Source organism: Eublepharis macularius, chromosome 1 (assembly GCF_028583425.1).
Source record: "Eublepharis macularius isolate TG4126 chromosome 1, MPM_Emac_v1.0, whole genome shotgun sequence".
Lineage (NCBI taxonomy): Eukaryota > Metazoa > Chordata > Lepidosauria > Squamata > Eublepharidae > Eublepharis > Eublepharis macularius.
The window spans coordinates 164985783-165057871 of record NC_072790.1 but is presented as its reverse complement, the minus strand read 5'-3'; the positions used below and the strand labels follow the sequence as shown (position 1 = coordinate 165057871).

Below are 72089 nucleotides of genomic sequence, written 5' to 3'. Positions count from 1 at the left end.
TGTGTTAGTCTGTAGCAGCAATATAGTAAAGAGTCCAGTAGCACCTTTAAGACTAATCAACTTTTGATGAAGAGATGCATCTGATGAAGAGAGCTGTGGTTCTCTAAAGCTTATACTACAATAAAGCTGGTTAGTCTTAAAGGTGTTACTGGACTCTTTACTATTAATCTTTTTTAAAAAGCTGATTCTTAGTTGTTTTTCTTCCTTGTGTGGAATGTTTCTTTTGGTTTTGTTTGTTCTGCCCACTCCCACCTACCTCCAACCCATTTTCTGATGACAGTACCCTCACTTGAAAATGCTGGTTATTTAGGGCATGCAAGGAAGAAAATAAACCAACACTGCAACTATTAAAATGCAGAGGAAAGGCAGATGTGCAGAAGAACTGTATCCAAACTGATTCCAGTGCTTGTGGACCAACTGCTAAGAAAATCAGGAATAAGTTGAGTGTGCAGAAAAGTCTGAAGAGACTTTCATTTCCACGTCTATTTTAAAAGTAATGCTTCCCCTCTTCCCCACAACAGAGGTGTTACTCTGTTACAAAGCTGTTTCAGGGGGGAAGATGAGGGGAAAACAGGTTCTAGAAAGAGTAGGGGTGGGAATGGAAAAAAGCCAGAACAGCAAGGGATTTGTACTGAAGCTATAGGAAAACAATGAGGGGGAAAACAAGAGTAACCAAGGGAAATGAAACCAGGACATTAAGGCTGCCTGGAAGATGCCTCTGTGTATGCTCAGCTGCACCCTCTTTTATTATTTAACATTTTATATTAGAGAGTTGAGCTCTGGGCTCATGACAGCTCTGAAAATTGGTGCTGGTGTTGAGCCTTGATGAGTTCATGTTCAGATTAAGCTCTGGATACTCATTAAAGAAATTAAATACAGCAGAATATTCATGATGCAAACTGTTAAGTATCACAAAGGGAAGGCCGCACAGAACATGCAAAATCAACAGGTAACTTATTGTAACCCCAAAGGTCCAGCAAGAGTAAATTTAGAACTGAACTGGCTTCTGGCCAAAGCCAATCTGAACCAAAACTGAAAATAAAAACTGCTTTTGCTAAGAGACTGGATTCCAGAACTTAGTGGTATGGCAAACTGGGAAGGCCAATACATGACATGAATCTTAACTGTGAGCTACCCTGCCTGTGTGACTGGGTCTTCAGCGTTACAGCCACACAGTGGTATGAACTGATAAAATGTAGCTCCTGTAGTGAGGTTTTGCCATTGAAAGCATACTTCAGCTATGTCATCTTGTGTAAACAACTCTAAGGTTTATCCAAACTTGCAGACTGTCTGGTTGCTTTAGATGAACTGCAGGCTGTTTAGAGAAGTGAGGAGGTACTGTACACAAATCTGATTCATGAATAAGGAAAGTACTTATTCATTTCAGCAGTGCTGTTTGGCTAGGTTCTGAGAAAAGTCTCACTGGAACTTGCTGACTGTTCCCTCCTCAGTGTTCGCATCTGCAAATTGTTTGTGTATGGTTGGGGATCAGCACTAGTGGTGCTCCAACCAAGCTGTTGCACTCAGAGTGATTCTTTTTCAGCTGGGGAAAGTGGAGCCATTAACTGAAATTCACATTTAGGCAAAATAACAACAACAACAACAACATTCGATTTATATACTGCCCTTCAGGACAACTTAATGCCCACTCAGAGCGGTTTACAAAGTATGTCATTATTATCCCCACAACAAAACACCCTGTAAGGTGGATGGGGCTGAGAGAGCTCCAGAGAGCTGTGACTAGCCCAAGGTCACCCAGCTGGCTTCAAGTGGAGGAGTGGGGAATCAAACCCGGCTCTCCAGATTAGAGTCCCGCACTCTTAACCGCTACACCAAACCAAAAGTAGCACGGCTTTCTTAGTAGTGGCATTATTTTGGGATAGTCTCTCTAGTGTAAAACGTAGTTTTAGAATGTGTTATAAAACTCTTTTTGTTGATCCAACTATTTTAACGTAGAATTTTTTCCTCTGGGATTGCTGTTTATTTTTTTTATTGCTGTTGATTCTTATCTTTAGATTTTTTTTTTAAGATGCTGGTTTTTGTAACTCTATGACTTAATTTATTGAAAATCACCTTGAATATCCTTGGACAGAAAGCATACTGATACAAATAAATACAATGGTTCAATGTGTCATTTTGCAGATCTAAGGTCAAATCATACATCTGAATTTCTCTCAGATTCTTTTGTTTATTGCTGCTCAATGGACTTAGCTCGTGTAATGCGTGGGACAAAATGTGGAGTTCTAAACACTGTTCAGTCATGAAACACACTGAGTAAACTTGAACTGGCAGTGTAATCTGTCTAACAGGGAAACTGTGAGGATAAAATAGGAGAATCTCCCAATAAACACCACTCATTGTCATTAGACAAAAGTAAGGTTGCCAGTCCTCCGCTAGGGGCAGGGGCTCCCCCACTCCCACTTTCCCCCCCACTTACCTGGCCAGCAGGGGAAAAGGCAGGGAATGTGCCTTCCGGAGCACGCTCCTGGCTTGCATGGCGTGCTCCCGTGGGCCTATTTCAGCCTGAAATGGGACCAATTTGGCCCCAAATGGGCCAAAATCTGCCATTTGCAGAGAGCCATCCAGGGCCATTCGTGCCACACCTGCAGCACTCTAGCACTCCACAGTGGGATGATATTGGCCCCAAACAGGCCCGATTCAGCCTGAAACAGGTCCAATTCGGCCTCAAACAGGTCAAAATCGGCCTGCTGCAGAGCACGGGAGTGCTCCCAGGCAGCACATGGCCTGTGTGATTACATCACTTCCCAGAAGTGACATCATCACATAGCCCTGGGAGCACATGCGTGCTTTGCGCATGCACTAGGACATTAGTAAGGTCAGTACCAGGCCTCTCACCTCCCGCACAGAAGGTAAGGGGACCTGGAAACCCTAACTATGCCTCTACCAGGCTTGGCCACATAACCCCTCTGCACTCACTCCCACACCTCAAGAGTGGTGTCAGCAGATAGCACAAAGAAGATGAAGTGCCAGGTTGGCAGCATGAAATCCCAGCCTGACTCCAAAACAGGGATCAAAGCACACTACAGCTTTTCAGGATCAGCACCAGCCAGCAAGTGCAGCTGTGCCTGATCAATACCCAGCCTATTTCGGATGAGGCTTGGGAAGTCTGCATTGCTGGATCAACTGATGCACTACAGTCAAGTTCTTAGCTGTCCCCCACCTCCAGCTGGTGGATTCCAGTCTAGTCAGCCAAGTCTGGGGCCTTCCTCCAGAGGAGTCTAGGCTTGGCCCACCTGCAGAGTGCAGGACAATTGGGCTACATTGGCATTAGGAAGGGAAGGAAATACTGTGAAGACAAAGCAATAGTTTACCTCCTTTGTTCTAAGATCACATTGGGATAATGAGGCAAAGAAGGTGCAGTTATCCCCACGATGGGGGTCTTCCAGGAAGCACTCAGTCTTGGTTGGAGGAAGAAGGAAGCCCTGCCAGTTTCAGGATCCTATCCTTCCCTGAAATTTTGTCCATTCTCCAGGCACTAAGGAAGAAGGACAGATTACACTTTGAGAGCCATTGGACCTATATACCTATTTAAGGAGGTTTTAATGGGGGGGGGGAGGGAATTATTAGAAAATTAATTTCCAAACAGCTATGTTTTAAAAGGGAAAAAAAGCTTTAACGAGTAGAAAACTCTGAGTTCAATTAATGTTTTTGGTGAGAATGGTAAGAAGTTATTACAAATAGCACCTTTACTTGAATATATTGCTGTTTCAGATTATCCCCATTCTGTATTGATAACTTAGACATATTCTATCCTTTCTGCTAAACTTTCCTCAGTATAGACACAAAAACGGAGTCCAGTTGGTGTTACCTCCAGTCTGATTTGTTGACTCTGCCTTGGTCCAGTTCTGAATGCTAATGGAGAGGTACTGGCATTGCAATCTAAATCTTTCTTGTCTATCTTCTGGCCTCTTTCTTCCAGAACTTTCTATAGACAAGGTAAGATAGCAGCCAAAGGTCACAAGTCTCAGAGAATTTCTATCAGGTTTGGCTTTGTGGCAGTAAGATGATGGAGAATAGTGTCAGGCAAATTAAAGCATCTAATGAAAACCATGCCCCCTTTTCTACGTCTGTGTGTTTGCTGAAGTTGCACGTAGCATAACCATCTCTTTGTTATTGTCCTAGTGGGTTTATTTGTACAATACTCCAAAGGCCTGCTTCTCATCTTGTTGAGCTTCTGCTTAATCTGAAAAGCAATCTACTTATAAGAGTGCAGACATGACTAGATATTCACACAATGAAACACACAATTCATGCTTCTTATATAGACCAAATCAACCTCAGTTATAGAATTACTCTGTGATTAATATATTTGTCAATACTGTGATTCATAAATCATCCTGAGGATACTTATTCGCTGTTCGGAGCCCAACTGCCAAATGCCCTGGCTGGCTCCGCCTGAAATAGAAGGAGGGTGGACCTGGGAGGAAACTTCACCTCTCAGGTCTGGGGACTGAGCTGCACCCTCCTTTACCCAGTCATCTGGCTCCAATTGGCTGGCTGAGATTTTTGAACCATGCAGCTCCCCACACAGCCATGGGAGCTGCGGTGCAGTGGCGACTGGGTGGAAGAAGCTGGACTGCCTATACCCCATGCCACATGGCCCGCAAACTCCATCCCCAGTAAGTTCAGGGCCAGGGGCTTGCAGGACCAGCTTAAGGGCTGAGGGTCCTTGGGCAGGCAACATATGAAACATTGTGTGGAGAAAAACAGGCCACAACTTTATTGGTTACAGTGATAGAAGCATTGACTCTGTGTAGGGTGCAGATCCCCACATCAGCTGACCCACCTGCCAGATGATGACCCCCCTTGCCCCTTCAGCCCACTGCTGAAAGGGGGAACTGCAGAATGGCGGATCCACAATGGGTGGTAGTCTCTATGTGGTTCCCCATCACTTGGAAGCAGACATGCTCTGGCAGCCTCTGAACTGGGCTTGCTGCTGCCATGGCCAAGATCTCATCTCTGGGGAAACTGTGCACACAGACCCTGTTTCTCCTCCAAAAGGGATCCATGCCCAGTGCCAAAACTGCCAGCCAAAAATTGTGACAAACAGTAATGACCCAACCCAACACATAAACCCTGTGTATAAAGCAGATTGAAGACCAATTACCACCCCAAAGTTGTGAGTAGAGGAGCAAAATTACGATAACAAGCCAAACCCCCCTTTTGTGAAACCACTTACATTACCAAATGTATCTACTGCCAGTAAAACCTATAGCTATCAACTATAAAATAAGAGGTGAGTGGGAGAGATCGCTGTTAGGAGCCCAACTGCCAACCAGAGCCCCGAAATGGCTCCTGCCATAGCTCCTTGCTGCGAACAACCCAACAAGCCGCCCTGAATGCCCTGCAGTCATATGGCCTGTCCCCAGCTGGACAGGTGTTTTGTTGTGGGGATAATAATGACATACTTTGTAAACCATTCTGAGTGGGCATTAAGTTGTCCTGAAGGACGGTATATAAATCAAATGTTATTATTATTTATTATTATCCAGGTGGTACAGTGCATCCAGCTGGAAGGAAATGTCAGTGTGATGTATCACCAGGCCCCCTGCTGCCAACACAGTGAGTCCCACCTTCTTGGACAGTCGCCTGTGGGCCAAATCAACCCTGTCATTAGCCCAGGCTCCGAGCCACAATCAGCACTCCAGGAAATCCGACCACAGAATACACATACTTGGGTACCAATCCTGTAATGTCCCAGAATATAGTTTTCAGTAAATCCAGCCTGGTCCTCTTGGGCAAGTCGTTCTTCCCAAGTTGCAGAACTACTGCATCTGGCAATCCCAGCCACCCATCCATTCGCTGGAAACGAGGAAGCAGCGAGTCCCACATCATCCTCCTCATGCCGATCCACCTGATGGAGACCAAGTCTGTGAGTCCCAGGTCTGAGCCCCAACCAGTTGTCCTTTTATAACAAGCCACCCAATGCACAATGCTGTGACCCACGATCCAAACCAGCCTGCAACCACCTGAGGGAACTAAAAAGAAATAGGATTAATCACCACTTCAGGCCTGATATAGACCTTAAATGCGCTGGAGCTCCAGCGACCAATCACCTGCACATGAGCAATTGGCAGGCCAACCTCAGAGGCCACAGTGGTCACCCTGATCTGAAAGGAATGTGCCCCCAAATCCCCGGCTGGCAGCCCTTCGACTAAGGCCATGCACAGCACACTAACGAACTGGAAGTGTTTGAGGGGGTGGAATCTCTGTGAACAAAAAGAAAACCTTGGACCAGTGTGCAAACAGCCAGGTAAGTGGACAGTGCATTTAAGGGGCATGAGCCAGATTCATTGATGCCCAGGGAGACTCAGGCCCCCCACCCCTGCTGGTCCAACTTGGAAAATGATCACTCTGGAGCTGCGAATGGACACATTCTGAAAGGCCAGTGCCCAGCTGGAGTTGTCCCAATGGGAGCTAGCTACTAGTTCCCCCACTTGGAAAATCCCAAAGAAATCCAGGGTAAACGCAGCCTCAAAAAGCAGCACTTCAAAGGCCGAGTAGCAGCTACCCCAGGAGCTGCATCAAGATGAAGTGGATCATGATGGGCCTGCAAGAGTCTGGAGGAGGTAGAGCTTGCCTAGCTGTGAAGGAATTGCATGGGTCCAGAAAGCCACATGCCTTGCTGGAAAAAGACATGGCCACAAGGTGGCATTTCGTGGTCCAAGGTGCGAAACCCCGTTCCCTTCAGTAGGCCAGATATCATAGAACCATGCCCCAAGATATTCCTGCCCCCCCGCATCAGGCAGAGAGGGACAAGAAGCTGGACAGGGTGTCAGGCCCTGTATCCATTGTGACTCCATGTTGTATTCAGATGCTTTCCCATGCTGTAAGTTTCCTGTGTCTTTCTGTCCGCAGGTTGCAGACTTCCAGCTGCGTTCCCAGGGAAACGGGAAGGCACCTTATCTTCTAGTCTAAACAGCATCCTCGGAGGAAGTTCTCCCTCACGCTCCCAGGCTTCAACTGTAGTGGGACAATGGGGGGGGGGTGGATTCTGAGGGACTGTGTGATATACTGCTTTTGGTATCTATCAAGTCATTCTCAACAAATCTTCCCTGTCAGCCAGAAGCTTTGATACTTTTGGAATAATTATGGACACTTGTGCTATGAATGTAATCTTTCAATAAAGAACCTTTTGACTCAAGACCTTGGATTTCTTGCAGCAAGGGGTTGGGAGATGAATTCAGAGTAACTTGAATTCCATAAACTGACACAGGGCTTTGCAGTAAGTCTTCAGTGTAGACGGGACAATGGATGCTAATACTCTCTGAACCGTGAAGAAATCCCAAGACTCCAACATTTCTGTTATCAATGCCTGCTTTGTGCTTTACAGAGAAAGAAATGTTAATTTTCAGGCACATCAGGATGAACCTGTGGACCAGATGTGTGAGGACCTTCCTGTTCAGCACCTTGACCACTGCCATGTTGCGACACTAGAAGAGAACCCATTTATTCCTGAACTGCTCCCCCTAAATGGTGACAGCCACCAGGATCGGGAAGAGCTCCAGGAATGTAAGATCCCTCAGCAAGCCTAACCCCTGCCAGTGGTAGGGCAACAGCTGTGTGCACCAATGGCCCCGCAGGTACACCGTGAAGCCCCTGCTTCCAGTGGCTTCGGAGTGAACCTGCAGGTCTGAGCTAGCAACTCATGTGTCCTGTCAGAAGGACATTCTGCTGTACTGGGTCAGGAATGCCAGCCAGACCCACAGATCTTCCTTCATGCTCTTGGTGACCCTTATGTGGTGACGGGGTGGGGGGTGGGGTGACAAAGCCCGAGCTGTGGCGCTGGCCAGGTGAGAACAAAAAGGCCAACCAAGGGCAACTACCCTGCAAGCATATTTAAGGTGCTCAAGTAGGGACTGCAACTCCTTATGTGTGCACTTAGACTGGGCAAGGTGGAGCGAATGAGCTCCTATACGGCCTGGAGTTTGCTCTGTGGGAGATGGAAGCATCCAGCCACTGATTCCAACTCAATCTCAAATAGGCGAGATGGGAAACAGCACCCTCTGTCTTCTCCCCGGCCAGAGGGACGCCCAGCTCCTCAGTGAGGGTCTGAAACCCCACCAGTCTATCGGAGCAGGCAGAACCACTTGATGACCCTATGATGAGGAAATGGGTTACCTGTGGGCGCACTAGGTGACTCTTGGTGGCCCATTTGAGGAAGGTGCTAAAAGTCTCGAAGACCACACAGGCCACCAATCTCCCCATAGACATGGCCTTGTCCACATACCATGCACTGTCGAACTTGAAACCCAACAGGCAAAAGTCATCGGTGTGGACGGGCAGCAGCCAGAAGGCGGACTGGATGTCACACTTAGCCATAATAACACCAGAGCTGCAGGACCACACCAAGTGCTCAGCGTGATCAAAAGATGAGTAGCACATGGAGCAGAGCTAAGGGGGGTGGCATCATTGACTGATGAGCCCTGCGGGTAGAAAAGATGGTATATAAGGCAATATTTGCCAGGGGACTTTTTAGGGATCACCCCTAAGGGAAACACTCACAAATTAGACAAGATGGGGGGAGAGAAAGGGCAAACAACCTGGCCTGCCCTGATCTCCTTGGCCAGCTTAGTAGCACAACCTCCGGGAGTTCCCTAGCTGATTTTAAATTGCTGGAGGATGTAGGAACCCTGGGATCCATGAAGGAGATGTGGAAGCCTGAGGTGAAACCTGCCCACAAGTAGTCTGTCAGTGCCCTATTGAGACAGCAATCTAAAAGAGGGCAAAGGGTCTCCCTTTGAATAGGGGAGGGGGCCAAGGACAACCTCAAGAACACCTCACTGCTTCCCCACAGCCAGAGGCTGTGCTGTGGCACTGCTTGGACTGCCAGCCCTTCCTTCCTTATGGGTACCTGTGGAGGAGGGCCAGCCCGCTCAAAAGGGCTGCTGGCTGGAACCCTGATGAGAGCAAAAGGGGTGCGGGGGGGGGGGGGCAGCCTGCGGCAGTTGTCACAAAATTGTTCGAACTTACACCGAGTTCATTGATACTTGCCCTGGCTGTATTCTCAGAAAGTGCCCCTTCCCTGCTTCCTCCTGGTGTCCCACTGCCCCGTCCATGAAGCAGCAGATTTGCCTCACATGTGTGGTCCAACCAGCCATAACCATAGCTTCTGGCTAATGAGGTTCCAGTGTGTCCTGGTCTTACGAGAAGCACGCTTCTGGAATGCTTCATCATACTCCATTGTGACTCCCTCCCCTACCAGGGCATGGGCCTGAAGGACATTGGCTAGATGGTTGGAGAGGGGACACCCTCTTTTGGGGTAGGCCACCTGGACTACCCCCATGAACATGGCGTAGCACTCCAGCCAATTGCTGGACACATCAGGGAAAAACCATCAACATAATACCCATCAAGTATATGACTGCATATCTTGCAGGACAGGTGGATCCTGGAGGGGTCCTCATCCTCCCCAAAACCAGTGGTAGGAGCGTGCACCCCTTCCAGATAGTCCACTGCCTATACTATACTATCCTAGGGCCAGAAGATCCAGATCCTTTGCCTGAGTGCTACCGGAAGGCCCAAATGGAATGTCAGGAACATGAGCCAGTGGCCCCAGTAATCACTATTTGAGTCCTTTTCCTTTTCCCCTGAGGAAGACTTGCATGAGGATCCCAAGCTGTCCGAATCCTCTCGGCGTCGCAGTGTCCTCGTTCTCTGCATTTTGTGATTCTTCCTCGTGACTGGATGCCTCCGCTCTAAGCTAGTAGATTCACTGCTGGAAGGAGACCGGGCCCACCTTAAAAGGGTGATCATGCCCGGTGACCTTATCTGCTGCCCAAGCAGCTTTCCCAGTTCCCAGCTGTTATCAGAAGCTTGATTTCTGCCTCAGCTGTCACCCTAGGCCCTGATTTCCCCAGCTGCTCCATCCTCTCAGTAAGCTGTTGCAATGTCCAGGAAAGGCCTCACAGCAAAGACCCCCCTGCCTCCAAAGCACCCTGCCCTGATTGCTTTGGAGGCCTGACTCCAAATTGGAGGCCTCAAATTGGGCCATAGGGGCATCCATGGCCAAAGCCTCACCTTCCTTGCCCCACCATGAGCAGTAACACACCTCGTGGCACCCATTGTTAGCCTAGAGGGCTGCCCCCCCCCCACTTCCAACTGAGCCTAAGGCCAGCTGAACTGAGGCTGCTCAGGTAGCTACTGGTTGTGTTGCCCTGCTGGTCGGCAGCAGCCGTCTCTTGGCACTGTAACCACCAGAGGCCCCGCCACTTTGCTGCGCCCACCTCTTGGCCCCGGATGCCTGACTGGCCTGCTTGGAGGAGAGTATAATTTCAGTCAAATATGACTTAAAATTACATAAGTAGTAGCTATTTTTAACCAAGGTATGCACGTATAGAGGTAGATACATTTTTTTGATGGTGGTTTGGGGAAATCAACAAGCACAATCCAGAGTTGAAAAATTTTACATTCCATTGATAGCAAGAGAGGTGATGCTGGAATGTACTCAATGTGTTATGCAAATATTAAACATGCAGATTATTAACCTAGGAATTTATCCTGAAGAAGTTCCTCTACTGTAAGAATGGAATTCCAAATATAGTGACAAAACAAGTTCTTGCTCAGATTTAACATAGTCTAAGTGCTCTAGACTGGAATATGAACATTGATAGATTCTTTATTCTGCTTTTTACAGGGCTCACAAACTAGCCAAATCAAGCATTTTTAAGTCCCATTGATTTCAACTTTATTTTTTCTATGAAATTAATGGGCTACAAGAATGCTAAATTTTGGTTGGATCATATTCAACATTTCTTTTCAGAAACCTTGGGAATGATATCCATATGAGCAAATTTCCTTTATCAGTATTATTGTCTTCATCAAGTGGTTTCAGAACAGCATTATCTGCTTTCTGTTGCTGATTTTCCCTGGAGGAGTCTACTGCTGTGAAAACAGCCAGGATCTAATAAAGTCAGCATTCTGATTTGATGAGCTCAAGTCGAAGAGCTTGCTATTTAAACAAAGGACTTTGCAGTCCAGAGAAGTGGCAAGGGGAATAATCAAAAGAATACAAAACACAAAAAGATATTATCTTAATTGTAAGATTAGCTGATACATTTCCCTGGTGGGAGATCCCTTTCCAAAGAATAGCATTTCCATAAAGGCAACATAAGAGAAGGCCTTAAACTTAGAAAGCTTTGTTCAGCCAAAAATATCAGACTTCTGGTCAGCAAAGGTCCTGTAAACCTGCACATTCTGATTTCACTAAAGCTACCCTGACTAAAGAGTGAGTGGTCCTGCCAAAGATAAAACCATTCTCCCATACCCCCCAACACCTTCCAAACATATTACTGCTGACTTTACAGAAAGGTAGAAAGTTCATGCATATTGAATTCATCTGTGCTTTCAGAAAGTTTGGTCCATCTTTCTGTGCGGCAAAAATCAAACCCACTAATACGGCAGGGTAGAGCAAAGTGCAAGAGCTCACCTTCTCCTAACCTTGGGAACACTTTCTCCATTTTGGCAGAAAAAAGTAAGACCTGGTTTAGCTATTTAGCACATTGCCAATGCCATTTCAGTCATTGCAAAACACTCTTCCCCCCACCCTGTAAAGACCTAAACTAATGAGTGATATGTGATACGTTGATCTATACCTATGAAAGCCTTAGTTTTCTAACTATGCATGAACTGGTCCGCTACAAGTATGAGTATGTAGAGCATCCACATCAGATGTGTAGTTGAGAGAACTGATACATTTTTTTCCCTTTACATCTGAATTGAATTGCCATCTTGTTAATTGTTTGAACCCAGTTTATAATACATAAAATTATATTGAGCAAGATTCCAGTCCAGCAACACCTTAAAGTCTAACAAGATTTCCAGGGTATGAACTTTTGAGAGTCAATGCTCCCTTTATCAGAGATATTGATTTATTTTCTATCAGATCACCTTCTATCAGCGTAACTGTACAGATGCTTTTGAATTAGGATTGTTCAGTGGTCAGAATGGAAAAGAAAGTCTGTTAAACTGTAACAAGTTGCGTTTCATTCTAAAGCATTACCTACTCCTACACAGATCCAGAGGAGTTAGCCATGTTAGTCTGTAGTTGCAAAATAGTAAATAGTCCAGTAACACCTTTAAGACTAATCAACTTTATTGTAGTGTAAGCTTTTGAGAACTACAGCTCTCTTCGTCAGATGCATCTTGCATTTAAGAGCCAGCAGCAATTTGGATCTGTCGCAGCACTTATTGAAGCAAGTGGACCCATGGAAAGAAAATCATCAAGACTCCCAGGATTTTAGGCTATACTCACCCTTCAACTAGATTTATGTCTGCTATAAAAGTTACATTTCACTGTATGGCACCAATTGTGCATGTTACTCTACACTATAACAAAATTAAGATGCCACAGTTTAAGGTAAATGATTGTTAAAGACTAACAGAGATATTTTGACATACTACGCCATAATAAGTCAGTGGTGACAAGGCAGCTGTTGCAGGGAAAGTAGTTAACTCCTGCTTTATGAAAATAAAATAAAAATAAAAATCTAAGATAGATTTAGGTACATATTACTGACTATGCTGCATAAATGTTCTAAAACAAGGGATTAACTAAAATCAAGAGGTTTTATGGCTAAGGGAACTCCAATGCATATGCAGATCCAGCTGCAAGGGATCTCTCTCCATCCCTACAAAAGAAGAAGCTCTACATGCCTATTTCTCTGTGTTCACTATCTGCTCAGCACCAGTGTATGAAAAAGGGTGCTCTGACTCTCGAAAGCTCATATTCTGAAAATCTTGTTGGTCTTTAAGGTGTGACTGGACTCAAATTCTGCTGTTCTACTGCAGACCAACACTGCTACCCACCTAATTATGCACAGCAACAGTAACATAATAGGGCAATCGCTGCACGTAAGGGCTCATTTGAGCACAGATGAGGAGGAATGAATTTTGCAAAGTCTATTTTCATTCTGAGATAACACTAATGTCTGAAACAAGTGGCACAGAGAAATACTCTTAATTTAAACTGCTGAGGCACATAACTAGTAAAATTCAATAGGAAAGCACAGAAAATGAGTCTCAATCAAATCAACTCAATCACAGGTTTTTCCACATTTATTCTTTATTGTATTGCACAAAGTAGCTATGCAATGCAGGGACATCACTACATTCCCTGGAATACCATCTGTTGCAGCACAATCTCATTCGAGTGTTGTGAGTAGTCAGTGCTTTCCTCTAAAACATAAAATAATCCATTGCAAAATTTGACATTTGTGTGTCAGTATCAATAACCGAAAGAACAAAGCTAAAAGATCAAATACATATTTTTTTTTCTGCACACGTGCACAAATGTACAATTTATACAAAGGTTTTCCAAGAAAATGCCAAGCAACAACTTTCTGGTGCAATCCTGTGTGTATGTAGAACTTGCCATAAAAAGTCTAATGTGCATAAAAATAGATTTCAGCTCCTAAAATAATTTAATTGCAACTGCAGTTTACCATTTCATCTTTTTTGAAGTGAATTTTCTTGAACTGAATACATTTTGAGTTAGAACTGGAGGCTCAAGTAACTTCAATGGCACCATTGTATTGGCCACATATACGTTCCATAATAGTTGAACAGAAGAAAGCTATTCCCATCTGAGTACATATCTATGCATTAACACTGAAGGATAACGGTACAGCAAGAATGAAAAAAAATTGCTAAGAAAAGAATCTCTCATTCTGGGAAGGAGAGGAGTTACACATTAAGTAATGCTGAACTAATTAACATTTAACCTTCACTTCATAAATCTTCTGCTTAACATATATAGGATCGTGAAACTGAACTTAATTAATTTAAAGGTCACCCAAGTATTATATTAACAACAAGCTTTGTTTCTTAGAAAACATTTAACATTTGTAGGAAAATGTGTCTTTAAAACATGTCCTCTTGATGTGAGACATTTGCCATATGAAAAAAAAATCATGGACATTAAGTAAAAAAATATTTTTGATTCTAGAAAACTTGTCAACTGCAAAGAGAATTGATTTTGTACAGATACAGAGAATACAACTGAGCCAAAGTTAAGCTTTTATAAATCTCATTAATTTTCAAACGATGAAATTTAAGCATGTGTTTAACTCTTCTTCTGAAATCAACATGCTCGAACCTAATGTAGTAAATGTTTACTCAGAAGTAATTCCCACCAAGTTCAGGAAGTCTTATTTCCGAGGGAGTTTGCATAGGAGGACTGCAATCTTAAATGTTTAGCTTTGGCTGGATGGTGCCCCTTACATTTCAGTTGCGTTTGTATGAGGTGAAAAGCACAGCATGTTCTAGGATTTGTTTTTGTCCATTACGTTGAGCACTTCATCCAAAAGTGAGGGCCCAAGGTCAAGCTGCAGAGATAGGAGAGGCTCAGCCAGATCTGAGAGGGATTCTTCGGATTTAACTGGAGTCTCGGTCAGGTCACATGAAAGATGGTCGTTGTCAAATAAGTCCTCTGTTTGCCATTCAGTGTATTGTTCTGAAAGACTGGATGAATGACTGTCTCTTCCGTTAGCATAATGCGATGTCGAGACGTTCCGCTGCCATGTGATGTCATCTTTGTATAGTTTCCCATTCTCCAACTGTTTGCTCTTCTCCTGTAACTTTTCTTCCATTACAGGCTCACAACTATGCCTGGGATTCCTTAACGGCCCCAAAGAGTCCTGCTTTGAATAAAATGTCACCGGTGACAACAAGGGCAGCATGAGGGCTTGAGAACCACCGATGGCAGGGAGCGATATGGCATTTTTGAGCACCGGGGAAGGCGTTTCTGTAAACACTGAGTCAGAGGTGCTGTTTGCCCTCAGGAACTCATTGTGCCCTCCACACTGACTGCCTGTTTCTCCTTCGTTCCCAGGTAAGAGCTCATAATTTCCTTGCAAAAAGGAGATGTCTCCAAAAACATCATGTTGTCCTTCTTTCCCAATATGAATTGTGTGTCGAAAGTCACCAAGAGGTGGGCTGATCATGTCAGGAGACAAAATGTCCCTCAATTTAAATTTCTTTCCTTTCTTATTGTTGCCAGCTTTCAGGTAGATGGGTGTCTTGGCAGGCATCTTTTGGCGGCGTCTGACAAAGCCTGGCTTACAAAGGAAGAATTTTTTTTTTAAAGTCCACAAGTCTGAGTTCTTCCTTCTCCAGAAAAATATTCGTGTTTTCTTCTTCACATTATTGTTCAGTGATTTCTCCCAAGTAACAGAAGTCTGGAACTTGGAGAACTTCAGTGTAAGTTTCCTTCTCAAGGTTAAGTGGCTAACACTCCGCCAGGCTGCAAGAGAATTCCCTTACTTCCAGGATTTCAGAAACCTGTAAGAGAAACAAAACAGGTTATTATTAATCAAGTAGTCTCATATTTGCAGAAACAACTTGTAATGTTGCTGACAGTTCCAGCCTGGAGATTAGCCTTGTGATGTGGCTTCCCTTCAATAGGCAGGATAAACGGAGTCATCTAACAAGGCCAACTAATCCTTCTCCTGACTGTGTACATTTTTGAAATCAGAGCTCCTTAGACATGTTTGCCAAACACAATTCATTTAATAAGCTCACTATCTTGGTTCCTTACTCCTTTCAGTTTGTCAGTCACTTTCTAGCTCAGTGCAAAGCCAAGCCCACACACCTTTAGGCATTCCAAAAACACTTCTAAACATGTACCAAAAAGCCCTGCCAAAATTAAAAAGAGATTTATAAATATATATTTGAAATATAAATATATATTTGAAAACGTGAAGCTGGAATATCTTTATATACATACTATGAAATAATGTTTTAAACATGTGCCTACAAATTTTAGGGTATATCTGTTCAGTGTGCCCTTACCAACCCTTCATTCTTTGTTGATTTCTGACAAGCCCTAATTCACAGACTAAATACCCAGTAGCAATAAAAAGAAAGGACGCTAGAAGACAACCCCAGTGACATGCCGCGATCACTACAAGAATTCTCCTGGTATATTACAAGGAGAAGCCTGGTGGGAGACATCAGGTTTATACAGAGTATGCTATTAAATCACCGGTCACCAAACAGTGTGATTGTAAGCAGAGGATGTAATTTTGGTTAGGATTGTAATGAATATTATCTATACATGATATAGATCAACATAATTTGGTCTGTGCCATAATCAGAAAGAAATCAAGCTTCTGATAACAGTTGAGTTGTGCATATAAATTACACAATTAAATAATTAAGCAAATGAAAGACTCATAGGAAACAACACCAGAGTCTGAGATACATCAACAGACATAGCTTCTCACTCCTGTCACAGACAGAAATGGTTGTTCCCAACTCATCATAGACGTTCCTTCACCTATTATCTGTCTCTGAATACTGGATGCTGGGACAAATAGAGGAGGAGGATGTCCTTATGCCTTAGTTGTAAGCTTCCCAAGGGTATTTTTAAGATAATTTGCCAATAGCTCTGGGTGTCCTCACTTTCAGAAATGTGGTTGGCTAGCAGGGACAGGGCTTTTTGAGTTATGGAGCTCAGACTATGGAATAGCTTCCCCAGACACGAACCTACTTTATTGACTTTTCAACATCTACTTTGTTTGTAATTCCCTGCAGTTTCTGGAGTTTGGCTGGAAATATTTGGATCAATATTTTTGCTGCTGCTTTCTTTTTTAAGATGGCTTTTTTGTTATTCTTGCTTTTATTATGACTGATTGTTTAAAATTTGACTGAGCGCCACCTTGGTCTGCATAATAAAAAGGAAAGATAAAAATGTATTTCCTTAAAAAAAACAAATTTGGCTGCCCACAGATGCAAACAGACTACTGGTTAGAAGGAGACAAGTGACTTTCCCAAACGTTCAAAGTGACTACGAGAAAGCAGTTGGGTTTGAACCCCCAAATGTCAAACCTCGTCTTTAAGCCAACATTTGCTGCAACCAAACATCTGTTTGCATCATGCTACCAGTGCCAGCCTCAGCAGCATTGCACTCTTCCAGGTCCACTGAAGTCAATGGGCTTAGAAGGCTACAACACTGCTTAGAAATGCACAGTATACTACCCATTATAGAATTTAAACATGTAATCTACTTAGTAAACTTTATTAAGGAATTGGGGTCAAAATGTATGTACAAAATGAAATCTCTGGACTTGTGCTTTTTTATCTCTTTCACAAAACTATAGATTTAGTTGTTATCCCAAACTGCCACCTGTCCTGAAATTTCTATGAATAGGATATGAGGGCAACAGATTCACTGTTCATCTCAAGCAACAGTTAAAAGATATACTACTATTGAACATGGAGGCTCCACTTAGCCTTCTTAAATATTAGCTGTTGAGGGACCTATCTGCCCTCTTCTATATATATATAAAGACAAGTGTCCTGACTGACTCATCAACGCCCAGCCCAAACCCCTGGACCTAGAAACATGAAATTTGGGGAGAGTGTTCCTTTTGTGATGTAGAGGCTCACTAAGAAGGGATTTTAAGAAACTCACCCCCTAAGGGGATAAAAAAGGGTCAAATGTGTTTTCCCATAGGGATACAGCTTCCCTGTGTGGCTGACAGGGTGCTCCCCACCCCGCCGCTGCCAACTGCCACTCTTCCCTGAGGTTATTTGCATATGGGCCTGATTGGTCATCTCCCCAACATTCTAAAGAGTATACAGTTGCTATTGGGAGTCAATGAATGTGACCCGAGGTAAAAATACACCTCCCAGTCTTCCCTTCTAGGGCTGCCAATCTCCCTGTGGGGCCTGGCTTTCCTGTGTGGCTAGCAGGCTCCTGCCTGTTCACACCCTCCCCCTCCCTGATGGGTCAGCTGTGGAACTCTGTGTTCTGAGGTAAAAATCAGGTAAAGGAAACTGCAGACAGTTGAAGAAAGACAGTACAAGACTCCTGAAAAGGGATTTTATATAAAAGTCAGTATGGCAACTGAGTTTTTAAATGTTCATGGGGAGATGGTGCGCAACCTTTCTAAGGCCCATTTCAATGCAAACCTCTCACATGAACCTGCCGAAATGCCCACCTCACACCTCTTGCAGCTATCATCTCTTACTGCCCCCAAGAAGCCTCCTGGCAGATGTTGTGCAAGATATAACGATGTTAAAATGAGGAAGCAACTTAGAGATGCAGCAAAGAAATATGCACATCGTACTCCTGTGGTGCACTGAGCAGCAGTGGCCAAGTACCAGCAAGTCCCGAGTCCAAGGGAAAGGTGACCATCCCTGCAGGCCTGGGCACAGTAGTGACAACCCTAGCAGATCTAACAGCCAAGATATACCCTAATATTGCCACTTTCACAGAGAAGTCCATGGACAGGCTGTGCAAGCATGCCATTCTGACCCTCAAGAATGGCAAGGCTGCCATCATTAATGAAACGCAACTCCCTCGAAAGGGCAGAAATGGAGTACAGATCTGTGGACTCAGTGGTGCAAATGGATGAAGCAGTCCACTATCTCAAGGAGTTCCTCAACATGCTCAACTCTCTTGGCTTCCCAGCCCACAAGCTTCTTCTCAAAGTGGGGGTTCCAGTGATGCTGCTCTGGAACCTCAACCCACCCAAACTCTGCAATGGCACTAGACTGTGAGTGTTTACCAGCAGTGCTCAGGGGGAGATGATGTTCATACCATGCATACCACTCATACCATCAGATAACCTCTTCGAGTTCAAGAGACTGCAGTTCCCCCTCAAGGTCTGCTTTACTATAATGATCAAGAAGTCCCAGAGTCAGACACTGAAGGTGACAGGAATTGACTTGAGGGACGACTGCTTCTCACATGGGCAGTTCTATGTGGCCTACTCCAGAGTGAGCTTACCCAGCAGCCTGGCGATCCTTGCGCCTGAGGGAAAAACCACCAATGTGGTCTACAAAGAAGTCCTTTAGTAGGAAAAAAACTGGTTGTATGTATTTTTCACTTTATTTATTGGACTACAATTTTTTCTTTTAAAAAATCTCTTCAATAAAATGTTACATTTCAAAATTCACTTCATCAGTTTTCAGCATCAACATTCTTCACTTTATTCAAACATCTTTGTGAAGCTCGGGCACTATGCTATTATACTACAACCCCGCCCCCCAACAAACCAAAAAATGTTACATACCCATAAATATTATAACTGGATTTAAAGTAGTTAAATACCGTAACAAAGCATGGGTATCAAGCTAGTCCTCTTATAATACTATCAATATATCTAATTCTCAGTGTGGCCAAATCTGTGGATACCTATATCCAGAGAGTGGAGGCATTAGCAGACAAGACATCTTTCTACAAATATAAATAATGCTCCAGGTTTGCAGAAAAAGTTGGAATTTAAATAAAATACATGGGAGATTACCTTCCCTCCAAGAAAGAAAAGAAACCGTGCCTACAGCTTTAAGAACTGGATGCCCTCAGTGACCATTGCTAGGTAACCACAATACCTGCAGGCAAAGTAAGGGGCAGGGGGAAGAGGCAGGGACCTTTCTAGAACTATTTTGGCCTCTGAGAGAGGACAAATTATTTTCTCACTCTGCAAAGGTCAGGGATGTGCTATTTGGCCCAAGGCAGAAACTCACTTATATGCTTGTGTTTGCCAGCTGGAGTTACCAGCAGACCCGGAGAAAAATATTCTGTCCCTTTAACAGATGTTTAGTTTGTGGAAATGGACATCTGGAGCTGCAGAGAGCAAGTCTGAAGCCTCTTTTCCACACATGATAGGGTCACAATCTGAACTAGGCACTACACACAGAGAGGCCTTAAGGGGAACTCACAACTCATGCCTGTCTGTTATAGAGGACACATGGGAGGGACCTCAGATGCTGAGAATCTCTGATAATCTCTCATCTAGTAAGGTCACATTCTCTCACCACTAGTGTTGCCAACTGGCCTTGAGAAAAATGTCCTGTGCCCTTAATCGAGGCTTAACATATGGAAATGAGCAGCTGAAGCTTTTCATGGCATGGGGTAAATCCCATTCAGCCTCTACTAAAGGGAGAGGATATTTTTTCTCCAAGTTGGCAGCCTTACTTACCTTATAAACCTCAACCAACCAAGCTTAAAGCAAAATGCCTCTGAATATATGCAAAGTGCCTTTCTCTTATTACACCTTCTGCGCAAAAGAAACATAGTGTCCACCTTAGCAGCAACACACATTAATGTGCGGTACCATCACCCCATTTATTAAGAACAAGCAGAATCATAAGGGTGCACAGGCGAGACTGAAATAATTGGAAAAATGCAATGCAGGTTTGGAAAACCATTTGAACTTGCAGATTATCTTTGAGAATCCACAGACTGCTTTTATCATTGGACACTGTATTCAAAATCAGCCTCCCCCAACGCCCTTAAAATCCTGGAACAGATCAGCGACCTTCAAATTCAACAGATTGGGATTTTCCCTAGAAACACAGCAATCTTATACTTAGGACTGAATAGGACTTACTTCTGAGTAAACATGCATAGGATGATTCTGCAGCCTTTAAGAACAACCCTGCTGAACTTCATCTAATCCAGCATCCTGTTTCCTACACCATGATCAAGCAGATGTCCCAGGAAGCCCACAAGCAGGGCACAAATGCAACAGCCTTCCCTGCCGCTCAGCTCGCTGAAATAGTTTTCAGTAGTATGCTGCCCCTGAACATGGAAGTTCCAGTTAGCAACTACGGTTAACAGCCACAGATAGACCTAACCTCCATGAATTTGTCTAGCCCCTCCTGCCACGCTGCTGTCCTCTTTACAAAAAAAAGGCTAAATGGTGATGTCCTTTGCACGGGTGAATTATCTACCCTGAGTTCAATGCTTTGGGGAAGTTTTTTCCTGCTTTCCCACAGCATCTTGTACATTTGGGCACCTCTGGAGGTTCCCTTAGTTTTTCTCCCATCTTTCTCTAACATACTTTGCTCTGAAGTTTGGGGAAAGATTTCAGTAAAGCTGGGATGGCTGCTGTGTGAGGGGAGAAATTTGGAGGGTTTTTTGGCCCATATGGCAGCAATTTTTCCCTACTGTCCCTGTTGTAAGTAGCCCCACCCCCACCTCCCGCACCATCACTGGGGAACTTTTCATTTTTTAAAAAAATTGGCTCTAGAATGTTGTTATACTGATATACGGTTGTAAATGAGTTTTCTGAATTCTCAGCTTTCATTTTTTTAAAAACTTTCTAGCCCCTTCTCTTGAGAAGATGCAAGAGGAAAGGGCATATCTTTGCAAAGAAAAGAGCTAGAGAATTACATTTTTTAAAAAGAAAGCTTGAGATTCAGAGAACTTGCTACACTTACGGTCACAACAGTATACCAACATACCAATGCCAATTTTAAAAAAATTACAAAAGGTCTGGTGGCCTGGAGAAGGGCGGTGGTTGCTGCTGGCGCACTGGAGCAAGAAAACTGTGGGGGGAACCTGCCATATGGAAACCCCCGTGGCTGCTGCACTTGCAGCCACACCAGCAGCGGGGAAACCACAAAATCCCACCCCTGTGTAGAAGATATTGTTTTATGTGTAGCAGAAGAGAAAACTTAGCCTGTAATAGAGGGGTTTTCCACATTTGAAATTGACTAGTACGTCAGTTGCAGATCTCCAGTGCTAAAGTCACATGGTAATAGCAGTGAGATATGAGACTAGTCTGTTTCAATGCCAATCTCCTTTACATAAGTGAAGTTTCCGCCTTCTGATACACTAAGGGGGACATGCCTTCTTTTTTAAAATAAAGGGGGAAGCAGCATGTTTAAAAAACAAGTAGTGAATATTTTCTTTACATTCCAATTTGCTGCATTAAAAAATCTTTAAAACAGCTTAAATATTACAAAAAATAAGGTATAAGGTCAAAATTACATCTTCTTAAGTCCATTAAAATCAATGGGCTTGGGAAAGTGTAATTCTGTTTAGGACTGCACTGTAAAGGCAACAAAATTATAAAATGAAGTACAACTTAAGCAGCAGGCATATAATAAATCAAGCAACAGTGACTTATATAAAGTTAGAAACAGAAAACAAGCAAACATTAAAAAGTCTTAGGAATGAAAAAGTTTTAACAGCCTTATCAATGTAGTGTTGCCATTTAAATCAGTCTAGAAAGGGCATTCCGTTAAAAAAAATCCCAGTATTCTCAGGGCCCTCTTTCCAGTCACCACCCATCTAGCATTTAGGTTGCTGACAGGCCTAGAGAAAAGTATCTTATCCCTTTAATAGAGGCTTAATGAGTAGAAATGGGTAGCTAACGTTTTTCACAGCACACAGGGAAATAATATCCTATTAGACATGGGATATTTATTCTCCAGGTAGTGGGCAACTATAATTAGGGCCTCCAAGGATGATCTTGAGGATCTGCAGCTTTGTACTGGAGACAGAGATCCTAAAAATATTCTGGTCCAAAGTCTTCTATGTCAAAGCTGGCACCTTGAATTGTGTTCAAGAACAAACAGAGATTTATGCAAAAACTTACCATCCATATTTTTGCAGTCTCCTGGAAGCATCTTTAGGTGCAGCAAGATCTAACACTGAAGAAGAAGAAAGAGGATGTGATACTTCTCCCCAGTGTTTATAGTTACAAAACCCCTTCTGCCCCCAGACTCATCGAGTATAGTTGCTTGGCTACTGATTGGCTTATTTAAAATCATTCCTGTGGGACTTCTGAAACCACCCCTGAAGACCTGATCTAATTTAATTTGATTAAAAGGCTCCCCCACCCCTGGTTTTATAGTTCCTCCATGTATCTTCGTCACTCTATGGATCGAATTGCTACAGAAAACAATTGGGAGTTCAAGTGATCTTATCACAACTTAACAACATGGAAGCTTCAGTCTGTGTGATGGTTTTGCTTTACATTGGATGCCTCAACCACAGGCTAGGGAGGGAGAGGAAGACATTTAACTCTTTTCTTCTTTTTCTGTGGCCACAACTAGACTCGATAACTAGGCCAGTTAGGTGGTACCAAGAAAATGGTTTCTTCATCATGCTTACAGGAAGAGTTCAGAGGTCACACTAAGAGGCCCATTCACATATGTGGCCATTATATGGTAGAGGCTCTGACATTGCCTGAGTCTTTGGGGGGGGGCTGAATTTTATTTAATATTCCCATCTTTTCTCCAAGCAGCTCATAGGAGTGTTCAAGCCTCACAACAATCTTGTATGGTAGATTATGCTGAGCAGGTTGGACACGAGTTGGGCACTTGCTCTGTCTAAGCCAACTTTAGATGTCAATAATGCTTGAATGGTGCAGCCACCTTTGGAGTAGATCTGTACAGATCTAGTTACCCCAACTAGCTTCTTCCCTGACAATGGAATTTGTGGCTTCTGGGTTTAGAAAAAAGACAATTAAAGGGGGGGCATAACAGAGGTTCATACATTTATGCATGATGTGGGGAAAATAGCTAAAGGGAGTTTTTCTCCCTCTCCCATAATACTAGAATTTGGGGGTACTCATTGAAGCTGCTGGTAGCAAAATCAGGACAGACAAAAGAAGTTCTGTACTAGGATCGCCAGGTTTCCTCACCCTCTGGGTGGGAGGTGGGAGTCCTGGCACTTAACTTTTTGCTGCCCTTGCAAGCGTGCTCCCAGCCTGCACAATGACTTCACTTCCAGGAATCAGGCCGCTATGGAGCACAGGAGTGCTGCTAGCATGACACGATGGGCCCTGGAGTGCTCCTGCACTCTGTAGCGGCCCAATTCAACCCAAATCGGGCCAGATTCGGGCTGAATCGGGCCACTGCGGAGTGCAGGAGCACTCCAAGGCTTGTTGCATTGCTTCGGCAGCACTCCCACATGCCGCAGCAGCCCGATTTGGGCCAAATCTTCAGGCAATGCTTCTGTGGCAAAGTGGGGATTTAAACCAGGGTTTCACAGAACCTAGGGGTCCCCAACTTGTTTGAGCCTGTGGGCACCTTTGAATTCTGACACAGGGTGGTGGGCACAACAACAAAATGGCTGCTACAGGAGGCGTAGCCAACCACAAAGATCAGTTAGTGATACATAACTCTAATAGTAACTCTTCAACATTTCAAGCAGAAGCTCTGCTTAACAGGATATCTTTTTAAATGAATGTATTTTTAAAAAATATCTTCTTGCCTACACACAGCTTATCTGTGTATGCAAGATTTTTGTGCTGTGGTGGCAACTGCTGCCAAAGCAATGCTGTTTGGTGAATCTATACAGCCAATAAAATTTCCAGTGGCCAATCAGAAGCCTGCTGGGCAAAAGCCCCACTGGATTCAGCCCACTTTCTAAAAACATATGGCAGATGCTTGAAAAAGAATTGGAGGGTGCCATGACATTGGGTACCTCTGCTCTAACCAGTACATATAGAACATTCCTGTATTTGAAATTCCTATTTCAACTACAGTTTAAACTTTATTTTTATCCGAAATATAAAATTATTCAGGAAGTCTTTTTACTATAGTCATAGTTAATGTCTGTGAATTTTTGAAGCTGTTTTCTTTGCCTTGTTCATTGGATTTATGTTTCTCTCATTTTTCAAGAAGGCCATTTTATAAACTTAGTAAGGTCATAGTTAATGTCTGTGAAATCTTAAATAGTTTTCATTGCTTTTTTATTGTATATATTATGTTGTTGCCCTGTTTCTCTAGCTCTGTAATCCAGGTTTGTTCACTGTTTGTTGCATGAAATTCTGCTTTATTGTATGTAGTATACTGTTTTAGTGCCCTGTACTCTAATTTTGTAATCCTGTTCTATTGCTTTGTTTATGTGCATTATACTTATTCTGACTTCATTGTTTTAATAGTGCAATCCACTCTGAGTCTCAATGAGAAAGGCAAGCTATAAATGATGCAAATAAACAAATAAATAACTTATACATGGCATTAGTAATCTGTATTGTAATACTTTTTCTTTTTGTAGTATTTGATATTTTATTACTGGAGGGGTGTATGTGTAAAAAATACAAACAAAATTGTCTCAATGTTGAAAACAAGGCACAGGTACAGAAAAGTTTCTGGTACATTTATGTTTCCTTTTTCTCAGAGAGTATACGGATCACAACCCAACCCAGAGTTTGGTGTTTTTAAGCCTTTAGATTTCAGTGGCTTAAGCCAGGGATTCTTAATCCCTGGCTTAAGTCCATACATCCCCCCCCTCAGATAAAGATCTACTACTCTGGGGGGGGGGACATTCAGAACTTTTGGTAACAAACTGGAGAATCTGGATGCAAAAGTGGAACTACTTCGTCTTACTTGCAATGGCTTCTGATAGGAAATGCAGAAGAGCTATTCTATACTGCTCATTAGAGATGGGCATGAACTGGGAAAATTCATAGTTCATTGCATTTCACAAACCATGACCGTTCGTGAACTTGCCCTGGTTCATGAACTGGTTTGTTCAGCTCGTGAAAACATCACTTCCGGGTCAGCAAAAGGTCTGCAGAGAGCTCATCCCCCCATTGCCTAGGAAACGGATTGATCTGCAGCAGGTTGTCTGCAATAACGAACCAAAATATGGACCAAATGAACTGGGCTAAAATTTGTCACAGTTCAAGAGAAATGAGCTCCCATGAACCACCAATTCACGAACCACGAACCAGTTGGGTTTGTGACAAACTTTGGTTTGTATTTCGGTCTGTGCCTGCCTCTACTGCTTATTAAAAAATCCCAGATCCTATGTTTCTCCTACTGGTTCTTGAAAAAGAGTCAAAATAAGAATCAAAAGTAACATTAGGAGTTGGCAAATGGCTATCAGCACAAGGATCTCATTGAATGTATGCTCTTGATCTGTGTAGCATGTGCATATAGCATTGCCGTATCTTGAGTTCTATATTTATGTTCCATTTTTTTGTGGCTTGGGGGCATTCAATGATTATGTTGTGTACTTGTTGGCAGCAGTGAATTAAAGGTTAAGCATCACTGCCTAACTATGCATTGGCCTGTAGCTACTGTGCCAGGTTTGGTGGGTAAATTGCCTCTTGCAAGTTAAATTCTGAGAGTTTGGTTGAATGAAAAGAGCTGATAAAAGGCATTACATGATCAAATTATAGAAGCTTGAATAGAAAACCTTGATGAAGACATCAGCCACTGTGGGTTCACCAAAAGCAATCAGAGCGATATGTGGCAATGCCTCCAGGGTAACAAAGTTATCCTCTCTGATACAAAAGAGAAATCTGAGATAGGCATATATACCATTGTTTGGATATTAACTAGATGAAGTAGCATTGTAAAGTTTCCAGAAATGTTTTCTTTATACACTTTAACTGCTATGGAGATAGGTCAAGATGGGTAGCTGTGTTAGTCTGTCTGTAGTAGTGGAAAAGCAGCTCACTTCTTCAGATCTGAAGTAAGCTGTGGCTCACAAAAGCTCATACCTTACCACTAATTTTGTTAGTCTTATAGGTGCTACTGGATTCTTGTTCTTTTCCACCTTAACTATTGACATCTGTAAGACTAGCTTTCAAACTAACATGCTTGATATTAACCTACATTAATATTTCAAAAGATATAAATGATGTTAAATGCAATAAAAGTATGTTTAGAAAACTGTATATGGAATAAGTTATACCAATAGTATCTTATATAATGATACATTAGTATTTGTACTAATTATACTTAATGTTATTTTGTTATTGGCAATTACCTGATCTGACTCCTGGGTTTTAAACTACCAAGTAGACATATATTGCTTCTCTCCATTTTTATACCTAAACAATTTGGCATCTGAATAAAAGTGTTACAGAGGAAGAAATCTTTTCTTCTCCTAGCAATGGCCTCCACCCAACAAACTTTTTCTTTTTAGATTTGTATAGGACCCAACCAACGGGTAGACCAGAGATCCCCAATTCTACTTTTGGAATTTGGAGAAAGGGAGGTCAGTGTCACTCACCACCACACAATGATTAAAATGGGTGACAATTACAAAATGTTGAGAGATTTTAAGCCAAGCTTCTTCTCATGATGGGATCAGCTATTTCTGAATGGTCACTCTCTGAAGACCAAAAAGCAACGCCTTCTGGTGTACTTTCTACTCCAGTGAGACGGAAGAAAGCCAGGATTGGAATAACAACAATAATAAGGCTTAAATAGGTTTTAAAATGAACAGCCTCACTGGAGACTTACTTGCTTCCTAAGATTTTACTTGAGATAAACAGATACACAGCAGCATAATACACAGCAGTCATTTCCCTCAGATTTCATGTGAGAGAATATAACATAATATATGGTATTTATTACACACATGACCTCAAGAAGGTTTAAATGTGAAGGAAGGCTCTAGAAAGCTGGCTGAAGCAATCCTGGGCATGTCTCTCCCCAAAAGTGAAAGCCATGCACAAGTCTCTGCAAAATGTCACTGCCACTTAGGACTTGCCTTCAAAATACTGATAGGGAAATACTGCATTAACAAATGAAGCAGTTCCTGTTACATCACTGTGCATATTGCACAGTGATGGTAAACATGACCGGCAAAAGGTCAGCTGTGTGAGCTTAACTTGCCATGCTTCAGAAATATTTATATTATCACACATACTTTTTGAAGCCACAACCTTTTTGTACAAATTTTAGCTTTGGAGTGGTCTTCTCAAAACCATAAAGACTACCCACATCAACATATGAAAAAAATCAAGTCAGAGGCCATTCAGAGGTACCTTGAACGGTGGATGCAAAATGGATGACAATGAGCTTAGAAAGTGCCTGATGCAAAGACTGTATAGAAGTAGTTCTTTAATCCAGTAACATCCACTGACTATGTAACATTATCATTGAATCCCCCTGTCAAGTCACAAGTAAAAAAAAACCCAAGACATAAAAACAGCCCTTCAGACAAGACAACTTTATTTATATAGCTAGATTCATGGCACATACATACTAGAGAGAAAATGGTTCTCAAAAAAAGTGCTATTTTTGAAGAACGTATTTCTCCCTTCACTTTTGTTATTACGATGCCCCTTCCATTTTCTTTCTGGAAGCTTTTCACATGTCTCATAGATGGACAAGTACTACAGCATGATCCTAACCACAGTTGCACCCTTCTGAAGCCATTGAAATCAATGGGCTAGGTGCAATCAATAACACTGTTATTGACTGCACTGCAGCCTATGCACTTCATTCCATTACTCTCTGAACGATCAGTACAGTGACAGCTAGAGTTGCCAGCCTCTAAGTGGTAGCTGGAGATCTCCCGGAATTACAACTGATCTCCGGGCCATAAAGATTAGTTCCTTGGAGAAAATGGCTGCTTTGGAGGATGGATTCTATGGAATTATACCATGCTGATGTCCTTTCCCTCCCCAAACCCTGCCTTTTCCAGGCTGCATCCCCCAAATCTCCAGGAATCTCCCGAACAGGAGTTGATAACCCTAGTGACAGCACAGAACATTAAATCCATAACTGCGATATACTAAGACCATCAACACCTTCCCAGTCTGTGTTCCCTGTATGCCCCATGTTGAAAGATGGGCATCTTCTCTTTCCAGGCGACACCAATGTATATATGACAAACAAGCCAGGCCATGGCTTGCTTTTGATACACCTAGGAAAGCAGGCAGAGTTACACAGAAATAAATGGAGCTGCATGGCAGTCCAGTGAACACAGGCAGCAGGACAAAGTGGGCACAAATGCCAGCAATCGTTTCCACGTTTAATTCAACTTGCTGGTTATTATCTGCAAAGCCCTCCATGGCCTTGGACATACATATTTGCAAGATTGTCTCTCTCAATATGCTCCACTGCTGCAAATTCTCTCTCCGAGCAAAGTCTTTTGCAGGGGCCATTCTACAAATAAGTAAGACTAACATTTGCCCATACCAAAGCATTCCCTTTTTCAATTCCCACCTGGTAGGGTGGCCTGCCTGATGAGGTGAGGAAGGCTTCCATACTTCTGTCATTCTGCAGAAAGTGTAAAATAGGGAACAGAATTATGGTTGTTGTGGGTTTTCCGGGCTGTATTGCCGTGGTCTTGGCATTGTAGTTCCTGACGTTTCGCCAGCAGCTGTGGCTGGCATCTTCAGAGGTGTAGCACCAAAAGACAGAGATCTCTCAGTGTGTGACACTGAGAGATCTCTGTCTTTTGGTGCTACACCTCTGAAGATGCCAGCCACAGCTGCTGGCGAAATGTCAGGAACTACAATGCCAAGACCACGGCAATACAGCCCGGAAAACCCACAACAACCATCGTTCTCCGGCCGTGAAAGCCTTCGACAATTCAGGGAACAGAATTGTTCAGGAGGGCATTCTTTTAAAATGAATAGACTAGGATTGTAGTTTAATCATGAAAAATTGTAGGCAGCCCTCATTCTCACTTTTTCCCCCTTATATTGTATTGTTTATTGACACTATTATCTCATATTGCATTGCTTATTGGATGTATTATATTCTTTATTTTATTGTTTCTCTAACTATGTGATACAGTTTTTCTGCATTATTTATTCTAAGTATTTTACTAGACTTTATTGCACTATTATGTAACTATGTAATCCAGATTGAGTCTCAGCAAGAAAAGTGGACAACAAATGAAGTAATTAAAAATAATTCCATGCTAGCCTTATGATTCACTGATGATTCCCTAATCCACAATGTGAACCAGCATGGACCAGTGATGCTAAGGTTGCCATCCCCCTGCTAGCAACCACCACCATCCCCAGCTCACACACCCTGTCACCACTCAGCTGGCCAGTGGAGGAAAAAACAGGGGACTCACCCCATTACCATGGGCTTCAGCTTTTCCAGGTGATATTGTGACACTGCCTGCAATACGACAAAATAATTTTCTATACATTTGGAAGTGATGTCACCACATTGCCGGGTGAAGCCCTGGCATTTGGCCAAAAACCATGCACGGGCATCAGAAGGATTCTCCCCTGCCACCTGCCATCTTCCTCTGCCCTCTGCCCTGGCAACCCTGAGTGATGCACCTGATCGTGTACATCAGCTTTATGCCTGCATAAACAATGACTATTCTGATTTATCAGGTCGTAGATCCAGAGGAGTTATCTGTGTTAGTTGTAGTTGCAAAATAGTAAAAAGTCCAGTAGCACCTTAAAGACTAACCAACTTTATTGAGGCATAAGCTTTCGAGAACCACAGCACTCTTCGTCAAATGCATGGAAGGTATGATTACATATCAGGCTTTTATTTATTCTGTTTGTAGTGCAGCATGGTAAAAGAAAATCTACAAAGATCACATCCAAACAGATTTACAACAAAATGCTCCAAAACTTGGATATGATAGTTTACTAAGACGTAGGAAAGAAAAATCATGTATCTTTCTCTTCTAAAATATATACCAGGGGTGGCCAAACTGCGGCTCAGGAGCCACATGCAGCTCTTCCAGAAATATTGTGCGGCTCCCAGAGGTCTCTGAGTATCGCCGTGGCTGTACAGTTTATCTCCCTCCCTCCCTCCCCTTCTTTCCTTCTTTCTTTCCATGTCTTTCGTATTTTCAATAAAAATGTTGGGGTTGCCAGGTCCGACTCAGAAAATACGTGGGGACTTTTGGGGTGAAGCCTAGCAAGGATGGGATATCACTTTTGTCAAAGGTCAGGTGATTACTCTTCCCAAGCTCCACCCCTTTTGATTATGTCACTTCCAGCATACTGCACCAAAACCCCACCCCTTCCTGTGATGCCACTTTCAAGACACTCCCACAAACTCGCCTCTTCCTCTGAAGTCACTTCAGTGTGTCATGTTTTGCGGCTCTCCAACATCTGACATTTATTCTATGTGGCTCTTACATTAAGCAAGTTTGGCCACCCCTGATATTCAATACTCCCTAACTTCCCTATTCTATACTTAGGACTTGGTTCAGAGAATTGTCTTATTTGAGCTATTTAAAGCATGAATACGCTCGCCTTATATGGAAGGTTTCCAAGCAGAGTTGCCAATTCCAGCTTGGAAAATTCCTGGGGATTTGGGGGTGATGCCTAGGAAGGATGGAGTTTTGAGAGCAGAAAGACCACACTGGAAAGACCACTCTCTGTTGTCTGAATCAGCTGTAATTCTGGGAGAACTTCAGGACACACCTGGAGGTTGGCAACTCTATTTCCAAGGCACCTTGGAAAATCCAGCTTTAAAGCTGCCTTCCTAAACAGCAGCACTTCCTCAACTTCCTGCATTACAGCTTGAGATACAATGCATGGGGCTTTTGTGAATGAAAGTAAAAAGACCTGCACTCATCTTTATGATTTAATTATTTCAAATATTTGTATCATGTATTCCAAATGTAACTTCATGTACAGGTGTAAAGGATTTAAAAGTCACGAATGGTTTTTATGCTGAGTAAACAAATATGACTTTTCTATTAAAATTATATAAGTACGGAAATGTCTTCGTTACATATCCTAAAATCACATAGGACCAAACAGGGCTGCCAATCTCCAGGTGAGGCCTGGAGTTCTCCTAGGGTTACAACTGATCTCCAGACTACAGACATCAGTTCCCCTGGAGAAAATGGAAGTTTGGGGGGCACTGCATTCCCACTGAGCTTCCTGCCCCCTCCAACTCTGCCCTTTTCAGGTACCATTCAAAAATCTCTAGGAATTTCCAAAGCTAGACTTGGGAACTATACATAATGCTGGAGCTCCACGGGAGTCCTGGCATGATTTCTGGCCTTAAAAAGCACTGGGGTTACAATCATCCAGCCTGCCAGTTAAGATGGACCTCACAAGCCCTGCTCTCCGTGCCCTTCAGAGAAAGGCAGGTGGCAACCACAGGCAGAGCTTTTTCAGTAGCAGTATCTCACCTATGGAATATCCTTCACCTTGAACTCACCTGGTACCTATATGACTTCTTTTAGGTGCCAGGAAAAAGCATTTATGTTTACCCAGACTTTCAATTAAGGGGGTGATCTTTTAACACCATTTGTATAGTGAGCATTTAGCCTGAAAACTGTTCAATTCCTTTTAAGCTGCTCAGTGATTTATATTTTTATCCTCTGGATGGGTTTTTAATGCTGAGTTTTAATTAACAGCATTTAATGTTCTAAGTTTTTATTATGTTTTATTTTGTACGTCACCTCAGACAGGTTCCTACTTTCCCCTTTTGGGGTTTATGGGACTTTTTCAACTGGGGAAGCAATATGAGGGGAAGAGGTAACTTTCCACAGCATCAGCCCATAACCCCCCTGTGCTTTTTGAGCCAAAGGACGTAACATGTATTTTGCAACACAATCCTATGCAAGTTTATGGAGAAGTCCTGGAACATTCAGTGGAACTTATTCCCAGATAAATGTGGACAAGCTTGTGCCCTCAATCATGCATATTCAACAGCACATAATTACAGTTTCTATTTGTCTTTTGGGACACCAGGATAGTTAAAATATACTTGAAGCGTTTTCTCTATTTACCTGATAGAGGCTCTCCACTTTAAAAGTCTCCATGAGAAACGTTACACAGGTTAGTATATACCCTATTCAAGACACAGACTTAGGATCTAACTTCCCTTTCTGCTTGCATTAGGCACTTCTGCTTGTGCAACAGTCAAAGCTATTGTTGCCTTTCCCTGTTTTCATGATGTTCCTGTAGGTCCAATGACCTACAGGGGCACAATTTCAGGGGTTACAACAGGAAGGGAGAGGTGGAAAAGCTGTCATGTATACAGCACATCTCCCTCCACCCTGCATACGACCAAGCTACAGGGTCTCTGCTGGGGGGAAGGGAAGGAAGAAGGTTGGTTGCCTTCCATCTTATCCCATGTATTCTTTGAAAAAAAGGAAACTGGACTACTAGGCAAATGGATGATGTTAAGGGAACTATGAAACCTTGCCAAGTGGAGTTGCCTTTCTAAAGGCAGTCTTAACATCCATCTATACTTTTATTTGCATGGAGGGACTGAGCTTGAAATATTTAACTGCCACAGTACTAATATCTTTGAGACGTCTCAGGACCAAACTGAATGAAACTCTAGGAGATCCATGATTGGATCTCCAGGTCATTTTTTTAAAAAATGAAGGATTCTTGAGTTTGAATCAGGGCTGTGGTATTCTTAAAATGTGTTCTATCCCAGCCTCCCTTATTTGGATTTAAGTTCCAAAAACTCAGTGGGACTAACTTCCAAATGAACATGCAAGGGATTTGGTTGCACGTCTATACAAGACTTTTGCAAGTCTGAATTTTCCCATTAATTGTAATTAGGTAGTAATACAGATGGACTGAAAATTCTTTCCAGGTTACCTGAGCACCAGAAGAAGTATATATAATTTCAAGCACTGAGCACAACACGAATTCTGAGCAGGCAACAAGATGTTTCCAATCAAATATTCAATCTGGGGTGTGCCACATTAGGGATTCCATGGCCAACAGATATGACTGTTTAATTTTGGTAGATCCCCAAATACGAAAGTCTGTGTTAGTCCCAAGCCAAACTAAACAAGGCAGGAAAAGGCACTTCAGGTTTTCAGATTCAGCCACTATCACCCGACAAAACATCAAATTGACTTGGTATGCAAGTCCCATAGCTAGTATCAATAGACAAGATTTATGCTGGTTAACCAAGTCAATTCACCATGATAAATTAAGAAAAGGTCCCTCCCATTTTTTCATTTTTGTCTATGGGTGGGATGCACGACATATTGCAAAAAGGCTGAGTGAAGCATATGATTGAAACATTTTAAATGTATTTTAAATTAGCTGAGGTTAAATCAACTGAAATTAAAGCTCTTCTGGTGACCCCTGTGGACCTGCCATTAATCTTAATGCCAACATTCCCATATATTTGTCTTGCCCAAGAAACCACACATTTGCTTAAACATATCTGAGATTGATTTTCATCCAATATTTTTACTCAAGCTTTGTGAAAGTAAAAACTGACAATCTACTATGTGGCACCATCCATGAGCCAGTGTGGTGTAGTACCAGACTAAGCCCCCAAGGAGATGCAGCATTAAATACCCAGTGTGATATGAAACAAGCTCAGTGATCTCTTGGGCTAGTCGACATAACCCTGGGTAATTGTGAAGAAAAACCGAAGAGGAAACCCTACAGTCTGCTCTGAGCTGTTTGGAAGAAGAGCAGTATAAAAATCTTATCGATAAAGACGGCGTTCTCCTACACACGCCCCACTGGGAAAAGAAATCAGAGTAGTGTAAAAGGACTGCTACAACTGTAGAATCTCCTGGCAGACTCTGTCCTAGTACAGAATGCTGGAAACACAAACATACCTATCTACAATATTTGCATCCAACCCTTCCTTTAAGGACCTCAGTGCAATGTTTATGTAGGTATTCCATTTTACTGATTCACCTTACAGGAACAGAACATACCACAATCCCGCCCCCCCAAATCGTACAATTTTTATAAGTATCTTGTGCATACCCTTTTATGTAGTATTATTGCTAACCAAGAAATTATTGAATGATATTACATGACAGTGGTTCTTCTTTTACAACAGCAGCATATAAGTACCACACATTAATAGTGTGTTTATTTATTTGCTTATTTCTAGCCTGCCCTTTTTTGCTGAGAATCAAGACAGATTTAAAACTATCAGGTAGCAAACACCTCCAATGAACAGTGCAGTAAGACTAGGATTACAGAACTGGACAACAATGCAAATAAAGTAACAAAAACTGTTTAAGGCATAGTACCATAGTACAGTATACATCTTTGTCATGTGACTGAAAAGGCACTTTAGATTCTATATCCCACAACACCCAATCACATGGGAAACAATTCATGGTCATGGTATAAAAATGATCTACTTCCACTGAGTCTATGACTGTTGCCACAGCAGACACCATCCCTAGAATACTGCATAATATTTCTATAGCCACTCTGTCTCCCTGGAGGTGAAATAGGATTATCTCTAATTCAATGAATTATGCAAAGATAATGTAAAGTGGAAGTGTGTGAAACTGTATTTTTGCTCAGCAAACATACCATAAAAATAGCTGTCACTTGCTGCAACTTTTATATTTGATGCTCTGGAGTCTACTTTTAATTTTGTTATATAATAAATACCTCAGCTATTATATTACAGTGTCAGCATAAACATATTAATATCTGCAACTGAAGAACTCCCAAGACAGGCTGGGGAATTGCAGTGCTATAGTCAATAAAGTGATATAATTTTTTCTACTATATAAAATCACAAAACACAAATCCCCATTGCAATAATGAGTTGTTTTATTAATCCTTTTCCCTGTTGCATTATTCAAACCTGTATGTCATTTCTTAGTGTTCAAAATACTGTAAAACTGTCACTTTTCATAAATAACTTGGGAAGCAGAATCATTTACAGAGGAGGAACTAAAGCTGAGAATTACCCACACTGAGAATTCTCAAAGCCACAGGGAAAGGCACGTCATCCTGTGCCAAAGCAGTTGCAGGGATCCACTTGCACACACAAGACCTTGGAGGTGGTCTTGGCATTATAAATCCTTACTCCACGAAACCCCAGTAAATTGTATAAAATTAGAGCATACATTTCCTGCTCATTCTTTTCCTAATAGAAATCAAGAGCAAATACCTGAGCAAGACATTTTATTATCAGAGAAGTTTTAAAAAAAACTTTCCTCCACTTTGCGATAAGCTCATTGTGATAGTTTGAGAAGAACCAAACCACCTGCCTAAGAGTGTTTTAAACAATGGATGGGATTGAATAACTCCCCTGTGCAAAGTCTCATTGTGACAGAAAAACTTCCTCCAATGGATTACACTGAGATGATGATTCTTTGTTTGATGCTTCTGCACCGTCTCAGTGTTAGGATCGTTCTACACAAACACCATTCACCAGTACATTAAGTGATCAGATGTTTCTACTCCCACAGATTTCCATGTGCTCCTCAGAACCTCTATATATCTTTTGGAGAGCCGGTGTGGGGGACAAGCCTGGAAGACCCAAGTTCAAATTCCTGCTCAGCTGTGAAGATCCCTGGGAGACCTTGAGCCAGTCGTTTTTTCTCAGACTAACCTACCTCACAGGCTTGTTGTGAAGATAAACTAGAAGCAGTGACTGAGCTCTTTGGAAGAAGGGCAGGAAAAAAATTATAACAGAGACATCATAGTAATTATCTATGAGGGTCAGCTTTCTTTTGTATGATAGCCACAGCCCACTTGGCAAATCTCATGCACAGAGAAAATCACCTGAAGACCTGAAGACTCTGCATTCACATTGTGAATAATCTGTAGTTCGCTTGTGATGAAAATGAGCCAGGAAGATGGTTGTTGTGGATTTTCCGGGCAACAACCACCGTTCTCCGGCCGTGAAAGCCTTCGACAATATAATGAGCCAGGAAGTCCTTGGATTTATATGCTCCCTCCCTCCTGCCCTCACAACTACACCAGGATTAAAGAGTTCCTGGTATAGAAAAATTTGCTCCAATGTTTGAATTGGGTGCTTTAACAAATTGTGAGGAGGTTTTTTTCATTAAAACAAACTGATTTGTAGCTAAGTATCCAACTGCAGTTTGCTAACGCACCAGCTTACAAACCGTTAATTCTAAACCAGGAAATTGTCAATCAATGCATAGTATGTAAGGGGAGGACACTAGCATCCCAAAGCTTGATGACTTCCGTAGCTTGCTCTCAGACCCAACTGAGTGCAGCCATTGGCTTTTAGCATGTTATTCTGAGTGCTTCACTGTAGGAACAGCATGTCTAATGTTAGTGAGGATAAAGACCTGTGAGAGCCATTGGCCATCACATGATCTCCCTTTGTGTATGGAGGTGGTTCTGGAAATGGCCTAAACTGGAAGTTGCATCATCATTAACTGCAAGTTTATCAACAGAATTAAACAGAGTTTTAATGCAGGAGAATATTCTGATTAAAAGTCCCACTACTGAATGTTTTCCCAAAGGGGAGCTTATTATTAGAACTTAAAAAAAAAAAGATGGTAAACTGACAGGCAAAACAATTCCCCAGTGTGACTTTATCATTAGTTATGCTGGCAGCAAGCATTCTGGTCATCCTACGGTTACTCAAATTCTAGAATCTCTAACTGAAAACAGATCCTTCACAGTACATATGGAATGTACATCCAGAAAAGCATAGACAAAATAACAGTATATGTCTCTGTCTATTCTTCCGCAGTGCTCCAACTCTAGTTTGTCAGCCCCAGAGAATAAATTGAATTAAAGTGAGTTTAGGAATCTAAGTAAAACCATATTTGGCTACAGCAGTTAATTTGATTTCATGGCAAACCTAGGGGGTCATGTCAAATGCAAAATGATGCTTAACAACTAATTGTGGTAAGCAATTTAAAGCAATTTTAGTCTAAATTATCTCTGCCCTAGATGAGATCCAGTTACTTCAACACAAACAATGTATGAAATATTCATTCAGAGAGAAAAAATACCTCCTGTTCAACGTAATATGGTTTACAAAATGCATGTAAAACGCAATGGGTTGATAAGGAGGAGTAACATTTGAACCTTTTCTACAAAAACCAAATATCCAGGTTCATTCATTCATTCATTTATTTAAAATTTCTATTCCACCCTCCCCGCGGGTGGGCTCAGGGCGGATAACAACATACTAAAATACAATAAAAATTCATCTACATTAAAACATCATTAAAACAGCAGTGTATTTCTATTAATACACATTTAAAACAGGATGGTGGACAGCCTTCACAGGGAGGGTTAAGATTTTATACACCCCTTTTTTCAGGCCAGCGGAGGCCCAGCCTCAGCCGTATGCCTGGCAGAACAACTCTGTCTTGCAGGCCCGGCAGAAGGATAGTAGGTCCTGCTGGGCCCTGATCTCAGCAGACACAGCGTTCCACCAGGGGGGAGCCAGGACTGAAAAGGCCCTGGCTCTAGTCGAGGCTAAGCGGGCCCCCTTGGGGCCAGGAACAACCAACAGCTGTTTGTCCTCCGGGGAATATATGGGGAGAGACGGTCCCGTAGATATGCTGGACCCAGTCCGCACAGGGCCTTATAGGTCAATACCAGAACCTTGAATCTGATCCGGTACTCCACTGACAACCAATGCAGCTCGCGTGAGATCGGTGTTATATGCGCCTTATTTGGCACTCTCGTAATAACGCGCCGCTGCATTTTGTACCAGCTGTAATCTCCGGGTCAGGCTCAAGGGCAACCCTGTGTAGAGCGAGTTAAAGTAATCTAGCCTAGAGATGACCGTTGCCTGGATCACTGTAGTTAAGTCACGGGTTGACAAGTAAGGGACAAGTTGCCTGGTCTGCTGCAGATGGAAAAAAGAGGACCTGACAACCGCAATGACCTGTGCCTCCATTTTCAGGGAGGAATCCAGGATCACCTGCAGGCTCTTAACCCTCAGAACTGGCACTAACGGTGCCCCATCGAGGGCCAGGAGCCGGAGTCCTGAACCTAATCCCCCGTGGCTGAAGTACAGGACCTCCGTCTTCGTCGGATTTAGTTTCAGCTGACTCTGCCTCAACCAATCAGTCATGGCTGCAAAAGCATGTTCCAGGACATCTGGGGCTCAGTCAGGCCGGCCGTCCATCGTCAGATACAGCTGGGTATCATCTGCATATTTATTACACCCAAGTCTGAAACATTGTACCAACTGGGCATAGGGGCGCATACAGATGTTAAAAAATAATGGGGAGAGTATTGCTCCCTGTGGGATCTCGCACACCAAAGGGTGGTGGAATGACAATTTCTCCCCAAGCGCCACCCTCTGTCCCCAACCGTGGAGAAAAGAGACAAGCCACTGTAAGGCAGTCCCTCGTATCCCCACATCAGCGAGGTGGTGAGTCAGAAGACCGTAATTGGCTGTATTGAATGCTGCTGACAGATCCAATAATATCAGCAGTGCCGAGCCACCTCAATCCAGATGTCTACAAAGATTGTCTGTGAGGGCGACCAGCAACGTCTCCGTCCCATGTCCCGGGCAGAACCTGGACTGGAAGGGGTCTAGGGCTGAGACATCCTTCAGGAAGCCCTGCAACTCTTCCACCACCACCTGCACAATCACCTTTCCCAGAAATGGGAGGTTCGAAACCGGGCAGTAATTGACCAGGTTGGTGGGGTCCAGCGATGGTTTCTTTAAAAGAGGCCTCCTTTAATGGCCCAGGAAAACCCCCGGAGCCTAAGGATAGGTTAACAATGGCCTCCAGCGAGGATCACATCCCCTCGGCACTGGCCTTTACCAGCCACGATGGGTTTGGTTCCAAGGGACATGTGGTGGGCCTAACTGATCACATGGTCCTGTTAATCTCCTCCCCGGAGAGTGGGCTGAAATGTTCAAATATTGGCCCTGAAGACGGCCAAGAGGTCTCTAGCTCATTCACTGAATCAACTGTGGCTGTCAAGTCACGGCGGAAGTACACAATTTTATCAGCAAAAAAGTTCCCAAAAGCCTCACAGCTAATATCTGAATTCAAAATCTGACGGCCTCCCTCTGGCAAGGAGACCAATGACCCAACCATGTTAAACAATTTTTCCGGGTATGAGCTAGCTGATGCGATGGAGGCTGCATAAAACTCTTTCTTCACAGCCTTCACCACCACGTCTTAGGCTTTTATAAACATCCTATAAGATGATCTTGCCTCTTTGTCCTGAGATCGTCGCCACACTCGCTCAAGCCATCTTAGCTCCCTCTTCTTTCGTCGGAGCTCCTCTGTATACCAGGGAGCCCATCTTGCACAGGGGCAAAGAGGGCGATGGGGAGCCATTTTGTCAATGGCTTCGGAGAGCCGGCACCACCAGTCCTCCACCAGCTCATCTAATGAACTGCCATGGAGCATTGGATCCCACAAAGCGTTCTGGAACCCAATCAGCTTGCCTCCCTTGTGAGGGGTGGTAGTATCCCCAGCCGAGCCTTCAGGACCGAGTGGGTATGTGCATCAGATACATGTCAGATTCCGATTCCAAATCCAAATCCTAGCACTGAATTGTATCTGAAGATCAAGCAGTACAGAAGTTGCTCTTGTCTTGATTGATCTTAAAGGTCATAAAGAACAAAGTAGAAAAGATAATCCTTGAGGTTCCCAAGCCATTAAGGCTTAAAGTTACAACCTTGTGCATGAAAAACAACAGGGAGCCATTAGAGATGAAATTCCTCCCCATTTCCAAACCAGGTGACAGATAATTGTGACATGTAGTACAACTACTAGACTATCAATATGTTCTTCCCAAGGAACTGAAGTAAGTTTTTTTAAACATTGCTTTTATGTCCGTGTAGGAGGAAAGCTCCAATAATTCCCATCTAGGGTTGCCAACCTCCAGATGGTAGCTGGAGATCTCCCAGAATTACAGCTGATCTTCAGGTGAGAGATCAGTTCCCCTGGAGAAAATGACTGCTTTGGATTGAGGACTCTATGGGATTATAACCTTCTGAGCTCAAGCCCCTCCCTAAACCCCACCCTTCCCAAGCTCCACCCCCAAAATCTCCAGGAATTTCCCAAGCCAGTGTTGGCAACCCTGTTCCCATCCCCCCCCCAAAAACCATTGGATGGAAGCTATGACAATTAAATTGACATAGATTTGAACACAGAGATAAGTTTATGACTGTGGCCTGAAATGATCCAATACTCATTTAATTTTCTTTTTTTGGGTAACTGCTTGACTGAGCAAGAGGCAATTATCCATTGACAATCTGATAATGGATGGCAGGAGTTTTACACTTTCAGATTATGAATTCCCAAATTACAGAATAACACAACAAATCATTCTTAGCACAAATATAAACGGTATCCAACAATACAATCTCTCTCTGAATATACCTTCAGAGACCGTAAACCCCTAAATACCAGGGCTAGGAGTCAATACCTCATGCCTTGTTTGTTGGCCTTCCAGAGGTTGGCCATAGTGTGAGACACAGTGTTGGACTAGATGGACCACTTGTTTGATCCAGTAGTGCTCTTCTTATGTTCTAAGAATTCATCTTTTGTTTTCTAGCCTAGGTCTCCTCGGGTTAAAATTAACATGATTTCAGAAAATCTTAATGAGTGAATGATTACTTAATGAGGAAACAGCTGCTGCAGCAAACCCCAATTCTGAGTAGCCCTTTCCTCCCTCTCACCATTTACCAGACATTAATTAGTCCCCCCAATATCTTACGAAATAATCTCTTCACATCATCTAATTTCTCCTTCTCAATCTCCTCCCATACAGATGTTCAAACTATCCTACGGTGAAATTTCTCACAGTAGGGTAATGTGGAAATTAGGATCACACCAGCAGAGGGAGAAAGATGAATACATAATCCTGAAGACATTTTTTTACAAAGAAAGTAGCTCTGAAATCATTGGGACTTTCTCGTTCCAAATCTGCTCAGAACTAAGGTGAAAGTTATCTCAAGGAAACAATACCATCCTGCATTCCAACAGGATATGACTGAGTCACCAGGTTTAAACCCATTATATCCCTTGTATTTCCATTGTTCAGTTAGGGTGACTATTTTACATTCCAGATGTTTTTAAATTATTGATTCGGCAATGGCAGAAACATAATACCTGCCTCGTTATTGAACATGGTTAAGAGATCAGGACTTGGCCATGAGATTATGGGTTCCTTCCCTGCCATTTTCTCTGGAGAAAATTCCTTCTCCTTTCCTTTTATTATTAAGCTCATATGACCAGAGATTTTGAGCATAAAACAATACATCACAACAAGATAAAACATTACAAAACACAACAAAACAAGCAAAAGCAAAATACAGAGCAGTGGAATACATGTATGTCAAAATTCTAGAGCACATTAAATAAATAAATAGATGAGCCTATACAATTTCTCATATAATCAACAAAATGAAACTCATTTTAACGTTTTTAAAAAGACCACTATAGCCAAATATTTTGCAACAGATTGTGTTATTTCTGAATCAAAGCAGGGTGGATTTGATTTAAATCAAACTGATTTAAATCACGATTTAAATCACGATTTAAATCAATAGTAATTAAGGCTTGATTTAAATCATAGTTTTCTACATAAAGACTAATTCTTGCTGGTATAACTTTAATATGCAAGTAGATGCCTGCCTTACCGATAGGTAAAGGAACTTCATTAAAGTATTCCCAAACTGGGTCTCTTTTACGGCCTGCTGCCATTATAGGTTTTTTCCTCCAAGGAAAGAATGTGATAAACTTCAGGTCATACACACAAAAGATCCAAAGACTTGTGCAGTATTGTGCTCAAAAAGTTTCACTTTCATTTTGTACTGCTTGCCCCTCTCTCCTCACACTTAGTTTCTTCTTGTGCAGATCTATTCCACTCCAAACAATCAGAAAAATATTGTTTCTATTCACTGAACTTCTTGAAACTTAGCACTGGAGGGGTTGATTCTGTCTTCATAGGTATGTAGAACAATAGGATTAAGGTCTTTTTCTCAACCCTGTTCATGTTATAACATTTTTGCTGTGAAGAAGAGGCATGTGATCTCTGCTGAGCTGACACAAATTCAGTTTTGAGAACTGCAAAACCAAGCATCTGTGATAATATCTTGTAGGCAGAGAAACTGCCCAATAATCTTACAAAAACCTCTGGAAGAGCATGACATTGTGAATGGATTAATGGAATTTATTTACCAAAAAAATTAAACATATACAGCCTTATTCTACATAATTAAAAACTAATCTTTATTTCATGATGAAATAACCTTTGGATGGTAATATATTTTCCTCAAAAAGCATTTTATTTTAAAAAAATCCGATTTAAATCAAAAAAATCCGATTTAAATAAAAAAAATCCGATTTTTTTGATTTTTTTAAAAAAAATCATTGATTTTTATCCACCCTGAATCAAAGTCTGATAACAATAAAGATATCACCCAGGACACAGGAGGAAGCTGATATTTAGACAAAATAGGGGCAATCCAAAGAGCCCTGGGGACAATCCATTGATCACAGTATAACAAAAGGTGGTCTACAGTCTCTGTTGCACCAGATTCACAACCACACAAATCTGAAAATGGAATTTTAACGAATTGCCCTCTCAGTTCTGCCGTCGACAGAACATTTAATCTGGCAAGCATAAAAGCACACCTATGGCTAGGGATTGTAAGGTATTTAAAATGGGGGAGGGTCATAGGGGGAATGATCCCTAATGCAGAAGTGGAGCATACACGCCTTGCCCGGATTAGTGTGCTGACAGAGTCAAGGTCAATCACCCTCATCCTGATCAGCTCCAATGCTTGATGGTAGCCCATGTTCCCAAGCATTATGGGGGGAAAGCCAAGGAACTCAAGCCTCTTGGCCACACACCAGTCCCAAGCAGTTCTGAAATCATCTTCATTTAAAAAGTGCAGAAGCCCCCCCCCCCTTGGGCATTGGGTACAGAAAAAACAACCGTCAATCTCAGGTTAAAGCTTCTCTCTTTTCATAATCGCTATTAAAGGACACCTGGCTACTGACAGGTGGCTGTATTGGTTTGCAGTAAAACTGCAGGATTTGAGTCTAGTGGTACCTTAGAGACCAACATTTTCAGGGTATAAGCTTTTGAGAATCAAAGAAGGCAACTTTGAGTCTCAAAAGCTTACACCCTGAAAATCTTTTTGGTCTCTAAGGTGCCTCTGGACTTGAATCCTGTTGGCTACTTATGTTTACCATGGTTAAGCTGAACAGGCACTACACCTAAGACTTTAAACCAGTGTTGAAGTTGGCTAACAAACACTGGTGAAGACAGAACATAGTTATCCTCAACCCTAGTTAATGTTGGTTAACTGTGGTTTAGGCTGGGGGAATTTCTTCCTAGGGAAGTCTGAAGGGATACAAGTTTGTACAGCTGGCTCCCAGGGCCTTAATCAACACTGAATCTGCACCAGCCTTTTTTAAAAAAAGGTCCAACAATTCTCCCTGATGAATATGCTGCCCTAATTTAGGCCTAGAAATGTTGAACAAAGAAGACCCAAGTAAATACATTTTTTTTTAAAAAAATAAAAAATAAATCTTCACGTTACATAAGCTTGTGATTTGAAGTACATTCATTTGAAAGGATGTACCATTTAAATGATTAGAGATTACTTCTAAGTTAATGTTTTAGGTTCAAGTTAATTACCTTGCCTTCATCACAGCTGTATTTGAGTACCGCCCAAGCTTTTAAATAATTATAAACTCCTTCATTCTTTCATCTCCTATTGTAATAGATCATGTCATATGAAGAGTCATAGGAGGATCCACCTTCTCTTAGCAATGAATAAGCAACTTTACCAGAAGAAAAAATATTTTCATCCTTACATTTAATGAATTCCCTCTCTCTACTGCAATGAAGAATATTTTACACAGTGTTCCCTGAGCTACAGATACACAATATGATATTGTAGGCTACTACTCTGATTTTAACGATGCTTACTTAAAAGTAAATTTCCCTGAGTTCAAATGCGTTACCCCCATCATATACGTGAGCACACAATCACAGACCTACCTTAACTCTCAGCTTAACCTCCCTCACAGGGTTGTTGTGAGAATAAAATGGAGGAGGAGAATAATGTAAACCACCTTGTGTTACCATTTGGAAGAAAGGTGGGGTATAAATGAAGCAAAGACATTTGAAATGTAGTGTGATCTTTGGACATATTCTGACATATGATAATGCACTTTCAGGTAGCAATAAAATAAGAAATTGTGTCAATCAAAGTGGTTGATAATAATGTTGGTAGTTTATCTGTATATATCTACACACTAGACTTAACAATGGTTTAAATCCATCATCCCTTCTCCCAAAGAAACTTTGGGGACTGTAATTCCGGAGAGGCAGTTCATTTGTTTGGTTATGTATTTACTTCATTTATAGCCTGCCTTTCTCACTGAGATTTAAGGTGAGTACAAAACCGTGTTAATCAGTTGCAACAAATATAAAAGAGTCTTGTGGAACCTTAAAAACTCAAAACATTTTATTACAGCGAAAACCTCCATGGTCTAAAACACATTTTTACATCTGAAGAACAGGGTATTCTGGCTTATAGTGGAACAAAATATTGTTAGTCTCCAAGGTGCCACAGTACTCATGTTTATCTGGGAAACCACAGTCCTGTAGGAACATCTGGAGATCAGTAATACTCAGAACATACACAATTTTCAGGGTTTTTAAAGAGAAGCGGTAACAATTAAACTAGCATAGCCTTCTGTAATAAATTGGTTGCTCTTTGATTCCTCATAGACAAGATGTACATGTGCCACTTCAGCTCTTTTCTAGCTGTTCAAGTGCATGTAGGAGAAGCAGAAAGCCAATTCGAAACACACTTGGATTGGGTTTCTGACCTGAGTGATACCTGTATAGGGAGATAGATTTACAATCACAGTATGTTACAATGGGAGGTTTACCATACATCACTAGCTTTTTAACAGCAACTCCTGCCCTACCTTTTACACTGGTAGTGGAAAGTTCCCAGCCAAGTTCCCAGCCAACTTATGGTGACCCCACAGGGTTTTCCAGGCAAGAGATGTTCAGAGGTGGTTTGTCATTACCTGTCTCTGCACAGTGACCCTGGACTTCCATGATGATCTCCCATCCAAGTACTAAACAGAGCTGACCTAGCTTAGCTTCTAAGATCTGAAGAGATCAGGCTAGCCTGGGATATCCAGGTTAGAGCCTTTTATATATTATGCTGGTCAAAAGGTAAGTAGAAAGGAGCTTGTGATTATTATTGCATCATAGTTTGTCACCAGTTTTCACAAAACACAGCATTGCATTCCAGATTCCAGCACAATAATACACATAGCATCTTGTGAGGGGCTGATGACCTCCATTCTAAGCAAATATGTTTATAGTAAAACTGAAACAGACTTTACTGGACTGGGAGTGGTATGAAATATTTTCAATATGCAGGGGCAATAATAAATATTTATTTATTTCAATATTTATACCTCACTTTTTTCCCCATGGGAGATCCTTTACAACATCATTCTTCATTTTATACTCATAACAATTACGCTGTGAAGTAGGTTAGACCGAAAGAGAGTAACTGGCCCAAGGTAACTCAGCAGGCTTCCATGCCAGAGTGGGATTTGGTCTCCAGAACCTAGTCTAACACTTTAAATACTACTCTAAACTGACTCTCATATCCAGAGCCGGTGTGGGGTAGGGGTTATGGTGTTGGACAAGGCTCTGGGAGACCAAGGTTGGAATCCACATTCTGCCATAGAAGTTTGTGGGTGACCATGGGCTGGTTATTTTCTCATTGCCTAACCTACCTCACAAAATTGTTGTGAGTATAAAACAGAGGAGAGGAGGACATTGTAAACCATTCTAGGTTTCCATTGGAAGAAAGCAGACTATGAAGTAAATAAGTAAATAAAATGAACACTGAACTCTTTTGCTATCACAATGTGAAATAAAGTATCCAAAAGCTACCTTCTAAAGCTTCTTGCTGTTCTCTGTGGACAGTGTCCTAAATTTTGGCTTTTTTTTTCTTTTATAGTAATCAGCGTTGGATTAGGAAAAGTAAGCGGTTCCAACTTTGTCCCTCAACTAAGATTCTTTTAAAAGTCCAGCATGCCCCATCTACCAGATATCACTTCATATCATGTAAACCTCCTTTAGTTAAAGGCCACCAACTAAATTCCACTCCCTGATTGCACCAAACATATTTACCATCTCTCAATAAATGGGAGCCCTATTGTTAGATTGTCAAGAACAGAGGGTGAATGTAGGAAAATTGCCAGAGGGAATGAAATGAATGAAATTAACACACCCTCTTGACAAGATGACACCCTGACAACTTAATTGCTATATCTTAACCACAATTAACATAGTAAGCACACAGCATCTAAAAGCAGCTCATCGGCTTGGGGAAAGGATATAGCTAAACCTCACTGCAAGGAAAATCTACATACCTTTTAAGCAGGCCAATTTTTATACAGAACACTTAAAAGCACATTTGTTTAGAACATACAAAAAGTATTTCTCCACACAATGCCTCATTGAGTTATGGAATCTCTATCAATATTCTTAAATAGTCTGGGCCTGGTATTTCTGCAGGAACACACTTTACCCCTCCTCCGCTCCTATGTTTCACCATGTCCTTTAAGATCAACCGGGAACATTCTTCTAAGTATAACATCCGTGTCCAAAATCAGCTCCACAAGGTGCTCATTGAGACATTCTCTGTGGCTGTGTACCAGCTGAGGAATTATCTTCCTCTGGAGACTTGTGAAAGATGGACCTTAAAATGTTTTCTAGATGCTATAAGATACCTTTATTTGATTAAAATGACTTTTGATAAGGAGGGGCAAAGTAGAGTAATTAATATCTTGTCACACACAGAGTTCTTGGATTGGGGTTGGGAAGTCGCAGGTTTTTTTAAAAAAAAAGGACTAGATGCAGTGATGATCTAAATGGATCTCAAAAGAAGGAGCCAACAAGTCTACAGAGGCAATTAACCATAATGGCAAAATGGCACTTTCGCTTTCAGAAGAGACATCTCTGATAACCAAGATGGTGGAACCAGATAGCAGGAGATATCTTCTCAACCATGCCCTTCGGGTGAGCTTCTCAGGGGCATCTGGTTGGCCACTGCCAGAAACCAAATGTTGCCTTCTACTCTAACTGAGAAAAGCCATTCTTACATTTTCATGAGTCTTTCAGGCACTATTCATACCACATATGAATACAGTTAATGCAGACTAGAAAGTGGAAGAGAAATCAAATGGCCATTTTATTCATCCATCCATTCAACTAATTTATTTATAGTCCATCTTCCTCACAGAGACACAAGGTGGCTTACACAGTGGAAGTCAATAAGAACAACCGCTAGGACATTCAATGAACAAATACAAGAATACTCGATGAACAAATACTATAGATTATGGGTTGCAGAAATCTGAAACAGGCATAAATCAGAAACACAGAGATGAAACACTGCTGAAATAAAGCATAAGTAATTAAACATGCCATCTTAACAATGTGGAAACTACCCATTAGGAGCATTTCTACATCAAGGCAGCATCCTGTAGAAGTCTACAACCAATTCTTACAGCACAGCTCTGTTACCTGAGTAAAAAAAAAGCCCTCCTGAATAATTTAGTTTTGCATAGTTTGCAAAAAGCCAGGAGAGTGCACAGAGGAAGTGTGTGTGTGTGGACAGCTACCGATTTTGCCCTGCTGTTGGGCGGCACCGGCTACAGAAGGCCCTGTTCAGATGAGTGAAGCTGCCCTGGTGGAGCATAGGGGGAGCAGCAGTCCTGCATATGAAGGGCCAAGGCCATGAAGGGATTTGCATTGATAGTCAAAACCTTAAATCGAGCCCAGTAACTGCTTGTTTTAGCCATTCTAAGTTTTGTCTTAATAATTATAATCCATTTTAAGCACAGACTTTATCATGTGTGAAAACACCCATAAGCTACAGCTGAAAGAATAACAATGGCAGAACCAACAAAGATCACTAAGCAGAGGCAACACTCCCTTCTATTTAACATATCCTGTCAAATTAATATCCACAGAAAGGGAAAAAATGTCAAGAGATTTAATGGAACATATCTGTCACTTGTACATGGGCAGAAACCCTGCCTATCTTGCACAGGTTGAACCTGGTGCTTCCACTCAGTGTTTGTCCTCCCATTTAAGATCATTGCTGTTTGTTGTACAGTCACTCATTTCTCAGACATTTAAACTAGTCTGTCTAGGAATGAAGAAAAAAAACATACTGCCAACAGTACAGATTTTTTTTAAAAAATGCAACACATTACTCCAGAAATTGTTACAATTTACATTTGCATGACACATCTGTTGAAACAGAGGCTGAGACCAAAGAATGTCCTACTCCCTATTAGAAGCATAGAATATCAATCCAGCAGACACACTACTGAATCTGTGCAAATGCTACCCTTCTCCTGACTCCTTCAACCTTCTCCAGGGATACTGAACCACAACCTAAATACCTGTGCTCAGGGGAGATCCACATGATGGAATGTTGTTCCTCTCAGAAGTGGGCTGTACAAAATGTACAAAACATTATTTAGGCACACCTGGTAGCTTTATCATATTATGGACTGTTACTGCTCCTCGTAAACAGAAAGGCAGAACAGATGGGTTATGTGCAGAGCTGAACACAGATAAAGATATCCGTTGCCTGATAAGCCAAAGATTCGGTGTTCCCCAGTTACAAACGGCACCCACAATTCTATCGCATATCGTTCCCACAAGCGATAGAATTTTAGAGAAAGCCACTTCAGATTTTTCTAGCCATTAAAAAATGAAACGAAAATCGGATCCTTCTTCTCTTTCCTCACCCTCCACCAAAGGTGTCCGATTTGCATTAGAATCTTATCATAGATCTGGCCACAGTTTAGCGTGACTTGGGTATCGTTTCTGCACCGGTCATCTAGGCTGAATCGATGCCTCCTCTGTCCTCCTTTTCCGTACTAGCCCTCCCAGTTGCACCCGTGCTCTGATTCCTCCTTCTCTCCCGAAATCTGCAAAGCCTCCCGCTATACCCGACTCTGATATTCATATGAATCGCACACAAAGCAGAGCGTCGAAGCCATCCGACAGCGCTGGGCGGCTCCCCGAGCAGTTCTCGTTCCCCATGCATGCAAAGCCGAAAGCCTACCAGACAGAAGGCAGCTACTCTGATCGCGCCCTGGCACAGCCGGCCAGCCTGTTCCAGACCCTCCTACCACCACTCCAGTCTGCACTGGGCTTTGCAGCCATCGCCCATCTCTCTGCTGGCCTTCGCTGACTGAGAGCGGCGCAGCATATCAAGGGTGGGGTGGGGGGTGGGTCGCTCGCACGGCAAAGCAGCCGCCGGCAAGAAGCCTGTCCTCCAGCCCACCCTGTAGCGGCAGCAGCGGCAGCAGCAACTTACGGGCTCCGCCACGGCTTGGCTGTGTTGCGCGGCTGGCTATGCTGGTGCTGCTGCTCCCGCACGCGGCGCCCTTTGAAGAGCCGCCCGGGTTGGCGGCTGCAGCAGCGCTCAGGGAGGAACGGAGGGAGGGAGCGACAGAGGCGCCTCTCCAGTGACTCGGAGGCGGCCGCCCGTCCGCAACACCTGTGAGCGCCTGTCACCCCCCCCCCCCCAGCGCCCGCCTCCCCGCCTCCTCCCCTTCTCTGTTTGGCCCCCTGACGCTGACCCGCCGCTTCCCAAAGAAGGGAAGGAACAGCCGGAGACGGGCGAGTTGGTTTGTCCAGTGGCGGCAGCTAAACCAGAAGGAAAGAAGGTCATGGAGGTAGGGGAGGCCCAAAGCCTGGCCGGGTTCTCGAGGAAGCCCCTCAAGCCAGGCAGCCCCGCCGCTGCTTTCGACGTGTTTCACACACAGGCCCGCAGGCACAGGAAGGCCCTGAGGAGGTGGTTTGGGGATGGAAGCCGCCAGCTGTGCCTGGTGTCCCGCAGTGTGTGTGCGTGTGTGTGTGTGGGGGGGGGGGGTGATCTGGAGGGGCGGCTCACACAAGTTATGATTGGGAACTTATGATTGGGAGAGAGCGCTTCGGTTGAGGCGTCGTCGTGCTTCGGGCAGCACCTGCCCCCTGCACCGTCGGTGAGTGATTTACAGAGCGGGCCGGACAAGGGCTTTGGCCAAGTTTTCTTTCTTACACGGACTCCATCACTGTTATTGCAGTCAATATTGGACGTTGCTTGGCGGCAGGCGTGCAAATCGGTTTATTATTTGACGGTTGACAACTATAGGGGATTTGATATTTGCTCGAACCCAGGCAACCAAGAGATGCTAACAGACCCAAAGCAGTTTTCATGTCAAAAGCTGAAATAAAATTTCCATTTTTAAAACAAATCAGATTTCCCATTAAGACTTCACATGCATACTGATCTGTGCCCTGAAAACATCTTCTTCATTCCCCATGCATCTTTAAATGGCAAAGGAGATGGGAAGAGCCCCAGCTCCAACTTATGTCACCACAACCATGCTGCATTGGCATGATACACTGGAGACTGCAAGTTCACTATCACCACCACCCTCTGTTCCATGTAGTATTCTATAGGTTGATGCAACACTTTTGGATGGTATCACTTTTTTATTTTATTTATTTGTATTTCGCCCTCCCCGCAAGCGGGCTCAGAGCGGATAACAACCTTAAAATCATTTTAAAACGTTTCATATTAAAACATCATATAAAAATAGCAGCACTCTTTTGCCTGGCGGCAACAGTACAACTAATAACCAACGAAACAGCAATACAACTGGATATAGCAGCACAGCAACAGCTGCTGAAAAACAAACAGTGGTGGGCAACTTTCATGGGGGGGGGGTGGTAGAGGTTGCATCCTCCTGCCAGTGGAGGCCCAACCACAGCCATGAGCCTGGCGGAACAACTCTCTTACAGGCCTGGTGGAAAGATAGTAAATCCTGCTGGGCCCTGGTCTCAGTAGACAGAGCATTCCACCAGGTAGGAGCCAGGACTGAGAAAGCCCTGGCTCTAGTCGAGGCGAGGCGGGCCTCCTTGGGGCCAGGGACCAATAACAGTTGTTTTTCTCCCGATCGGATGGTCCTCTGGGAAATATACGGGGAGAGACGGTCCCTCAAGTACGCTGGCTCCAGTCTGCACAAGGCCTTATAGGTCAATACCAGAACCTTGAACCTGATCCGGTACTCCACTGGCAACCAATGCAGCTCGTGCAGTATTGGTGTAATATGCGCCCTCTTTGGTGCTTTCATAATGACGTGTGCCACTGCATTTTGCACCAGCTGCAATCTCTGGGTCAGGCTCAAGGGTAGACCTGTGTAGAGTGAGTTACAGTAGTCTAACCTAGAGATGACAGTTGCCTAGATCACTGTAGTTAAGTCACAGGTAGGGGACAAGTTGCCTGGTCTGCCGCAGGTGGAAAAAAGAAGACCTGACACCTGCTGCGACCTGTGCCTCCATTTTCAAGGAGGCATCCAGGATCACCCCCATGGAACTGGCACAAGCTGTGCCCCATCGAAGGCTGGGAGCCGGAGTCCTGAACCCAGTCCCTCATGGCTCAAGTACAGGACCTCCGTCTTTGTTGGGTTCAGTTTCAGTCGGCTCTGTTTCAACCAACAGTCCTGAAGGCTGCAAACGCATGTTCCAGGACATCTGGGGCTCAGTCAGGCCGGCCATCCATCATCAGATACAGCTGGGTGTCATCTGCATATTGATGACACCCAAGTCTGAAACTTCGCACCAACTGGGCAAGGGGGCGCATGTAGATGTTAAACAGTAAAGGAGAGAGTATTGCCCCCTGCGGGACCCCGCACACCAATGGGTGACGGGGTGACAATTTCTTCCCAAGCGCTACCCTCTGTCCCTGACCATGGAGAAAAGAGACAAGCCACTGTAAGGCAGTCCCTTGTGTCCCTATATCCCCCAGAAATAAATGATGATGTGACTGATATCACTGTTTATGAGCCTAGTTTTTCAGAGACCTATTACCAGATGCCAAAGAAAACCCCAAACATGTTTGTTGAGTCACTAGGCAACTATGGCTTCCCATACAGAAATGTCCATGTAGATTTCTATGCTTGTATGCTGTAATTTTTGGAATTCAGCATGTGACTTGGGGGGAGTTTGGTTTTGCCAGAAGTACAGACAGTTCATGCACCTGATCATGCAACAGCTACCCAGTCTGTGAACTCATGGCAAAATAATCCAAACACACTTGGGTAGCACTTTGTTACTGTGAATTTTGACAAGTGACATGAAATGCTTGCTCACATGATACTAAATGCATTCCAGTTGTGCAGTGCTCCTGAGATATACCTCTACTATATATCATTCTCTTGGGATAGATAAGGAAATCTATTGCTTTGGACATTTTCTCTATTTCATATGCTATCCAAGGGAATAATAATTTACAAGGATACTGGTCGGGCTATAGAACTGGCCTCAGCCTCTAAAATGTAATTTTAAAAGAAAACAAGTGGGAAAGTTGTGAGAAATTATTGCTGTGAAGGGAGGAGATAGTTTTGAAGGAGAATGTAGACACTGGGGCAACAACAAGGGGACTCAGAATGGTACCTTCACAAACTGTATTCCTGTCAACTTCCCAATAACTTCCTGGGGAAAGGATTTCATGTGCCAAACAGAAGACATGGGTTTTGGTCACAATTAGGGGTATGTAGCAGGAAAGCAAAGTTCATCTTTTGCTTAGCAGCAGTAAAAGGCCAGACTAGAACCTCCCCCAACTCTAACCACTAGCACAACTGGTCTTGCAGGAACAAGACATAGCACTAGGCATTCTCCAGCAGCCCTGCAGCTAACACTAGCTGTACAGAGCAAGGCTGGAAAGACTGCAGAGAAAGACATAGTACAGTCAAAAGGCATAGGTGTAGCATACCCACAGCCCCTGCTTCATATCCCACATGGTGATAGCCTAATGCAATCTTAAATACAGCTGAGGTTTTGTCCTGTCAAAAAGAATAATGTTGGACGGGCTGTTCATGGTGATTGGCTGTTCCACATGACCATTATTTTGGCTGACAAGCCCCCATACATCATCTCTGTGCTGTACTCAACACCTTGTGTGCCACTTCCCATACATGCCGGCTGCCTTGTGGCATGGGAACTTTTCCCTTTCCAAGAGGGTGCCTGTGCACACATTGGACCACCCTGTCAGTTCCCTCACTATGAGCTGCATGCTGAAGTGATTAACAAGCAGCAATGGGAACTTACCCTTATCTATCAAACTCCCATCAAGCAGAGGCACAGCTGTAGAGCAATCTGCATATTTATTAATAACATCAGGATCTGAATACTGAAAGCAAGTCAGAGAATAACATTGTCATTCAGCTCTCTTGTTCCTGCAAGGTTCCTCTGTCTTTGCAAGCTGTACTGATGCATCACAAAGCAGTCCTAATCACCATATGTTCATAAGAGGAACAACTGCTCTACAACTGTTTATTAATCTGCAGCAGGAGGTAGGCTAGCAGCAGGAGCAGCCAGATGTACACCAGTTGTTGGTCATTCTATAGGCCCAGGAAATGGTTGAAACTGCTGGGAATGGGATCCTTCATGGTCTCTCCCCCAGTTGGATGACTTCCTGTCCAAAGAGACACAGTTTAATAGGTGTTTCATAGTAATAGCAAAGAGCAAGTGGGCTCCAAAGATCTGGAAGTGCTCTGGAAGGGTACACAGCCCCCTTGCCTCACATTTTGAGGGTTCACACAGAGTAGGCTACCCCTGTAAGGGGACACAGTGAATCACTGAGCCAACACCTGTCCCTTGCAGTGAGTTATAGTGGAACTGTTGCTGCTGGGGCTGCTCCATGAGGCTCTGATCTTGCAAAGCAATAGGCATCATAGGTAGTTTGGTCAGCAGTAGCCCACATTGGAGTGCAGTGGCTGTCTTCACAACAAGTTGCATTGTGCTTACTGTGTACTCCATTTGCAGGGGAGTTGGTTAAACTGGCATGCTTCGGTGCTGACAGTCTAATAATGTAGTTGAGTATACAAGGGGTACAGGGTCTTAGAAAGCTAGCTTCTACTCCTTCCAACCACAACATGCCCCTGATACTGCCCAAACCTATGCCAGCGCAGGAGTTACACTGGTGTGTTGCTGCTAACATAGACAGCAAATAGGCTGGCATGAGACATACGGGCACAGGCTTAGTCACCATCCTAAATCCTTCCAAGACAGGGCTCCAGATTTCCCTGTTTTATATTTTGGAAATTCAGCTCATCAAAGAATGAAAAACACTCAGCACTAATTGGTAGTTTAAAAAAATATTTTGTATTTAATGGATGCATACTTCAGGTGTTATGTTCATGGGGTAGTGTAGTTAATCAATGTTTTAATATATTTAATTTTATAAACATTCATGGTGATGTGGATATAGTTTTGAGTTATCTATACTGCGTTAAAAGTGCCAAACAAAGGAAACTTGCTTTCTATTTAACAGGAGTAACAACGGTACTTGTTGAACGGTATGTTAAAGAACAATGAGAACAGCTGTTGGCAACTGAGCAGGTTATTGGATAGGAAATCCATAAATACTGTTAGAAACATTTATAAGTGCCATGAACATTTCTAAACCCAGAATTGTTCCATTACTTCCAGTGACATCCTCTTAGAGGTTACTGTTGGCAGTCACCTGGGCTTAGCACTATACTTAAATTCTGACAGTTTTATTAAAAGCTCATTTTTCAAAATACATTACACTTGGCATTGACAGGCTAGTCCCAAATGTGAATGGATTGAAATTATGAAATATGTTACAGACCTCCCTTAAACCAAGATATTTTGATAAATATTTTCATGTAACACTCAGCAAATACCAACTGAAAGCAATAGAGATGTGGCACATGTGTATGTATGATTTACAATTATGAAACCATATTTTACTTACATATATATCTCTAAACGCAGAAGGAACAACTGATTATTAAAAACATCCCATCAATAAGAAATATAACTAAATATGTCTAAAAGTCCATTAAAACAGGTAAAACTGAGCCAGTGCTACAACACCCAGCCAACAAACAATCTACAGACACCAGGCCTAAGAAGGATGTGCTTCCAATGGCTCGCACAGATGCTCAGGCCACGACTTTGGAGAGTCTCAATGTGTGTGTTGCGTGGGGGGGGGGGGCTTAATAGAACCACCACCCAAAATATTTCTGTACATTCATTGGCTGTCTTGAATTCAAGCACACTTCATTTCCTTAAGAAAAAAAAATATTCTGAATGGATCTTGATGAGATGTAGTAGAGGAAGCAGTCTCTCAGATGTGCAAATATGTTAGGTCCCGGCCAGTAAGATTTCTATAGGGTCCATATGTGCTTTGAGGGCACCTGCTACAGCAACCTTGGTGAAGCTAAGGGCGATTCTGGTCAGTGCCCGGATGTAAGGCCTCTTGTTAATCCTAAGTATGAAAACAGGTAAACATAATACATAAGAGAAGCACCTTGGATGTGCTAAGAAGACAAGAGGATGGTTATGTAAATGCAGAAGCACTGGTGCAATATCAGCCCAGTCGTTTTTCCTATTAGAAGATGTACTGCTGCATTCTGTTTTAGCTGAAGTTTACAGATTATTCAAGGAAAGCTCATCTCTCCCATATACATATTGATATCAGTTACAAACCTGCTTGTCATAGCTTTCAACTAGGAACTGTGGTTCTATGACAGGAAGAAGTTTAACGACATGGAGCCAGGGTGGTGTAGTCGATAAGACTGTTGAGCTAGGATCTGGGAAACCTAGGTTTAAATCACCACTCTGTCACGGAATCTTGCTGGGTGACTTTGGCCAATCCACAGACTCTCAGCATGACCTACCTCAAAGTGCCGTTGTGATGATAAAATGGAGGAGCAGACAACAATAAAAGCTGCTTTATGTCTCCACTGGGGAGAAGAGTGGGGTATAAATGAAGTAAATAAATAAAGAACATGTGATTTATGGCATGCACCAACAAGCAGACCCATGAGTGTTTCACACTTCCAACTGAAGCACTTCTCACAGCAGAAATGTGTAAGCTTCAGATGAACATACACTTGCCAGCTCCCCTGTGGAAATTGTTTGTTTATAGTCCACCTTTCTCACTGAAATTCAAGGTGAATTACACAGTGCAAGTGAAATGCAATATAATCAACAGCTTGGACATTCACTGATTAAAGTACAATAATGAACAAGTGTTAGGACATTCAGTGAAAAACAGATAAATAGGGTGTGGTAGAAGAAAATTTTAAACAATCAGAAGGCTGAACACAGATGAAATCTTTCTGAGCAAAGTATAACTAAATTTACATGGCATGTTTAGCAACATGGAAACGCTCTAGCAGGGCTCATGTCTGCATCAATAGATATTACCCAACAGTATAGTGTGTGGTCCCTGTCCCTATGAAGGCATCTCTCGGAGCTATTTCTTACAGCTCAGCCCTATAATCTAGGTGGAAAGCCCTTCTGAATAATTCAGTTTTGCATAGTTTGCCAAAAGCCAGAAGAGTGGGAGCTTTCCTGACCTCAGGCAGGCCATTCCATAAAGTGGGGGCTACAACAGAGAAAGCACATGTACAGGCAGCTGTTGACTTTGCCCAGCTGCAGGATGATATCTGAGAAGACCCTGTCCAGATAAGCAAGCAGAACACAGAGGGAGAGGCAGTTACATAGATATGAGGGTCCAAGGCCATGAAGGATTTTCAATGTGATAGCTAAGAAATATATAAGTAAAAGGTAATGACAAAATAGGGGAAATAAGAACTTTTTATTTTCTAAAATAAGAAGTAGAAATAGGTTTGAATTCCCAATATTATTTTAGCACTCTTAAAGGTTATGATAATTAGATGTATTAAGAAATCAGAATTGTTATTGTTAAGAAAAGGTAAATGATAAGATAAGGGTAATAATGGAATAATGAGTTTTTTTAAAGGAGTAGAAATAGATTTGAATTCTGCACTTGTTTATTTGAAAATATATACACTAAACAGTTTTAATTATTATTCTAACACCTTTAGATTTTTGTACTATGTACTTTAATAATCCTTGTAGCACATAGCTTTATATGTGTGTTTTTCTTGCCCCTTCCTTTATTTCTCTTTTTTCTGTATTCCCTTTTTGTTATAATAAAATATTTTTTTAAAAAATGATCTTGAATTGAGCCCGGTAACTGATGGGAAGCCAATGAAGTGACTGCAGAATGGGAGTGATATGCATGTTCTGTCTAGCTCCTGAAAGTAAATGAGCTGCAGCATTCTGCGCCAGCTGGAGTCTCCAAGTCAACTTTGAGGTGAGACTTATGTAGAGTACATTACTTTATAGTTTGGTGTAGTGGTTAAGAGCACTAGACTCTAATCTGGAAAGCCAGGTTTGATTCCCCACTCCTCCAGTTGAAGCCAGCTGGGTGACCTTGGGCTAGTCACAGCTCTCTGAAGCTCTCTCAGCCCCACCCACCTCACAGGGTGTTTTGTTGTGGGGATAATAATAACATACTTTGTAAACCGCTCTGAGTGGGCATTAAGTTGTCCTGAAGGGCAGTATATAAATCAAATGTTATTATTATACATTAAAGTAGTATAATCTGAATGTTACCATGCTGTCATGTCTGTGTATTGCCATGCCATGTTTATTTGGTTGTGGTATCACTGATGCCACAGTCTACTGAAATAATGCCTTAATGCTAACTTGTTGTAATCTATCAATAGTCTATCCTCTAGCCATATTAACCATGTTCTCTCTAGTATATAATTATTGCTCTCCAGGCCCCAAGACAGGGCCTCTCACCTTATCTCTCCAAAAGTATGCATCTCCTAGTTATACATGACCTTGAATATCTAGATGCCAGTTATGCTACTTTGCCAGATGCTGAGAATGCACTGATTGTTTACACATAACTATAAGAGGTTTTCACAGAACCCATGTAATCTTGTGTGCCAAAAACCTAACCGTTGCTGCAGCGCAGGAGTTTTCAAGTATATCATAGCCTCTGTGTTTTGATTCCTCACTTCTACCAAGCTCTGTGATGGAGTGCAGACCTGAACTGTAAAATCCTGAATAAAGCCTTTTCTATTGGAACAAATGCATGTTCACTGGAGAGGGACTAAGGGATCTACCTGCCAGGGACTGACATGTGCCATGAATCCAGGAGGCCAGATCAGCCATGTCAAGGTAGGGGACCATCTTCCAGGCTAGTCTGAGTTGTGAGAAAGCCTTTTTTGCAGTTAGATTTCCTTGTTTCTCTAGTAGCAGTGCTCTAGTAGCAGTGCTTTTCTAGTAACAGTGCTGGGTCTAGTATAATCCCTAAGCTCTTAACTGAGTCCACCAGAGTCATCTGAATCCCATCAAAGCATGGCAGCACAATGTTTTTCAAAATTTCTGCCTTTCCAACCAGTATAATTTCTGTCTTGTCTGGGTTCAGTTTCAATTTGTTTGCTTTCAGTCAATTAACAACAGCTGTCAGGCAGCGATTCAGTACCTCTACTGCATCACAAGGGGATTTGGATGATGGAATATAGAATACAAACAATGTAAACTTGAGGCACACATCACCTTGTTAGCACTGCTATTGTAATTCTTATTTCTTTTTCAAGGGCCTTACCTACCTATCAACATTCCCTGTTTTCTCCAGACTACAGTGATTCAAATACATAGGGCAGAAGTAGCTTCCCAAGCATGTAACTCCTATATGTTTGAAGGGCAGAACAGGAAAATGGTGCTTGTTTTCATTTTGGTATCTAGGAATGTGAAACATTTATTCAACTCTGTTAAGATCTCATACCTTTTTTTTTTAAAAAAGATCCTGGCTTCTAAAAACCAGTGCTGGCACATGGAATTTAAAATATTTTGAAGGGTCTTTCAATCAGACAAGCCAGGCTGCATGTCACAGGCTTAATGTCCTCAGTGAGGGCTATCTGATCTTGTAAAAATGCCCCCTACCCCAGTTATGATAATCAAGACCCCAAACATGAGCAAAATCAAACCTTCTCAAAGAAAACGGTATGAGGATATAATGTACTGGATAAGATACAACGGGGGGAAATATTTACCAAGCTCTGTTGCACAACAGGCATTTTGCAATTGTCAAAAAAAATGTTATCATTCATCTTGAATGATAGATATTGTCTATGGCTTTTTTCCTAGAGGAAATCTTAATCTGGATTTAATCAACATTCTTTATATTTGAAATAATTAAAATGAGTCCAAAGAAATGCAGTTCATTTTAATGATGAAAAACAGCTCAGTAACCTTGTAAAAGATATGCCTCCAGCACCCAATGAAAAACTGCCTAGAAGAATATAAACCCATTTTTAGAATCTCATTGTATTGCAATTGATCTCCTTAGACTTTGAGGGTTTTCGGTGATCTTCCTTCTCGTTATTGTATATAGGAACAAAAGAGGAAAAGATGCAGTCTGTCCATTTTGTTGAAAGGAAACTGTTTCCCCCCTCCATTTCAGAAATGCACTTGAATGAAAAGTAAGCTACACTGTTTGGGTGCATTTAGGATTAAACTCGCAGACTTGAATGTGGTGTCCCTTGGCTGAGCAAAATATTAGCAGGTATACTTACTCTTACTGACGAGTTTCCCTTTTAGGACAAATGTGTAATGGATAGTTTGTGATAATTTAAAGTACACAAATTAATATTTACAGAAGGTGGTTCTTGATTATAGTCTGATCATAGTCTTGATCATAGTCTGCATACATGTGACTGCTTTCCAGAGTGCATTATTTCCAAGGACTGTGAATGCCTTAAGAATCAGCTAGATGAAGGTAATTCCTCCCTGCTGCTTCCACAATCAGTCTGTTTCCAGAATAACTACTGAAATCCAAATTCTTTTGGTTCAAAACCAAATATTACCTTAAAATGGCATTTATCACTCAGCTACTCCTCTGTGACAGCTGCTTCATGCCCAACGTTTTTTTTCTCCTGCATGGAAACTCTCTAAAAAGAAAAAAAAAGTACTGTGTCATCTTGTAAAATCAATAGTGAGTTTTGTTTCCTCACACAGATATAAGAAGTTGATGCACATTGAAATATGTATGGGATGTGAGTTGGCTAGATTAAAGAACCAAAATAGTTATTTCCTGAGGTAAAGAGAATGGATTTGTTTTGCTTCCACTGGCAGTTTGATTACCATATTTGGTATTGGGAATAATGTTTACCTAGGAAAGACGGGGTGATTACCTTGATTTTTACACATGGGATGAGTTGCCTGCTGGCTAAGAGCCCACCACATATTCACACATCATTTTTGTCTTAGAGATGCTTTGAGTCTCAATAAGAAAAGCAGACTATAAATGACATAAATAAAATTAAACAATTTGGTTAATCTTTCTTCTCAAAGCATCTTGTATCTCTAAAGAATGGATTTCCCTCAGAGCTGTGCTGATAAAGGGCCAAACATCAAGTTTCTAACATGTTGGATCTAGGTTGGATCCCAAGCAGCTGTAGGGAAAAGCATTATAAAAAATCAGAGGAAAATTAATATTTACTGGCTCCCCCAAGAATAGTGGAAAGAACTCAGAGTCTGATAAACTTGGAACAATATCATTTTGGATACAGATTAATGAGCAAAGTAGGGATCCCATTTCCCCGCTCCCAGCCTCCGCCCTCTACCACCTCTCACCTGGCTGACAGGGGGAAAGGTGTGGGGAACAGGCCTAGAAGACAAAAAATCTCCAAGGCAAGAGCTCAGCTGGTGAGCTCCTGGCAGGGCAGGATGATGCCAGTGGTGGGCATGCTCCTGTACTTCACAAGGACCAATTTTGGTTCCCAGCAAGCTGAATTGGCCCCACACAAAGTGCAGGAGCACTCCTGCCACTGGCGCAATGATGTCAATTCCAGAAGTGATGCCATCATGTCTGCAGCGCACACAAAGAAGATCCTCCTGTTAAGTGCTCTCCTCTCCCAGCTGGGAGGGTATAGAGACCGGGCAACAGAGCAAAGGGACACACACACACACACACACACACACACACACACACACACACACACACACCCCACACACCCACCCACCCACCCACCAAGTAATCAGTCTTTTCTCTGTTACAGAGCATGAAGTGCCTACATTAACTCTACCAAATATATTGGAATGAAATTCCTGAATTAGGAACAATAAGCATTTATCCATATTAGAACCTGTTTCGCCCACAGTCAGTTCGGATCTACTGAGTGTAAGACAGTAGTTAGATCCACAAACACTGCAAACATGACCTGGGGTGGGGGCTGTTAATACTCTGTTGAGCTAGTTGGTAAAAAGTCAGGCAGTGATCAACAGCACCAACCCTTTTCCTAAACCCTGCTTGTTTAGGATGGACTACATTATTGGCAGTTTCCCAGTCCTCCAGTTTGTACAGCAAAAATTTGCTGTACAACTTGAAGGTTATGTCCAGCAGGCTAACTGATTGATAGATTTGGGGGACTGATTTGCAGCCTTTTTTAAATTCTGTGATTAAATACTTAGTTTTCCCCCTGAGGGAAAAACACCAGTTAGATTGATCTGAGAGCGGGACCACAGGTGACGCCTGACACAGGTTGGACACTAGTCAGCTTCCCTCAAGGTTTGATGGGAAATGTAGGCATCCTGGTCTTGCAGCTTGACTCTCTGACTGCTGTCCAATGGACTTTTCAACTGTCACTTGTCCAACATTCCGCCAAGCTGCCTACATTTCCCATCAAAACTTGAGGGAAGCTGACAAGTGTCCAACCTGTGTTAGACGTCACTTGTGGTCCCGCTCTGAGTAAACAACTTAGCTAAAATGGGAAACCACCAATCAAGAAAGGATCTAAGCAACTCAAGAGGAATGAGATCCTCACCAGGGAACTTGCCAGAGGAGAGAGAAGAGGTGAGGCCTCTTATTTCAGACACTGTGAGAGGCCATTGTGCTGAGGTTAGGGTTGCCAGCCTCCAGGTAGTGGCTGGAGATCTCCCGGAATTACAACTGGTCTCCAGGCCACAGACATCAGTTCACCTGGAGAAAATGGCTACTTTGGGAAGTGGATTCTATGGAATTATGCCATGCCAAGGTCTTTCCCTCCGCAAACCCCACTTTCTCCAGGTTTCTCCTGGTTTCACCCCCCAGATCTCCAGGAATTTCCCAACTTGGAGCTGGCAACCCTAGCTGATGTAGACAGATCGAGAAGTGGTATCTGCCTCACTGCATCATTCTCCAGAATGGAGGCGGGTGGGACAGGGCTGAATGCTTGGCTGTTGTGAGCATTCTGGTCTTTTGCAGAGATGTGAGCTTCCAATAAACGGGGGAGGGGGGGAAGGGGGGGCAGCTGCCTAAAATGAAGGGCCAGTCACTGTCTTTCTCTGAATTCTGATTCTTAAAAACCAGAAGGGGGGCTCCTGCCTCTCCTTCCACATGCCATTTTCAGAAACCAAAATAGCCCTGATGGAGAGTTCTTTGCTTCCATCTTGGAACTGCACATGCAGTATTCGTTGCAGTCTAAGAAGTAATTTCTCTTGATTTTCCCAGTCCTGTAATATTATAGTCCATTGATCCTTGCTATTCTGTATCTGTATTTATTTATTTAAACACTTTTTCCTTTATAGGACTTAAGGCAGTTCTCAATCTAATAAAAATAAGTCAGTTACTTACAAAACTTTCCCAAGGAGAAGAACTACAAAATCCAACAACTTTGACACCTAGGTCGAATCCACATTACTCATTCTAAGTCGCATGTTCCCCGCATTCCCCACGCAATCCAGAGTGCTGGTCACATTACCTCATTAAACAGATGCATTTCATTCGCATTTCTCCCGAATATGTGGTCACAGGTTTTCAACGGGAGTTTCACGGTGGCCGTGAACGGGCCAATGCACAATTTACGCGGTTTCTTTAAAAACCACCCCTCTTCCTGTCTCTCCGGCCGTTCTGAGAGTTCCTATTGGCTGACTCAACTTGCAAGTGCTCCATAGTCTGCAAAAGACTGTTTTTGACTTCATAGCATTGGATTTATTGATTATGCTGTTTCTGAATCAAATCTGGTAGTTTGAAAATCATTTTGGGGTGTATCCATCCTCAGAACGGACTCGCGAAACTTCCTTTTTAACTGTTTTTTATTTTTTTTATTTTATATTACTGTAATATCGAAATTACGAAATATCGAAATAATGACACTCCAAGGAAGTGAAACTTCAGTAAAATTCAGGCACTGAACTGTCCTGCATAGGAAATGCCCACGAAAGCTTCCCACGTGCTTCCAAATTTCCAAAGAAGAAACGGGAGAGAGCCATCAGTGCTGTCAGTGGGGGAAAGAGAGGCACCATTATCTTCAATGATGTTTCTTTATAAGGCAAGATCGAAATAACGGAAAAGTGCGCTCAAAAAAATAAAAAAAAATGGGTGGGAAAAAAGGTCCCGCCCAAAAAAAGCGGTTTTCAAGCAGCCGTGTGACTGGAGGGACGTGCAAGAAAGACGGATTGGAAGCAGGAATGTGAACAAAGAGGAAAAAATCGCGGATTGGAGGCAAACGGAAGATATCTGATAAACATGCAGGTAATGGGTGAATGTGGATTCGACCCTACACACCAGCGCTCATTTTAAAAAGCTCTTTCTTTGAATTCTGACAAGATGACAACTTGACTTCAAGGCCCCTACATGGGAGGTACACTTTATTGTGGCCCAGAGGTCCAAAGGGGCCTGGCCCAGACTGTAATCTAGGGTTCCTATTCCCTAGTGAGGGCAGGGGATCCCCCTCTCCCAGCCTCCACCCCTGCCACCTCTCACCTGATCAGTGGGGGGAAAGGTGCAGGATCAGGTCAAGAACGCCCTGGCGGAAGCTCCTGCAAACTCTGGAACACTTCTGCATTGTGCCTGAAATGATGTCATTCCTGGCATGACATGGAAGTGTGCAGTCACTTCAGGGGCCAATCTAGTAAAAATCAGCCCCTAACTCTAGATTCGTGGCCAATTTTTACCAAATCGGCCCCTAGTGCAACCCATTGCTTCCACATCATGCTGGGAATGATGTTATTCTTGGTGCAATGTGAAAGTATTCTAGAGCATGCACACACTGTGAGCTTGCACGAGGTAAGTACTCCCATCCTACACACACACCCTACCCCCCATCCCCCAGTTTGAACCCCTGGAGGACCTGGCAACCCTACCACAATCCCTATTACCATTAGGGGGAATAATTGAGGATAAACTAGATCATGCCTGAGGAGATTTATAGGAACTTATTTCCTTGTATATATGTATCTATTGTCCAGATCTCATGGGGTTTGCTGGAGCCAATCAGAAGCAGTTTCAGAGCAGCAGTCTCAAGCAACATTCTGAACTGCTGGGCCTTTTCAATCAAGAATGATCAAGTCTAGAGTTCCTTTGCATAGGCAGGAAGGAAGGACACCTGGTTGGGAAGGGCAAAGCAAAGCACTCAGTAGGGTTGCCAACCGCCAAGTGGCAGCTAGGGATCTTTAGGAATTACAGCTGATCTGCAGGCCACAGAAATCAGATTCTCTGGAGAAAATTGTGCTTTTGGAGACACACTCCATGGCATTATACTCTGCAGAGTTTCCCACCCTCCCCAATCCCCACCCACTCCAGGCTCTGCCCCCAAAATCTCCAGGAAGTTTCCAAGCTGAAGCTGGCAACCCTACCAGTAGGAGAAAGTGCTGCTGCTGCTTCTGGTAGGATTTGCAGGCCCAAAATATATACGAGCAAGTATCTAAATCACTCAAAGTCACAAACACACATGCTATGTGTTGCCAATGTCTAGTGGTGGATATAAATACAAATCAGGCAGCCAGACACATAAAGAGGTAAAAGAAAGGGAACAGAAAGAAGCTAAAGAAAACCAATCTATGCTCCAGTTTTTCAAATCAGACAAGGCCTTTCTACACTCAGGAAACATTAGATTCTTTGTACACTGCCAGTGATTGTGGAAGGTGAAAGAAGTTTCAGAAAGCTAGCACTCATCAAAAACTGCAGATGTTCTGCAGTGGGGCAAGTATGGTTAAGCCACCTAGCCATGTTGTATGTGAACTTGCAAGAGAAATTGACTTTAAGGGACTAGGTCATTTTTCAGTGAAAAGGGACAGAAAAATAAAGCTTGATGTTAATTGGCCTAATCTTTGCATCCTCGTTAGTCTATTAGAATTTTTTTTTAAAGACATTAACAGGATAATCCCTTTTTAGTGACCAAAATGTTTCAAATAGTTAGAAAACTTTTAGAACTCTCAGGCTGGGTGTTATTAAACAAAAGTAGCAAAAGTGGGTGTTTTTCAGAAATGTAGAATATGTAACAGTAATTTCATAACTAAAGCAAACATTTTTCATAGTTGATAAGATTGTATGTATGGGCTGAGGGACTGTAGTGTTGGTAGACTTGCCAGGCTTCTGCTTAGGGTGGGGCAGTCTTCCACCAATTCTCTCTGACATTGGCAAAGGGGAAGGGGTGGGGAAAGTCCGGGCATGCTGAGGCCACTTCCATGTTAAACCCTGTGCAGTTGGTTAGGCTGAGTGAGAGAGGGAGTGACTGGTCCAAGGTCACTCAGCAATCTTCCATGGCAGAGTGTGGATTTGAACCTGGATTCTAGCTTGGCACTCTAATCAGGGCCGGCGTGCCCATTAAGGCCAGGTAGCTGGTGGCCTCAGGGCACGGGGTGCCAGAGGGGGCGCCGGAGGAGGCGCAGGGGGCGGGAGTGCGTGCCATGGAGCTGCAGCCTCCTATCTCTCCTGCCCCATGCTGCCGCCGCTGCCAACACATGCCCTCAACGGGCACAGCAGCCGTGGGCAGGTGTCTGCGGCGGTGCAGGGCAACCGAGCGGGAGAGCTCGGAGGCCACCCGCACGCCATCCCAGCTGCCCACCACAGTGATCGGGCTGGCGGTATGTGCGCTCCCGTGATGACGTCACACATGATGTCATCACACAGGCCAGTGCGTGTGTGTGCATGCGCTTGCGGGGGTGCCCGGCCTGCTGGCCGGCTGTGAACACCAAAAACCCTGGCACCGCTGCTGACTCTAACTACTACACAACAATGCCATTAAGGGCTTTAAAGGTCAACATCAACATCTTGAATTGGACCCAAAAACAGATATGAAGGCAGAGCAGATGTTCTAAGAATTATCCTTTTCCTGATCTCTTTCCTACTGGTTACAAGCTATATAGTCTGGCTAGGGAGGCCTGCTTGCCTAATAAAGAGGCAGCCAATCTGATACTGTGATGCATTAAATTTCCTATATTTATCTTGTGTGTAGTTAGCATGAATATTGGGTAATAGCAAGTGGATACTCATATTTGTAAAAAGGACTAGCCGCGTTAGTCATAAAATGTGATAATCTGTATACATCCGCATGGAATGTTTGATGCAAAGGTCCCCTCAGGCTGCTGGCTGCAGATTTAAAGATTCTCTCCCCAGCAGTAAAGAAAAGAACAGATTATTTCTGTCAGAGAATGAAATTATGAATAGGAAAGTTATTTGGGGCACAATATGGGATGACTTTCACAGAAACTTGACAAAAAACATTAAATAATTTTTCTACAATGTTTGCATTTTTTAAAATACCCTCTCTTTATTAAGCCAGTGGCCTAGTTCTGGGAGGTGCTGAGAAGAATGCTCAGTATCAACATATTTCATTGGAAACTGAAAGCACTCTGTATCTGGAATGAATAGTCATCCCTTTGCTGTCTTTAATTTGGAATCAAAGTCTTCTTGGGGCTTAGCCCACAATTATATTAGCTCATTTTTGCTTTCGCTGTAAAAAATGTAAGTTGGAGCCATTCATAACTCTCTGTTAAAGCCGGCTATTCCAGTTCTCCATTGCCTGGGACCAGTATCAAGGAACTTAAAAAGAGCTTCTAAAGTACCCGTGGCATCATAAAATTATATTTTTATTATTATGAATATGAATACCTGTTGGTCTGACATCACACAGCACAATGAAATTGCTGTGGCTCAGAGAACACTTGGTAGCTACTACTTTGTCAGGCAGCTTCTCTCCCATTGTTCTCAGTCCGAGCCAACAGAGCAGCTTCTGCCCTACATTCCTGGGCAGTGAATAATATCAGCAGAGATTACCCTCTAGTACCACATCTATTACTAACAGGCCATTATAAAGATTGAATATAACCTAATTAGGAAATGCTGTAGTCGGCAGGGTATGGGTGTGGATTGATGAAGAATCATTTTACTTGAGAGTTGCTTGTTATAAAAGGGTGTTCATAAAGGATAAAGGAAAGGTACCTAATGTGGTTCTCAGTGTTGAGCTCAGATTTCATAAACAGAGCTTATATTCCTCATATGGTTACTAGTGAGCTAGGACAGATCATGGGCCTGTCCCTAAAATTCTCCTATTCAAAGCCTTAAGCACTGCACAAATACAGAGTCAGTGCAAACCACATTTAACCAGCTGCTTGTTTCTTCTTTAATTAAGATATATTAATGAGTAAATTCCAAAGTTTAGAGTAAAAGGCATATTGAAAAGAAGTACAGTCCACTGGGATACTGTCTCCATCATCAACGATTCTAGATGAAGTATCTCAGGGAATTTGGGTTGGAACAGATGTTTATTCTACTTGCAGAAGGTGAAAAGTTGTCCATTTTCCCACCATTTGTGCCAGGAGGTTGTATTGTGAACACCTAAGAATTTGTCATGTTCTAATTATAGGCGGTGGTCTTAAAAAAGTAATGTGTACATTTTTCTTGCTCAGTGGTACTCATATGTATCATGACTGGTTTAACTTTAGCACTCTGCTAATATGTTGCCAATATCTCATGAGTATTGCTACTATCATATATCTCATTCTCGTGGGTGGTTCCACTCCATGGGAATCAAAACATCTGTAAGGCGGGGGCACAAAAGGATATATTTTTTCAGTAAAGCAGAGCAGTCCAGCCAGTGTTTCTGCATTGGTAGAAACCTATCATTTTCAGAATCTGAGAAACACATGCAGTGATTCCATCCACAGTTTGCAAACATAGAATGCAAACTATATTAATTAAATTTTTTAATTATTCCAATTTTTCACTTACTTGGTCAGTTATGAAAGCCATGCAGCAATTTTTCAGATAGAATTGTACAAGAAGGTGACCCACGAAGATTTGCTGTTTGTTCTGCCACTGATTCCTGCCCCTATGCTGAGCCTCCAAACCCCACAGTTTGGGAGTAGGATACTTGCTCCCATATAATTCTGCCTCGGTACTGCACTGATCATCACAAGTCCTATCTCACTTCCTAAGTGAGGAAAAGGAAAAGGCCTTTCCAGGGGCTGTCCACCAGCTATGCAATGCCTTCTTCCTTTCCTTTTACTTAACATTTTCCTGCAAGAGACTAACAGTGCAATCCTATGGAGAGTTACTCCAGTCTAAGCCCATTGAAGTCAATGGGCTTTGACTGGAGTAACTCTCCATAGGATTGCACTGGAAGACTTTTTGCTTACGTGGATTTTGATTTTGGTTTTATAATTGTTATAGTTCTTTATTGATTGTATACCACACCCGTAGAGTTTTAATGAAGAGGTGATATGTCCATGTTTTAATAAATAAAGCAATGAATAATATACACTGAGGAAATAATATACTGTGGTGAAACCTGATCTTGACTGACCAGGAAAGAGATCTTTGAGTCATGGTGGGTAAAATGTCAAGTTGATATGCAACAGTGATGAAAAAGGTGATATCTCTGCTAATGATTGTGGGGAAAGAGATTAAAAACAGAATGGCTAGTATAATGCTCTTGTGCCAATCTGTGATGTAGCCACGTTCGAAACAGATGTACAGTTCTGGTCATCCAAGTTCAAAAAGGCCCTTGGATCAACTAAAACAGTTCCCTGAATTAATTTGAGATTTTTAAAAGAGTGATCCCCCCCCCCTTCACCAATGCAAATACTTCTAAGGGAGGAGAAGAAGGCCTTTTCCAGTATGGGTTTAGCTGCACTTATTATGCAGCAGGCAATAGAATCTTAGGTTGTGCAGGCATTCTCAAGATCATAGATAAGACCTCTGGGGGAACTATTCTCATAGAAGCATTTTCAGATTAATTAGGCTAAAGCATAATAAGAAGAACTCTATTGATCAAATCAAGATTTTTATAATCCAGAATTCTTTTTCCAGCAGGGGAAACTCAGATACTGCAGGGAACTTTGCAAGCAGGGCATGAAGTCAACAGCCTTCTCCTGCTGTCTGTCATCAGCATCTAGTATCTAGAAGTATATTGCCTCTGATGTTGAAGGTCTTATGTAGCTATTATGGCTAACAGACATTTATGCACCTAGCGTCCATGAATTTGGCCAATCTTTTAAAAAAGAAGCAATCCAAGTTGGCAGTAGTGAAGGCCATAAGTTACTGTGCTAACCATCAACTGCCTAAGATGTGGTGCATTGGCGGCAGCTTGTCACACAATACACTGGCATTGTTGTTGAGTTGCCTGTACGGCCTGTTTGAAGGAATGTGAGATGCCTTCATCACCTGAAAAGGAGTGTTGCAAACTGAACAGGGACTGTCACCCATCCAAGGGCTAAGGTAGATAGATGTAATAATTTAAAGGCAGTCCCCTGACAAGCTGGATAATATGCCCTGTCACAGAGGAGCCTACGTAGAAGAACAAATCATCTGTTCTTTTTCAGTGCTGATCGTATATGTTTTGATTATTGATAGCATTTATCTGGAAAGGCAGTCAAAACAGATGTGCCTGTCATGGCCCTCAAACCCTCTTTGTCTATCCTTCTCCACTAGTGCTCTGCTTCAAGTAGGTTTAGTGATATATCAGTACATCACAGCACACTTTGATCACTGTATGGAAAGCTCCTTGCCCAGGTATTTGATGGATGAAGTGTAATAATGTTTAGTCTCTTTGTCTTGCCAGTAGCAAATGGAATCTGCCCATACAGCACCAAAGTGCTACTGTATGTCTTTCTATGGTGTACAAAAAAGCAAAGCCATCCATCATTTTTCTTCATGCAATACATGTTCTTACCATTAGCCATGTAAACTCTCAGACTGATACGGTACCTGTAGATTTGCTGGGGGAAGCAGATAGCACTTTTGCATTTTTAAAAATAAGGATCTGATAGATAAACACTCTTCATACTAAGGAGGTACAAAGGCAGCAAGGGTAATGGTAAAACTAAAGTTTCAAGTAGAGGTTTCCATAATGTCAAGCCGAATAGATATATAGGCGGAAGCAGAGGCATTCCTACAGGGCAGCAGATGGATGGACGGGCGGGCAGATGAATGGGAACACACCATAGATCATAAACCCGCATAATATTTGCTATAGCAATATGTGGTGGTAGTGGAAATTTTCCTGTTAATAGCATATTGCTTCTTGGAAGCTGGGAAAATGCAATAATCCCCCAACAGAACCTGCCTTGAAGGTAGCTATCTACAGCAGACAGTACAGTATAATGGCTATGAGAATAAATTCTTAACCTAGCTCTCTGCACATCTGAAAAGGTGTTTGCTTTGTATGCACAAGGTTTAGTGCTAGTATAACTTTTTTTCTTTTATTGAGTAGAAAATCAGTGGATATCACTAAAAAGCCAATCATGAAAATAAAAGTATGCCTAAGATTGCTTGCTGCCCAAATCTGCTTTTGTAATGCCCTCTTTAGTAGTACACTGGGACAGAAAGACATGTTCTAGTGGAAAGTGCGTGAGTGAAAGGAATCTGTGCTAATCCTACAGTATTAGTCATGCTGCCAAATGATATAATGCACATTTCTTAATTGACCACAAAACATCTCATGTTTGGAGTCTGGAACTGTAAATGCCAACCAGTCCCTTAAATGTGGTTTGCAGTTCAGCTATTAGCCTTAACTATGTGACGTCTGCAAAGCAAAAGCTCCCAGACAAGAGAATGCTACTGCTTGCTTAGACTGAGCAGTGCTATGTTGAGTTTTCATGTTCTGAGCATGTCATTCATGGAAACTGCAATAACATAAAAATAATGGCCAGGGCTTCATAAACTAAATTGGTGTTATCGAGTCACTGAAATATTTTGAGTTCACTCTTTCATGTTGGTTTTGATACCCGCAGTAAGGTATGCTGTAAGATATGCTATGCAGATTGTAATAAAATATACTAATGTAATCTTCCAGTGTACAGATCTAAGAGAAACCACCTTGAAGTTATAGGCAGCTACCTAAGACATAAAACCTGCCCCCTTAGCTTACAGACAGCCAGGGCTTTTTTTCAGCGGGAACGTGGTGGAACGGAGTTCCGGCACCTCTTGAAAATACTCGGCAATAGTGCGTAAAAATAATATTATTTCAAAGAATCCTGTGCGTTTCTTCCTCATTTCCCTCTTGAGAGTTCTGCCACCTCTTTTCCCAGAAAAAAACCCCTGCGAGACAGCCCAATCTTATATAGAAGTAAGTCCAATTCATTTCAATGGGGTTTACTACCCTGTAAAAGTGTGCATAGGATTGCAGGCCTAGTCTCATTTCATTTCCTGTTTCCTGGTTTCTGATTTGAAGTTCAATCAGAACATCCTTGCCATTTAGAACAGAACAGAAAACAGCAAAATGTTGTTTTTTAAAACTCAAGAATGCTGTCTGCTTAGGTGCTCAAATACTTGAAGATGACTCACATCTGTACTTCTGCAACGTTTGTAAATTTGTTCAATGGAATGGAATACTGTGATCTAGAAACTGGAATTGTGCTCGGCCTCTCTCTTCACAATGAAATCTCCCTTTCCAAAACACAGTAGATTTGGTTGTTTCCAGAATTCAAGCAATCTTTCTATTTTTATAGGTAATCTAACTCCTATTACTGTTGGAAACAATGAGTTGGGCAGGGCATGAAGGGTAGGTTAGCATACCCAACCTAGCTGGCTGCCCCTCCCTGCAATCTTCATTCATCATCTCTCTGCTCCAGCCCATCTGGTGCTAATTGGTGCTTATTCGTTAGGGTACTCACCTCCTTTCCCTTTTTCTTTTTTTCCCCAATGAGTAACTTAAAAGATTCACAGGAGAAAAAGTCATTAAGTTCATCTACAGATTAATACAAGTTCTAGCTCCAGTAGTGAACAGCCCTCTTTCCAGCCAGGTGCTCTAGGCTAAATTGCCTTTGGTACAGAGGACTTGCTCAAAGACA

General features: G+C 42.6%; 1 protein-coding gene across 2 annotated transcripts; it reads right to left on the bottom strand.

The window, feature by feature from the left end:
• Window positions 1–13075: 13075 nt before the first annotated feature.
• On the bottom strand, window positions 13076–49594 carry CDC42EP3 (CDC42 effector protein 3). 2 transcript variants are annotated; one of them, XM_054982750.1, is made up of 3 exons: window positions 49507–49594; window positions 22356–22410; window positions 13076–15300 (listed from the first exon to the last, which is right to left on the bottom strand). In XM_054982750.1, the coding sequence occupies exon 3, from the start codon at window positions 15048–15050 to the stop codon at window positions 14283–14285; it is 768 nt and encodes a 255-aa protein (XP_054838725.1). In that variant the 5' UTR covers window positions 15051–15300; window positions 22356–22410; window positions 49507–49594; the 3' UTR covers window positions 13076–14282. The 2 variants fall into 2 exon arrangements, with proteins under 2 accessions (XP_054838725.1, XP_054838718.1); XM_054982743.1 differs by lacking the exons at window positions 22356–22410; window positions 49507–49594 and adding an exon at window positions 49252–49423.
• Window positions 49595–72089: the final 22495 nt, after the last annotated feature.

Excerpts from the sequence above, each read along its gene's own strand:
- CDC42EP3 (XM_054982750.1), bottom strand. The coding sequence starts at position 15,050 with ATGCCTGCCAAGACACCCATCTACCTGAAAGCTGGCAACAATAAGAAA.